Source organism: Rhinolophus ferrumequinum, chromosome 11 (assembly GCF_004115265.2).
Source record: "Rhinolophus ferrumequinum isolate MPI-CBG mRhiFer1 chromosome 11, mRhiFer1_v1.p, whole genome shotgun sequence".
Lineage (NCBI taxonomy): Eukaryota > Metazoa > Chordata > Mammalia > Chiroptera > Rhinolophidae > Rhinolophus > Rhinolophus ferrumequinum.
The window spans coordinates 72,271,847-72,343,935 of NC_046294.1; the positions used below are offsets into that span (position 1 = coordinate 72,271,847).

Consider the following 72,089-nt stretch of genomic DNA (forward strand, 5'->3'; position numbering starts at 1 on the left):
AAATTAATATAAGACCCGTCTTATTTTACTATAATATAAGACTGGGTTTTTGATATAATATAATGTAATATAATATAATATAATACTGGGTCTTATATTAATTTTTGCTCCAAAAGACGCATTAGAGCTGATTGTCCAGCGAGGTCTTATTTTCGGGGAAACAGGGTAAGATCAAGCACTGCTTCCTCCTCAAACTTATCATTCATTCATTCAATAAAAGCTTAATAAACAATAATTAAGTTACAGCACGATGTTGAGCAGTGGGGACTGTTCAATGTGGGACATACTTGAGGGACTACAGCATGTTGTGTATTAATGGGTGGACATACGAGGAAGATTAAATACAGCCAGGGGGCAGGATGGGGAAATCAGTGAATGTGTCCCAGAGAAGGTAAGCCCTGATCTGGGTCTTCAAGAGCAAGTGAGCCAGGAGAATGGAGTATTTGTTTTCATCAGGAAGCATTTGATTGGAAAGAATGACAAAATGAATTAAAGGGAGGTTTACTTTAAAGAATCAAGGAATCCAATAATGAGAAGTGGTTTGAAGGGATGGGTTGGGCAGGTAGAGTTATGTTCCTCCAACCACTCCACCAGCCCTTCTCAATAGTCCTTAACCCATTTCTTTCCACTCAGAACACTACCATTTCTGTTAGCACCCAGTAGGGCCGCACATTCAATTGTTGCAGTTCAGCTAGATACGTGATTAATCTCTGGGCACATCTTTATAGACTGAATGTGAATAACAGACTGTAAGACTTCTGCCAACAGTTATTTACTGATTTTACTTATTTCTAGTAAGGAAACCTGGACTATATTACATGTCTCTTTCCTTGTAGACTTGAGATGACAAGAAATAACCAACAACTTCAGACACCTTCACTTTTTATTCCAAGACCCTTAAACTTTGCCCTTGGGGAGCCCACGGCTTGAGGTTCAGGAGACAGTTTAACAAAGATGGTAGTCAAACCAGCTGCTTTTCCTCCTCTCCTTGCTGATTGCTGGTATTAACTTGACATGGCATTTTCTTCTGCCCTCCTGGGACCTCGCCGCCAATTCTATATAGTGCCTGAAGGTCTGTGGCTTACCGACCCATTCCCACTTTATGTCTAAGCCAACAATCATTTTGTTAAGAGTGGATTTATAATAAGGAACTTGGGGAATCTCTTGGAATCCAATCTTAGGCTTGTCTTCTTGAGAAATAGGAAGATTACAGGCTCTCCTTATCTCTGTCGCTGTTTCTCCTACTCAGTTTCTCTGTCCCTCATGTTCTTAGCCTTTGCCTGAATGTTTGCTATTTTTTCTCTTTCTGTAGACCAGCTTTGCATCGAGGTTCATGTTCCACCATAGAAACAGCCTGTGCAGGATTTTTACCTGCCTTGATCCTAATTCTGGTTCTAGTTCTGGGTGATCTGTGTGATCTTATAGCTCTTGCCTCCAACATGGTCTGACCATATGTTCAGGGTCTGTTCTTTCTAATTCTGTGAGAGAGCACCTGATTGGCTCTATTTTATTCTTGTGCCCCTCTTTAATCCAAGTACCTATGGACACAACTATGGAATTGTTGGTAAAAATGCATTTTTCTTAGCCCCACTCTATCTACTGGGATTTTGAGAGGATATGTCTAGAGGAAAAATGAACTGGGCAGATGTACCAAATATGTCATGCACAGTATGCCAGGCAGTGGGTACAGCAAGCATAAGGGCTGGAGGAGGCATAGAGCTTGGCACATATAGAGAACTTCAAGTGGTTCAGTATGCCTGAGTGTAGCATTGGGTGGGGGAGCAGAATAATGTGAGATGACATAAAGAAGCAAACAGGGCTGAAATTATGAATGGCCTCAATGCCATGCTATGGAATTGAAGAAAATAAAATGCCATGTTTTTCCGTCTTTAGGCCCTTACATGTGGTATACTTTTTATCTGGAGGGGACACCATCCCTCCTCTGTTCACTAAGTATTTGCGCTGTGGATTCCAGCCTTGATGTACCTCCTCTGAAATTCTTCCCTGACCTCACACACCTGGGTTAGTCACTGTGTGTTTCCTCAGCTCCGCGTGCTTGCTCTGAACAGGGCTCACATCCCACTCTGTATTCTGATTGCCTCTTCACTTTTCTGTCTCTTCCACTGGAATATAAGCAAGAACTTGGTCTGAATATATCTTTATCCCAGCATAGTGCCTGATAATCTTAGACATTTAGTAAATATCTGTTTAAGGAACAAATAGATCAATGAATAAATGAGATGGAGATGAGTTCAGCCACAGCAGCACCCCTTTCCTTGCTTGAAAGTTAAGTCCATTGTTTGTTTCTTAGGTACACCAGCTGTTGTTTTTTTGGCCCCTAGTCCCTGAGGAATGGAAGCCCTCCTGGAGGCTCTCTGTTCTCAACCCTGGGACTCTGGGTGAAAATTCTCTCCAGACACCTCTCTCCTCCTTGTTCCCTATCCACGTCCTACATGACCAATCTAGATTACTTTTGTAATATGATTCTGTATGATGTCATCTTAATTATTTCCCTTCTTCACTCCCTTCTCCCTAATTTCCTCCTTTGACCTGCTGAAACACTGCTCCACTCAACATCTGTTCATCATTGTGTCATCTATCATGGTTTACAGATTCCTATCCCAAACTGTGCATGCCACCAGCACATCAAACCTCTTCTCTATGTCAGACACATTTATATGAATGTAATCATTCACATTCTTGATTCTCACAAATAGCAAGGCAAGGCAATCTATAATTATAAATTATGATATACCCGTTATCCTGCTTTATTTCATTAATGACTGTAATGCTTCAGTTCAGTACAACAGAAGAGTGGTCAGATATATATTTATTGTGCATGTGTTCTGTAACTCAATATTGGAGTGCCCCAGAGCTTGATCATTGGGCCTCTTCTCTTCTATATTCTCACTCCATTGTTAAACTCATCCAGTTCAATACTTTAAAACTATCAATGTGCTGATGCTTCCCCAATTTATATTTCCAATCTAGAGCTTTTCCTTAAACTCCAGACTCATATATCCAACATCTCTACTTGGATGTCAAATAGACACCTCACAGTACACAACAGGTCCAAAACTGAAATTCTGGTCTTCCCACCAGAACCTGCTCCACCCACAGCCTTCATATCTTAGGTGATGGCAACTTGGTTGCTTCATGCTTCCAGCTGTTAAGTCCAAAATATTGGAAGTCATTCCAAACTCTTTTTTTTTCTCACACTTTAAAGCACATCCATCATCAAATCCTGTTTGTTGTACTTTCTACTATATCCAGAATAACTTCTCTCCACTTCCAGTGCTACCACCTTACTTGGAGCCACATGGTCTCTTGCCTGAATACCTCCTAACATGTCTCCATGCTTCTACCCTTGCTCCTCCACAATCTAATCTGACTGAGGCTCTTCTCTTCACCCAGAAACTCTTCTGATCTGTATCTTCCAATGGTTTCTCCATTTCACTCGGTAAAAATCAAAGTTTTACATTGGCCCAAATAACTCCACATGATTTGCTCTCTGCTTCAAACCTTATCTCTCTGACTTTATCATCTAATGCTCCCAGCCCCCTCTCCCACTTACTTTATTACTGTAAGTAGTCCTCTTGCTGTTCTTTGAATATGGTAAGTACATTCTACCTCAGGATTCTTCACTCCAGCTGTTCTCTCTGCCCGGAGTGTTCTTCCCCCAGATTCACCTGGCAAGCTCTCTGACTTTTTCATCTTTGTCCAGCTATCACCTTTTTAGTGAGACTCACTCTGACTGCTGCGCTATTTGTACTGCATCCCACCTTCATCTCCAACACTCTTCACTTGCAATCCCCTTACTTCACTCTACATTTTTCCCCCACAGCACGTATCTCCTTCTAAAATATGATATAGTGTATTTAAGTCTATAATTCTAGTTTCTTGTCTGCCTATCTTATGAATATAAGTTGTAAGAAGACAAAAATCTTTGTTTTGTTTACTGATTTATCCAAGCTCTTAGCAATGTGCTTGGCATATAGTGAGTGTTTAGTAAGTATTACGAAAAAATTGAATAAATGGAGAAACAAATGAATATCTCTTATCCTGTCTGACTATATTTATCTCCGTATCATGGTATCATTTCCTAATTGTGAGCTCCAAAAGGATAGGAAGCTGTCTTTTCTTAGCAGAGCCGAATTTTGATCTTAATTTCTGTAAACTGTAGTCTTGCGGTTGTGACAGTCCTCATAAGTTTATCACTCATTCACAAGGATGTGATTTGAATCCGATTAATCACAGGACGGATGTGGGCTGAGAATACTGAGAAAAAGACTCTGTCACTTGCTTCAGAATCAAATGGTGACATATTAGAAATTTGTCAGGGGTAAAAATTCAAAACAAGTTAACCTACAAAAGAATTTAAGAATTGAAATATCATTTTCTGATATAGAACTTGTCATGGATATTGATGTGATGTTCTGTAACACATCTATAAAATATATTTTAATGCATTTAAACATCTATTTGTGGTCTCACATGTTACATGTCATCCTAGAGGTGGGGAGGCCTCCACAATGTTCTTTTATGTGTCACCCGTGACCTTTCCTGTGGTATCAGTTTTTGCAGTAATTTTTTTTTTAAGAACAATCAACTACTTCTTTTATTTTTATTTTTATTTAATTTTTTAATTTTTTTATTGGAGAATATTGGGGAACAGTGTGTTTTTCCAGAGCCCTTCAGCTCCAAGTCAAGTCGTTGTCCTTCAATCTAGTTGTGGAGGGCGCAGCTCAACTCCAAGTCCAGTCACTGTTTTCAATCTTAGTTGCAGGGAGCACAGCCCACTGTCCCATGTGGGAATTGAACCGGCAACCTTGTTGTTAAGAGCTCACACTCTAAACAGCTGAGCCTTCCGGCCGCCCCAGCAGTGATTTCTTAATGGATTAATCCTAACTAATAAATCATCAGATATTCTTGAATTATGAAATGGCTACTTTATAAATTAATAACAGACCATATTTCTATACACTTAGATGAACATGAAATATTTTATTACATGACTTAACATTCTTTATCTAAATGGAAAAAATAATATAAAGCAGCGTTATAGGAACTTCTCAAGTTATGAGCCTTTGACTTTTGAATGTCTGAATCACATACCTGTTCCTAGGTCATTTTTACCTACCCTTTTTGATCAACCTGCTACAAAAATCCAACCCCTTCCTCTGTCTCTTTTGTAAGTAACTCTTACCCTATACCTTTGTTGTCTATTGTTTGCTTATCCCTTTGCTGTTAATCACGTTTATAGATCAATTCATTTCAAGACCGAGAGTACAGAGACAGCAGAGTGGATCAAACATAAGCTTGGCATCAGACAAGATGGACTAGATCCCTGGCTCTGCCATTTATTTCTGCATGGACTTGAGGATATGGCTTAACCATTATGAGCAGTAACAATCTTTATATTTATAAAACTGGTTTAATAATATCTACTTCATAAATGGGAACTAAATAAGATAGTATATAAAGTATTCGTTTACTTTGCATTGAAATAGGACTAGTGATATATATCAGTCTTTAAAATGGATTTGTTAATGTCTGAATACAACTGTTTTTATGCTTATTAATACACTTTTACTTGTATTCTAATTAATATTCAATTTATTAAAGATAAATCTTAGTTGTCTTAAGACTTTAAATTCAAATTTCGAAACTTATTGTGTTCATTTATCTAATAAATGTGCATAAAAATAAATATAATCACTTTCACTAGTTCTTTGAATCATATGGTAAAATATTGAATTGTCAAACATTTAATACTATTTACATTTATAAATAATATTTTAATCAACACTTTAAATTACAATGGTGATTTTAATATAGCTAATTCTTTTCAATAATTTAAAAACTATTATGTAAACTTCAAATCCAACAAGTAAGGTATTTCTAAGTATTTAAGCATCTCATTAATATAATAAAGCAAATAATTTAATGCCTTAAACAGTATTCTCATCCACTTTTCAAACACCTTAAAGACAGACAAGACATATCCAAAACAGTAGGATGATTACATAGCGTATCACAGCATAAGAATACTAGGTAAATAAAAGTCTCAGTTGTATTCATTAGTCTCATGTATGTACATAGTTGTATACGCTCCTTCCAGAAGTGGCTAATTTGCTCCCCAATCAAAGGGAAGTTAATAATTATTTCAAGTCTCCCACAGCCACCAAAGTTACACACACTGATTATTATCAATGATTGTGAATCAAGGCAATAAACTTCTGTACTTCTTTCAGGATGATTCTACCTAAATCCCAGGTTAGCAAACTAAACACGTTCTTATAATTAAGCCCTGCCAACTTCAGTTTTACAGAAAATTGCTTTCACAAACTATTCCTGCAGAATTTGAGATTTAGCATGTGCTTCTCCCTGTGTCTCTTCACAATGGGGTCACACTGAATCTCCATGTTGCTTGATTTCTGGCGACGGGCTTCTTAAATGCTTCTGAGATCGTAACATATCTGTTCACAGACTGGTGAGATTCTGTACTTTGTTTATTTTTTATTTTCTCATCTATGTTAAACCCACCATTCTGTTGGTTTATTGCCAAGTTGCAATCTGATTCCCAGCTCCTGTTTTCCTTTCCCCTTTTCCCAATCTAGGGTTACTGGATCACTTCCTATGAAGGCAAATGTTCTCTAAATTTCCAAGGCAAGAGGAAGTAAGCCAGTTCTTCAACATCACTCTGGGATTCAGCATCAAATCAGCATTGGGGCTGGACTCGTCCTGACATGGGCTACAAGTCTGGTCTCTGATCTTGGCCTCTTGTTGGTATCAGGAAACACAGGTGAATTGTTTCCCATCACGCAAACGCACTCCAGTCCTTCTGGAGCAAGACTGCTTGGGGAAATTTTTGGAGGGGAGCAGTAGCAGATGTGAGATTCTCCATTGTCCATTAGAACTTAGGATAGTACAGGGGAATTTAGAGAGGCTGGATGTTAGATGCAGAGAGAAGAACCCTGGAGCTGTGAGGATTTTAAATTGCAGGATTGAGGAAGAATCAGCCCCACTCTTTTGTGGTCGTGCAGTGTGATATAGCAGAAAGAACATCTAGCTCAGAAAACAGTCAAAGCTAAGTAAGATAAGGACATCCAGAATAATTTATTGTCTGTTATCCTAGACAAAATAAGAATATTATCTTTGAATCCAGGAAGATATAAAATTAGACCTGACTGTGCTACATACTACGTGACCATGGCAAAGTTTCTGAATCACTTTGAACTTGTATTTCTGCACTATTGAGACAAACTGCCAACTCATTAGTCATTATGAGGACGAAAGGAACAGTACACACCAATCTCCTAGCTCAGTGACTGGCGAAAAGAAAAAAAAAAAGCCAAAACAGGTATCCAGTGACTAGTTGTCTAGTTCCTTTTCCCCACCAAGCAAAGACTTGCATAGGAAGTATGAATCAGGTCTGGCAGTACAAAGAAAATATGTTTTGCTTCCATCTCAGCACAACTTTTCCTAAGAATTATCTATACCTCTTATTTCCACTTTTTCAGGTCCCAAATTCCATTTGTGGTGGAGGTACAGTTTGCTGCCTCAATATCTTTTCCCTGACCACAGTATGTAACAGCAACATGACTGGGGTGCAATTGACTCATCCCGTTTGCCACAATTCTAGGATGATCACATGATTACAGATGATCCCACAGAGGGAGGCTCAGCAATGTGGTTTGATGGTTGTGGGTAGTGCTTTATGCAGGTGTGATGCCTGGAACTACCACAGGTATTATGCTGCCATGTGGAAAGCCAGCCAGAAGGTAAAACTGACACAGAGGACAGAGTCAAGACAAGAGTAGAGGGAAGGAGCCGGAACCATGATCATCCTGAAACTAAAACCTGCCTGATTGCTGTAGCTTTAAGTATTATGAATAAAAAATAAGCCCGCTCTTTCTTTTCTCTTTTTCTTTGTTTGTTTGTTTGTTTGTTTCCTTCCTTCCTTCCTTCCTTCTTTCCTTCCTTCCTTCCTTTCTTCCTTTCCTCCCTCCCTCCCTCCCTCCTTCCCTTCCTTCCTTTTCTTTCTTTCTTTACTTTTAAAAACTTTATTTCCAGTTTATTGAGGTATAATTCACAAATAAAACTTGTATATATTTAAGGTGTACAACATGGTGTTTTAATATACCTCTACATTGGGAATTGATTACCACAATCAAGCTAATGAACACATCCATCACCTCACATAATTAACGCTGTGTGTGTGTCTGTGTGTGTGTGTGTGTGTGTGTGTGTTGACACTCTCAGCAAATTTTAAGTACATAATAGAATATTATTAATTATGGTCACCATGCTGTATATTAGATCTCTAGAACGTCATCCTATGTAACAGAAACTTTTTACTTATTAACCACAATCTCCTTATTTCCTCCACCATCTAGCACCTGACATCCACTATTGAACTCTCTGCTTTTACGAACTTGACTTTTTTTCTATTTCACATATAAGTGAGATCACGAAGTACTTGCCTTTCTGTGTCTGGCTTATTTCACTTAGCATATTGCCTTCAAGTTTCATCCGTGTTGTCACAAATGGTAGGATTTTTGTGTTTTCTTTTTTAAGGCTTAGTGATATTCCATTGTGTGTGTGTGTGAGTGTGTGTGTGTGTGTGTGTGTATGTGTCTCGTATATATCACATTTTCTTTATCCACACACCCATAGAGTGATCACTTAGGTTGTTTGTATGTATTGGCTATTGTGAGTAATGCTGTAATGAACATGGGAGTGCAGATATCTCTTTGAGATACTGATTTCATTTCTTCAGATACATACCCAGAAGTGGCATTGCTGGATCATATGTTAGCTCTATTGTTACTTTTTTGAGAAAATTTCATACTATTTTTCATAATTCCTGCACCAATTTGCATGCCCACCAAGAGTTCCTTTTCCTCCACATTCTTGCCAACACTTATCTTTTGTCGTTTTGATAAACTTTTTTATTTTTAAAACAGTTGGCATTTTTTTTTTGCTACCTATAACCAAAAGCATTTTAACTTACCAATATTTCAACCAACTTTAATCAGAATTCAAGTCTGTCACTACACCAATACTGCTGTTGTAAAGAGCATACAACGGCCACATGGTAGAGGATCCAGCAGATAGTTTTCCTGCTCCTCCATCTTGCTCAGCCTTTGAAGGTTAAATTTTTCACCAGATATGTAAGTGTGCTCAAGGATATTCATTGTAACACTGGGAATAATAGAGAAATGTTCGAAAATAACCTACTGATACACTGAATACTGAAAATCTAATAACGCACACAATTTTATTTTTTATCATTTTTATTTCAAATATATTATGTATTTTTCAAATGTACATTTCATATATTATTAAATTATTTTCTTTATATAATATTTATATTTTATTTCAAATATTTTTAATTTTGATTATTTTTATTTTAAAATTTTATTTCTTTGATGTATTTATTTAATTACTAATTTAGTCACCAATAGGGGGCTGAATAAATAAATTACATACATACTTCATAGAATGCAGCCAATGAGAGAGCGAAGCAATTCTACACGTACTAACGTACAACAGTTACCAAGATATATGAAGCGAAAGTAACAAAGAGCAGAGTGGTGCGAATTTGCATGCTATCATTTGAATTTTAAAAGATGATATTAATGCTTGTGTATGTATGAAATAGCTCTGAAAAGATTCGTAACGAATAATTTGCTTGGTTGCCTCTGAGAAAAGGAATTAGATGGTGGTGATGGGTATGTGTAAGGAAAATTAACTTCTCATTGCATAATGTTTTCTTCACCTTTTGAATTTGTGTTGTGGTTACATATTACCCATGCAAAAAATAAAACAAACAAAGTTAGGTAATTTTTAAAATAAATAAACGCACAATTCCTGGCAAAATAGCTGTTTTCTCAGGCACCCATGCCTACAGCCTAGGACAATCCTTGGCACATGGAATATAATTAATAAATTATTCTCAAATAAATCAATAAATTGAAGAGTGAATGTGTATCTTCTCTCACTGTGTAGCAGATGATGTACTACATGCAGTACTTAGGGGCAATAAACCCGTCTTAGGATAAGCATTTGCCCATAGACTTCTAGCATGGACAGTACAAAATGATCACAAGAGGATATTTGCATGTGGAAATAGAATGGTTATGAGCTAACTTGTTTGCTAAGGTAGGAAACAGGCTCCACGGAGGTAATATATAAGTAAATGGGAAAAATGAAGAACAGGTTTAACTTTGCAACCTGAAAAATGAAGTGAGTGATCTAGATGATTTGCTATAATTATAGGATTCAGCTTCACGATTTTTTCCCAGATCATGCCCTACAAGGTGACAACTGCCCTAGATCTTTCTCATAGGGTATGTCAGGAACACAGATGATGTATGGGTGGTGAAAATAAGCATCCTGTTTGTAGGACACCTTCAGGAGGGCAAATAGTAAGTGGTCTTTAGTTTTGGATGAGCCCGTTCTGAGGCCGCAGCCATGGAGACCCCATCCTGCCACCTCCAGTGGCTGAGTACCTCAGACTGTCTACTGCTCAGCCCATAATGTGCCCGAGATTGTTCTTGAAACAAAGAAAACAATAAAATAAAAGAAATGACAGATCCTCTTTATTAAATAACAAGCAAATAATCTATATACAACCCCTTGTCTGTTACACATGAGTGCTTCGCCTTTCTGAGGACGATTACTCCGTGTGAACAAAGTGCAAGTTCAGCAATTGGTGTGAATGTCCTGTAATACGTGAAGCTGACTGACAAGATGCGCAGTTCGCACTCGCATTCTCAGTCAGAACACATTCAGGAGAAAATGCACCAGTTCAATCCACAAAGACATAGGCGAAGAATTATTAGCTTCATTTAAAATGCCCATGCTGTGTCTTCTAAGCCTTTCTTCTAACAATTTAACCAGCTGTTACTCTTCAAAACATGCGTCACTTTCTTTGCATTTGGGTCAAACTCCAACTGTGAAGATCCATTGAAGAAATAGAAAAACCCTGCAAATACAGATAAGGAGAATAGTGAGGCATTTTTTTCAAATAAATAAATTTAGCAACATGCAAAACTCAGACTAATAGAAAACTGGAAATGGAAAGTGTTTATAGCATTTACTATATGCCAGGGACTGTATTAAGCATTTTACATGATTTTCATTTATTTATTTATTTCTGCAAAAGTCCTGTGAGGTATATCTAACTCCATTTTACAGATGAGCAAGTTGAGATTCAGACAGATTTAGTTGCTTGCCCAAAGTCACTCAACAAGGAAAGCATGGTGATAGCACTCCATTCCAGATCTGTCTGATAGCAAAACCAAGCTCCGGGTGATTAGGCTATTCTGCTTCCAAATAGATAAAATTCTCTGCTTCTCGGGAAACGATGATCTCTTTATTTTCTTTCTTCCTAATACTCCTCCTCCCATTTCCCCATATTTGTAGCTTGAAGGATATTGCTAGCCTTAGAGAAACTAAGGACCCACTTTGGCTCTGCTGTCATGGTGCTCTTTTTACTTTTCAATAAAGATCAACAGCCCCCATGCATTTATTCTTCAGCAGAAAAAAAAAATCTTTTTTAAACTTTGAGTACATATACAGGTAAGTATTTGCAACTGACCAATGGGGGCAATGAATGACTACTCAGGTTAAGTAAAGAAAATATCCGTAGGAATTAGTAGTAGCAGCAGTATGGAGTAGAGGAGAAAGCCAGCCAACTGGCATTAAGCTTGGCTACACCACTTGAGGGGAGTTTTATTCTGACATGGTCATTTGAAATGAAATAGCTCTAGATGTAGGGAAGTGACACTTGAGAACTTTGGCTTTGTCTGCATGTGTAAAATAGAGAGATTTGTGTCAATTATCTTTATGATTCAGAAAACCTATTACATATATGAAATTGTTACAAAATTGGTAAGTTGAAATTTGGGGGAGGGAGGAGAGAACTGGTTAAAATAAACCTATTATTAAAAGTTATTTCAATTCTCTTTTCCCTTCTGATATCGTAGAATGTTTCAAGAGACCCACTGCCAACAAAATAAGTATCCTCTTACCAAATGATTCAAAAACAGCATCAACCTTTGGTTCAATCCCTGGAAAGTCTTCAACTATTTGCCTGGGAAAACCTGGATCCATGGACTGTTTCTTCTCATCAAATCTGCACCAAATAAAAGAATGCAGCTCAGCATTGTGTAAAGGCCATGTTACCCAAATTCATAAATCACGTTAGGTTTAATGTGAATTCTAGTAAACTTTCCAAGTACTGCAAATAAATGTCAAACATGTTTAGCTCTACAAAAATATGCAACATTAGTGGCACTGCAAACTTAGCTCTTAAATTGTATCTTCACCAGGTTCATAGGCAATATCCTGATCTAGAAGATGCTGCTTGTTATTATAATAATTAAGTCTGGGCAGAAAGAAGCTTAATCATCTTTCTATCACAAAGACAGGAAGATGTGAACAGATATATAAAGTGACTTGAATCATTCATCTCAAATACAAGTTTCAAGTTCTCCACCGTACTTGGCTCATATGTACCCTCCCCACCCTGCACATCTGGATTTCTTATGGCAGTCTCCTAGAAAAAGGGATTAGGATGTGAAACAAAGCACAGTAAATATATTTTGGACTTATTGCTAAACTTCGGTTGGTCTGCCCAGATGTCTCAGAGGCTGGGCAGATGGTCAGGAATCAGCCTCTCTATAAGTCTTGGGTTCTATCTACGAAACTGACTGCTCCTTCTCATTGTCTTCTTAAACGGCAGAGGTAGTGAACGGGTGAGGTTAAAGGAAGCACTTGAAAATCATATAGCAAAGCTGAGAAGACAAGACAAACACCCAATGAGACAATGAATAGAAATTTAAGATCATGGGAAAGGAATGCTAAATTCTGGTCTGGATTCTCAAAGCCCAGCCGGGTTGGGAGTCCAGCAGGAAAAGCTTCATGGAGGTGGTGGGACTTGAGCCAGGACTTGAGCATGGGTGGGGTATGGGTAGGTGGAGGAGATAAGAGGGTGTTCCTGGCAGGCAGGTCAACAGCACAAAGGGAAGCTCCCTCCTATTGCACGTGGGACTCAAAAGAGAAGAGCTTAAGAAATGCCTGTTACCAGGTACTGCTATAAGCACTTCTCCCACAGTTGTCCAAAGCCCCATTTTTCCTACTGAGAAGGAAGCAGAATTAAGAGTGAGGCAGGGAATTTCCTTAGAGAAAAGAAAATAATTCCTTAGGTAGGCTCCATATAAGTCATTCCAGTCACATCTTACCTCCAGTATTTGTCCTCTACAAAGAAGTATGATTTCTTCTTTTCCTTATCAAAAAGGGCTGCATCTATTTTCCTTACTGTTGGAGGAAAGCCCAGCGTATGGATGCCTCTAGGGTAACCTGCTTGTACCTCATTTCCTCTGATGGCCCAGAACTGGTTTTCTGTTTAAAAAAATAATAATTCAGAGTCACATTGAGTTGATAACAGTTAAGCCTTTGGGATTTAGAAATACATTTTAGCATCATTGATTTTGTAGTAAAGAGGAAGCCAGAATTTTAGATTGAGTCACCAGCTCAAAATGGGCGTTTAACAAAAATGTGCCCCTTGAATGCATGAACATAGATCAAATGAGGGAATATACAACTCTGGGCAATTTATATTTCTGCGTTCATTTTTAACAGCTGTAAAACATAATTAAAGCAATACCAGTTCTAGTTATTTCTTCATTATTTGAGAGTAATACAGTAGACAAAATTTGTCACAGTAGAGAAAAATAAAGTCCTATTCAATTTATGGAGCAGGGTTTATTTTACCCCTTTGAGAGGATTTATTTCAACAAGTTAAAGAAATTATTATGTGATAATTACGTTTAAAAATGAAAACAGTATCCTTGCTAGTAACTTCATATGCAGCATCTATTCCTGAAGGAAGAGATGGCCAAAACGAAGACAGCAGATAAAATCCAGGTTCAAGAGTCCTTAAGGATTTGCGCCAAAAATGTCTGCAATATATGTAAAAAGAAATAAAAATTGTAAAACAGTCTTTCATCCTTAGCATATTTTCTGTATTGTCCTTCCTTATCCATCTTCCCTCATTCCCTTATCCTCTAGGCTCGGTGACAGACAGAGATTTGGTATATTGCCACTGGGAAAATATTTTTCCTTTTTCTTCAGAAGACTGCACCAGACCTCCTGCCATGGGATTCCAGAGTAACGACTTCTATGAAATGAAAGTTATCCTACAACACAAGTTAATTAGTGGAGTATAAGATTTAAATACCTACAATTAATGCAAACAGTGTTTATGTTATACTATCTTTTACATTTTCAAAAAGACAGACAGAGGGGCGGCCTATTATCTCAGTTGGTTAGAGCGTGGTGCTCCTAACAAGGTTGCCGGTTCTATCCCCACATGGGTCACTGTGAGCTGCACCCTCCACAACTAGATTAAAACAACTACTTGACTAGGAGCTGATGGGTCCTGGAAAAAGACACTTAAAATAAATAAAAAGTTTAAAAAAAAGATAGATATGTGTGTATGTATATGGACTATGTAAGCATATTTTATATGTGCATGGGACAATTCTAGAAGGATACAAAAGGGTCCTTGATTGTGGATGAATATGGGGAAAACTGGGGAACTAAGAGTCAGTGATACGAGGGAGACTTGCTTTTAACTCTCTTCCCATCTGTGCAGTTTCAATGTTTTATCATGTGCATACTTATCCAGCAGTAATTAAATTAATTTATTAAATGTAATGCTATTCTGGTGTCATGTTTAAAGGAGGTGAAGACAAAATTCTGACTCTAAAGTTCTCCTTGTGCCTTTTGAAGAACAATCACGACTTATAACATTTGGATACAAATAATCAAGTCATTTGAAAATGAACTTGACAATTTTAGGAAAATGTGGGAATTAGAGCCCAGATCTAAATAATTTCAGTTCAGAAGAATCCTTTTTGTTTTAAATATTAAAAAACCTCTATCAAGTTTCTGTATGCTTTCATTTCTAAGCATTGTAGGGCAAAAGAATAGATAGGGAAATACAATTTTCTGGTCTGACCTGTCTTTAAAGAAGAGGATTTCTCCCCTCAGAGTGCTGACTGCATCGAAGGACAAAGTAGGATCACACATGTCTGGTGTCTCAGGAGGTACAGATTCTGTGGGCACCACAGGGTCAGCAGGGGAAGTAGGGGGAGGTCCTAAAGAGAACAGATGTGAGGATGCAAACATTAGGAGAAACGTGAGGCTTCTGTCAATTTATATGCGTTCCAAACATTCTCAAAGTGCTTTGAGTTGACTTGCAAATGCTTTCTGCAGCATTTTAAAGCTGTCCTACAAAGCTCCAATGCCCAATTTTTCCAGCATCACTCACCATACAAGGACTGAATGCCATTCACATCATCTTGAGAAAGGCGGACCTGGGCCAGGTCTGTGTTGTAGACGGGGTACATCAAAGCCTCAGCATTGGCTGAGTGCTGGAGACCCAGGGAATGGCCAAGTTCATGGGCAGCAACATAGAATAAATTGGTCCCTATTTAAGAAATCAGAAATAAGAGTATTTATTCCTTAAATACATGTACATTACAACTGTCAGCTGTGTATTTTATTTATTTACTTCTTGGAAGGGCAGGCTTTTTTTTTTCTTTGTTTTTTTGTTAATTGGTCAATTGACTAACTACATATTTAATGGAAAACCGAGTGTATTTCAAGGCTCATTATTGACATCCATCTTGAGGCAAAGTGTGCGGCCATATCCAGCTACTCCCCTCCGCTGCAGAAGCCCATTAATTTTATAACCAGGTCCCTTTTCTTGTAGTATTCTGGAATGGCATGAACCTACTGGTTTAGCGCATCAATAAATATTTCTCTTCATTTGTCAATGAAAAGATAAACATTGTTTCAATGTACTGACATTTGCCAGTCACGATCTAAATTAAATGAATCACAGTTTCTTCATTTCAATTCTGGAATCCTTAAACAATCTTACTAATGTTATTTGACATCGGAATATTGCCTGCACAATTTTTCAGCCTCATGATGATTATTCAGCACATATTGTGTTAAAAAATATTAAGAATGATAGAGGTCATTGGATCTATAAGATTGATTTAAAACATAATACGCCCAATCATGTCTAGCATTGATCACAAAAGAGATTTTGGCCACACAAACACGAGCTCTATTCAGATTTTTTTCTTCATATTACATTTTTTTATAAAAACAAACCAAAAAAAAACACAGAATACTGAAATTGGAAGGCATTGGGTAATTATGATTGACATACCAAGTAAGTTGACTTTACTTTTAAAGTTGTTATTTGAGACTTTTTGGGACTGTCCATTTGGAGCAAGAGTTTGTTAATTCAATCACAACAAATAATTTTATCCAGCACTAACGTCACATTTGTTCTCTCCACAGGGATTCTGTTTGCATTTTGATTATAAATCCAAATTAAATTTCAGAAGTAGAAGTATTTGTTTTAACCAATTGTTTGAAAACTTTGGAAGCCATTCTCAAACTATACAGTTATGAAATGAAAAACATTCTTTTACCTGAAAGGTTTGGACCTTTTATTTTGGGGTTAGCCCTTCCGTTCAGAACAAGCCCATAAAATTTGGTTTAACCTAGAGAGACTAAATTGTTCATTTAACCAGATAAACCTAAACTGGAACCTCAGTTTCTGGAATTTAATTCTCATTTCTGTTTTGAAGAGTAAAGAAGTCATTGGGGGAAATTTCCCCAGTTGGATATAAGCAGTATCCAGGGCACAAGTTAGTGTAAATTTAACCCTTGGATAGCTACAATTTGATATGAGAAATTGTTTTAAATGATGATTCTAAGATCACAAAAGATCCATAGTCATCAAAGAAATACTTAATGATGCTCCCTATGTTGTGCTTACCAAGACAGAGAATAAACTTTTTAGACATCTGAAAACGTTTTTCAATAATAATTAAGACAAAAATACTACATTCTGCTGGTCCGTGACCCATCGGGCAATCCAAAACAACCCATTTCTTCAATATTCTTAGTTATGAAGACTTTTCCAAATATTAAAGGCATCAGAATCGTTCTGAGAAATGTATAACTAACCTGATGTGTCCTTTGTCCATTGTTCATCATCATCAAAGTGGGCATCTCCATTAATCCCCGGCCCGGGTGGGTAGGCATGAGCCAAAACCATTCCAGGTCCATCAAAAGGATAAAAGTCTCCGTGATCTAAGAGAGAAAATGTGTTTTGTTTTGTTTTTGGTGTTTTGTTTTTTGGTTTTGTTTTTTTTTTTTAATTGGAAAGATAATTGTTCTTAATGATGAGGAATCTCTTTGGAATCCTTTCCAATAAAATATCACCAGCCAAATGGATGCATTTCATGTTTCTTGTTTGTTTGTTTGTTGTTTCTTTTTACCTCTAACTGCAAAAGTGATCATTATGTCAGCCTCTCCTTCATAAATCCTGGAGAATGTAAGTGGAGTCACCTTCTCCCAGACTTTCACAGCTTTCTCAATGGCAGAATCAACAGCGTCTCTTGGCAAATCCAGTGTATAATCCACAATCCTGTATGAGAGAGAACATTTGAGGAAGATGATATTTTCTTCTGAGATAGTAATTTATAAAATCTCAGTGTTCTGTGAAAACCTCTTGGGACCTGTTACCTGTAGGTAAGGTGAGTTTTCCTCCACCTTGGCATGCCAGGAAAGGTACTGAAGCGCCCTACATCAGGAACTCCGCACCTGGGCTTCTGCATCACCTCCAGAGTGTCGGAGTTCAGCTTCCCAGTGACCTTCAACCCCAGGAACTTCTGCATTTCTTGGATTTTTCTGACAACAGGACTACTGTCCTGTCTTCTAGCAAAGAGTTTCACATCCTTTGCGAGGTTGTAGTACTTTTCTAGGTAGTGCTAATGGATAATAAGTATAGATTTTAGGTCATTCTTATGATTTTTAGCCTTTTGTAGTACTCTTGTGCAATTATTCACTTAATCTTTTTCAAGTATTCCTCCAGTTTGCTGAAATCAAATGTGTCATATTATTTTTAATTCTTCAATTAGACTCCTCTTCACCTTTGCTTTGTCTTTGTAACTAAATAATCTCTACAGTTTAGTTTACTACCAAAGCAATGAAAATGAAATGGAAAATTTAGATAAATATTTGGTGCACTTAAAGGAGAAACTGAAAGACTTCTTTGGGATTAATTGTGTATTTCAGGTACATTTGTTTAGTTTCCTCAATTTTCCACTTCATTTGTCTCACAAGAACTCGCCTTAGGAAAAAACATGGACAAATCCCTGTGTCTAAACATGACACTAGCAATGTAAAAATCTAGCTAATTTTACATTAAAATATCTAAAAAAGTTCCAAAGCAAGACACATTTTGCAAACTCTCCCCTTGTTCATGTGTCTCAAGCCCAGTGCTGCTGCTATTATGGAGTCTGTGATCTTAGGGAAATACCTCATCCATCTCACCTTTGTTTCTTCATCCCTGAAAGGAGAAGCCGGAATAATGTGATACCAAGACCCTTTTCACATCAAACACTTCATAACTCTCTGTCCTTGAACTACTCCTGCACAGCAATTCAAACCACTCTGAATGAGGTTTATGAATGGAAAACAGAGGGTTTTCCCACTTGGCCCTGTGAGTGAGTGTGGAACGTATCTCCTTTAATTACCTGAACAAGGTCCATGCTGTCATCCCCGTCCCTGGCAGCTCCCTTCAGTGGATAGGCTGAGCAAACTGCCACACACAGCAACAGCAGCATTGGAAGGTTCTTCATTTCCACTCGCTTTACTCAGCTCGGTGTGGTCTTAGTCCTTGCTTTTTGCCTGTCTTCTCCTAGGTCCACTGAGTAGAGCCCAACTTTTATAGGGTGACAAACTTTATTTAGATCACGCACAGTTTGACTCATGATTGCTGTCATCTGCATAGCAGCTGGACCACTTCCAAAAATTCCAAATCCAAAATAGGATGATACAACCTACTTTACTAATTTCTCTCAACCTTTCCAATTTTGCAAGTCAAAATAATGATTAATCTCTCCAGGAAATGCTTCCTGTCTTGGTACAGAAAAACGGGGCTTTTTTTTTTTTTTTACTCTGGAAAAAAGTAACTGGAATTTACTAGACAACTTATGTTTGTATATTTGAGAGAAGTAGGCTGATTTGGTAAAAAGCCAGAATTGTGCAGAACTTTTAAATGCAGTTTCAAGAAGAACATATTTAAAATGAAATGTTATAAGACCTAAGTAAATGAAAAGCTGTACATATATAGATATAGTCTATACTATTAGACTATTAGATTCTGTAAAAGTGGAAGAAATAACATGTACAATAAAATTGGAAAGGAGAGTTCATTTGTGTGTGTGTGTGTGTGTTTGTGTGTGTGTGTATTTGATTTGAAATACCTATTATTGCTTTCTGGCTAGAATTTGTTAGTCCTTGAGGAGGAAAAATTCAGAGGCAGGATAGAACAAAGATTGTGAAGAAAACAGAAGTGTATCCATTCTTTGTTGGTTGGTCTTAATTCTGTACCTAGTTTATTAAAGGACAACAGACCTGTAATAGCTGTTCCATACATACTAGTAGAATTGAAAGGAATTACATTGCTCACTGGACTAAAATTCACCTCTGTCTCTATCTTCTACACTTTTAAAAAATTCTTTCAATTTCTTTTCCTTCTCCCTAAATTCAAATTAGTAGATACTTTGAAGTTAAAAAAAAAAGCCATCCTAAATTCGCTCCCCATGCTGCTTATCTTTTTTTCTCTCCATTCCTGTCCTCTCCTTTTTCCTTTTTTTCCCCTTTATGTGCCTTCCCTTTCCTTCTTTTTCTTTCTTTTTCTTTGTCAGTACAGTACTGCTCATACCGTGTTTTCCCGAAAATAAGACCCGGTCTTATAGTAACAACTGTGTATACTAAATGCTTGTAGGAAGCACTAAATATTCTCAAAAGAAGAACCTTTGTGAAACTTTTTACGGTCTTCTTGCCATCTGACACCCATCCATCTCTCCCACTAATCCTAACCCTTAGAAAAAATAAAACAAACAAACAAAAAAATCAAATGCAAAAGGAATACAAATCAGAGGGAGTAAAGCTTATTAAATGTTCAGTAAGTTCACAACAGTTTTGTTCATTACCACCCTTTTTTTCCTTTGTTTGTATGCTTGCTTATTTGTTTACTAAAAAGCAGAACATCCTGGGAATGAGTATGAAGTAAAATAGTGAATAAAAATGTGCACTTGGGCTGGCCCGGTGGCTCAGGTGGTTGGAGCATCCGTTCTCCTAATGCCTCCAGTTGGATTCCCAAATGGCACAGTGAGCTGCGCCCTCTACAGCTAAGATTGTGAATAACAGCTCTCCCTGAAGCTGGGTTGTCATGTGCAGCCAGAGGTTGGCATGAGCTGCCATGGGCTGCTGTATGCTGCTGATGGCTGCTGTGGGCTACTGTGTGTCATCATGAGCGGTCGGTGGCCAGTGTGAGTGGCCAGCAGCCAGTATGAGCTGCTGTGTGCTGCCTTGGGCTGCTGTGTGCTGCTACAGGCTACCATGTACTGCCATGAATGGCCTGAGGCCAGCCAGAGCGGCCGGCATGCAGTGAGAGCTGCCCTGAGCTGCTACGTGCTGTGAGTGGCCATGGGCAACCGACTGCCTGGAGGGGGGAGCACAAGGCTCATAATACCAGCATGTGTCCTACACAACTAGACTGAGAAACAAGGGCTTAAACTGGAGTGGTTGGCGGGGGCGGGGGGGAAAGCGGAAGAAAAATTGTGCGCTTAGTGAACATTTAATAAGTGTAGGTTTTGCTTCCTCCCACTTGCATCATTTTTGTATTTTCTTTTCTTTCTTTTTTTTGCTTTATTTTTGCATGTTTCTTAGTAAACACAAGAGAGATTTCATCCAATATGTATAAAAAATGGAATAGGATTCCTCAGTCATAGGATCCCTGTAACAGGAGATGTCCAGATGCCTGAGGACCACTCGGCAGGGGTTATACAGCAAATTTAAGCATCCGTTTTTAGATTAGATGCTGTCTAAAAACATTCCAAAACTCGTGTTCTACATTCCTTTGGTGGGTGGGGGGAAGTCTGTGTCTTGTCTTGATGGAAATAAAGGGGAAATATTTGTTCACACACTGATGTCAGGATAGCTAAGGGCCTTGCCCTGTAGTGGAAACGCATTCCACGAAAGGGTGATGGAGTCAGACAGAAAAGGAAGTGAGAGATTAAAAGTAGGAGAGCTGTGGCAGCCACAATAGTCAATTTCCTCTAGATTAAGGTTTTGCAATACTTCTCCAGTACCATAATTTATAAAACATATTTAAAGTTTAGAGGGAAGCCTTACAAGTATTATGTTTATTTTCCCAACTGTTCAAATGTAATTGGCAAAATGTGCCACACTGTCCCTGAAATAAATACAAAAGTCTGCCAAAGGCAGAACTTTGTCATCTTTTAAAGCAGCTTCAGAGACTTCTTTGAGAATTCTTCCTCAAGTCCCAGGAATAGTTCATTACTTACTTTCTAATGGTATCTTGTATCTGCCTCCGTTTCTGTTGATTCTGACTGAACTGTAGTGTACTGGTGTACTTATACCCTCCCCTATATTACCATAAGTTCTTGAGGATAGGAACTGCTTCTCATTTATTTCTGTATTCCTAACATTTAACACAATGCCTTCCATATAAAAGATACCCCAAAATTGCTTAGATAATTAAGACATTTATTACGAATGAAAGACTCACAGCAAAAGTCAAAATGGAAAGTCAAAAAATTCACAAATCATGCATATGTTTCTAAATTCCCAGATCTTACATGTGATATTGACCAACTCTCCTAATAAGTGAATTTTAAAGAAGTTTCATTTTCTCAGAAAAAGTTTAAGCTGTCATCTTAAGTCTTTCTAATAAGAGAATAAATCAAAGACTTACATATTCAAAATCCTCATCCTATGTCTGTGGAATAGCCAAACTAAGATTCTAGAATCAGGGAGTTTTCTGACAACGCATGAGATAGTCAAGTTTTATTTTGTAGATTACATTTTAAAAGGCAATGCATTAATGAGAAGGAATAGGTACATTAAAGAGCAACTGAGTGAAAGAAAGAGGGAAAAGGAGGGGAAGGAAGGAACAAAAGGAAAGGAGGGGTGAGAGAGGGATAGGAAAAGAAAGGAAGAAAGAAGGAAGAGACAGAGTAAATACACTAAATGGAGAGGGGAGCTGTGAACATCAGAAAAAAATTCCCCTCCCCCCCTCACAGAACAGTCATTTGTTATATGGCTAAATACATAGAAGGGTCAGATAAAGACCAGCTTTATAAATCTGACTTCCAGGAATCAGAGACTTGGAAGTCAACTTAAATTCAATGTAATCCAAACTTGGATACAAAAGCTGACAGTAAGTCTAAGTAACATTCTATCTGATGACTTTTCACATTTGTCTCCCTATGTATCATGCTTCTCCATGACTAATCAGACAAGATAACACATGATCCTTGTTATCTCCAACTGATATAACCATTCTTTCAGTTGAACATTCATTTATCAAGTGTCTGGGTCAAATTCTTCAGAATACCCAAACTAAGAATGTAAATTTGGAGATACTATTTAAAAGATAAATTTAGAAATAATGACTAATTAGTTATTTAAAAATAGAAAAGGAAGGAAGGATGAAAGAAGGAAATGAAAGAAGGAAGGATATAATCTGATAGAGGAGATGACCCTTTAATTCTATAAGGAATAAAGAAAGAAGTTGTATAGGCATTATGCAGAAAAAAAATGTGTTTACCTTAGAAAAAGCCCATAGAAAAATTCACAAAGAGTGGAACCTGAAATGACTTGGACAAGGAGGAAAATCCAGGAACAGAATAAACTACTATGCAGTCATGAATAGTTTAGAGTCTACATGGAAAATGGCAGAGTTAATTTTTTTTTTACTGAAGTAAAAATTGTGTGAAAGCTAGGAATGAAAAATGAAAAATAATGTTGTGAATAGATAGGTTGTGGCCTAATTGTGGAAGGCCGTTGGCCTTGTGAAAAGTTGACATAAGTGGAGCCATTTTAAAATAGAGCTAGAGCAGCTTTTCCAGAGGAAGAGCCTTGCACATTTTACTCCTTGAAGCTTTGAAATATTTGAACTGGGCAAAATGATGTTTGAACTTGGCCAAACCAACATTGTCTTACAAACAACTCTGTGAAGCTATCAGGAAAAGCAGACATCCCAACCAGAAGGATGATTATGGGCACTTTTTAGATTCACTAACCAGCCATGTATAGTTAAAGAGTAACCTAGCTTGTCAGTACCAATAGAAATTCTTTTCTTCTATTCATGTAATGATTTCATTTTCTCATCAAACTCCTTTGCTTCTAACTCATAATTGAGGCATAATTTGGGTTTCTGCCTGAATCTATGTCCCCAGGTTGCAATTCTTGTTGACCCCAAATAAATGTCTGTTGCCTCTCACTTTGGCTTTTTATTTTTCGGTTAACACTCTGCAGCTAAGTTGTTTAGTTCATTCTGTTGGTGATGAAAAGCCATGTTTCTACAAACCATTTAAGTATTTTTTTATGCTTCAGTAAAGTTTTATATTTTTATTACAGAAAATGTGGAAAATAAAAAAAGGTAGAAATAAGAAAATAAATCATTTATAGTCATGCCATAAGGAGAAAAACATTATTAACACTACATTGTACTTTCTTCTAATTTTTAAATACCTGTATATTCTTTTTTACATCATCATGATCATGGGAAATTTATAAAATTGTATCTATATTTTTCCATAATTCAGAATCTCACTGTTCTAAATTAGACCATATATGCTAATTTAATGCCTATTTGCCCCAGACCTGCTTCCCCGAAAATAAGACCTAGCCAGACAATCAGCTCTAATGCATCTTTTGGAGCAAAATTAATGTAAGACCCAGTATTATATTATATTATATTATATTATATTATATTATATTATATTATATTATATTACATTATATTATATCAAAAACCCGGTCTTATAGTAAAATAAGACGGGTCTTATATTAATTTTTGTTCCAAAAGACGCATCAGAGCTGATTGTCTGGCTAGGTCTTATTTTTGGGGAAACATGGCATTTTACTTGGAAGGTGAACTGGAATAGAGAAGGGAATTAGGAACAGATAGTATTTGCACGTGGATGGCTCAGTCTTTCTTTATTTATAAAAGCTTAATGACTCACATCACTCAACATGAGTGGTAAAAATGTTGAAATCCATCATTCATATTCTTTGGCAATATCTATAGCATGTATGTGGCTCTAGGAAACTCTGATTTTATGCAAGGAAGAAAAGCATTTTATAATATTCTTGGCATAAGTATTCCAGTTGTGCAAACAGAATAACAATAGTTAAAACTGTTAGTGGTACTTCAACTGGCAGTATATTCCATTTGATTGTACGGTAAAAAATTTTGCTTGACAAACACTTTTTCTTATATGAGGATTAGAGTGGAAGCTGAAGGTGCAAGAAACAGCATGGACCAAGTATAACCTCAGACTACCAACTCTACCTGACAAGCTATCTTTCAATTGGAAAACTGACTTTGTCAAACAAACTGAGGAAAGGCAGCTCTGTTAATCTTTTTATAGCCTGACCTACGCGTTCTGAAATTATTCATTTTAAGCCAGTTGGCAATTGATATGTCTTCATGTAATTCTTTCCAAGGTGTTTCAGGAGAAATGTACTCATTCAAGCATGTCTGAGCATCTCTTTTGTTAAGCACTCTTGGGGAGATATCTTGAATGGGTATGAAACTAGGGTCGCAATTTCTCTTCTCTCTTTCAAAATCAACACCCATCCAGTAGAGATACTCATACAGCTTCATGTTTCCTAGTTCACAAAACAATAAATGTCCTTGAACAGACATGTGAGGAGCAAAATACCTTTGCAGTTCTTTGAGATGACCAGAAGTTCTTGAGGTTTCATAAAACAAATATAGATAGACCTCCAAATCTTTGTTTGTAATACAGTTTTGCTGTCCCTATAAGCAGTAGAAAAATACATTCTAAAACAAGCGACTTTGCTTTCAATGTTGTATATAACAGTTTTTTTTTTCCTTTTCATTTTATGTTCTGTAGTGAAAGTTTGGGAAAAGCTGCTTCAGTGTCTACTAGCCAATGACTTCTTTTTTCCAAAAAAATTACACACACACACACACACACACACACACAGAAAGACAGGCACAGAGAGAGAGAGAGAGAGAGAGACAGACAGAGAGAGAGAGAGAGAGAGTCAAAGAAATGTATACACATTTTAAGAAAGAAAAAACCATTAAAATTGTAATACTCAATATATACCAATAACAAAAGATGATCACAAGTCAAATTTGACTTTTGCAATTACAAAGGGTGCTCAGTGTGGTTACCACCAACGTCCAACCACTTTTGGTTATGGCAAACTGCTGATTGAGCAACGTTGACCATCTCTTAAAGTGTGTATAGTTTTTTTTGCCCATCAGTGTGTGTGTGTGTGTGTGTGTGTGTGTTCATGTTCATACATGTTCCTATTATGTACATAGTTTTGTGTTTTAAGTTTAGGTCTGTGATCCATTTTAAGTTAATTTTTTTGTGAAGGGTGAAAAATCTGTGCCTCAATTCACTTTTTAAATTATTTTTTTTATTTTTCAATTACAGTTGACATTCAATATTGTCTTAGTATCAGGTGTACAGCATCGTGGTTAGACATTTATATAACTTACAAAGTGATCCCTCGATAAGTGTTATACTCACCTGGCACCATTGTAATTATTATAATATTATTTACTATATTCTCCACAATGTCCTTTACATCCCCGTGATTATTTAACTGCCAATTTGTACTTCTTCATCCCTTCACCTTTTTCACTCAGCCCCCCAAACCCCCTCCCATCTGATAACCATCAGTTTATTCTCTGTATCTGTGAGTCTGTTTCTGTTTTGTCTGTTCATTTATTTTGCTTTTTAGATTCCACATATATCAATTCAGTTTTTGTGTTTTTTTCCGTTTCTTTTTGTTTACACATGGATGTCAAATTATTCCAGCATCATTTGTTGAAACTACTGTCTTTGCTTCATTATATTGTGTTTGCACCCTTGTCAAAGACCAGTTGGCTCTTTATGTGGGTCTACTTCTGGGCTCTCTGTTCTGTTCCAACGATCTATTTGTCTATTCTTTTCCCAATAGCACACTGACTTGATTACTATAGCTTTATAGTAAGTTCCAAAGCTGGATAGTATCAATCTTCCAACTTTGTTCTTCTCCTTCAATATTGTGTTGACTATCCTAGATCTTTTGCCTTTCCATATAAACTTCAGAATCAGTTTGTTAACATCCACAAAATAACTTGTTGGGGTTTTGATGTAGGTCAGTCGTCTGCTTATACTGAAAATATTCCCATTTAATGTTTTTGGTCAGATGAGTGATAACATCACAACTATGCTTCTATGAGATTCATCTGGTATCAGTGATTGAGGCAGATTAGAATGTGAAGAAAGTCAAGTTGACTGGTTTAGAGGCTATTATAATCATCCAAGTGAGCTGTGAGGGGAACCTGAAAAACTGCAAATATAAGTAGAACAAATTGAGAAAGAAAGGAGATGATACAGACAGAAAAAAAAAAAAAGGAACAACAGGAAGGATGAAAAACTCATGGCATGGCATTGAATCTTGTAAATTGGAGAACTGAAACTAGCTACTCTGCAGTTAAGGTCCTTTCATTGTGACTTCGCAGATCTTTGCCTTGTATGGAACAAAGACCAACCAAATGGGAACAAGCAACAGTAATTTATTCAGAGCTTGCTATTGCAAGAGAGTCAACCACCATCACTGTGTTTTGGCAGACTCAACAGCAAGCAGAGAAGTGGGAAACTTTGTAGTGTAAAAAGGGGAAGACTTCATGTACAAGGTCTGACAATTACATTTGCGAACTTGTCACCAGGCGCTTACATTGGCACCACTGTACAAAGAGTAAGTTTTGGTTTCATAACCTTGGTGTATCAGTGTCTCACAGCGGTGTTTGTGTCGATGTGTGGCGGTGTCTTGCTAAGTGGCGTTCATTATTGTTGCTGCATGTTTTTGTGTGCTGTCGCAAGAATATTTGAGCTTGAAGTAGAGCAATGAACAAACATTAAATTTCTTGTTAAACTTGACAAGAGTGGAAGTGAAATCAGGAGATGTTATTCCAAGATAAGGGGGATAATGCCATGAAGAAAACGGCAGTGTACAAATGGATTAAACGTTTTTCTGAGGGGAGAAAATGCATCACTGCTGGAGAGACGTCAGGGCAGCCAGTAATGAGCAGAACTGACAAAAATATTGCAAAAATTCATCGAATTGGGCGTCAAAATCGTCAGGTGACTGAGAAGCATAGCAGACCAAGTAAACATCGATAGAGAAACAGGAAAATCTTAACTAGAAATCTTGGCATGAGAAAGGTGTGTGCAACAATGGTCCCTGTCGTGTCCAGCACGAGGAGGGTTGTGGGGGCGAGGAGGGCGGCGCAGGGTTAAGAAAAGACAGTAGCCATGAATAGAGTTAAAGTGCGGAGGCCAAGGGACCGGCAGCCTCAAAGAGTGGGCTGTGGTGCCTAATCGGGCCAACGCATTAGCTTTTATTAGTTCGGTGGGGAAGCAAAGGAGATAAAGCTTGTCAATCTCAAGATCTGTGAATTCTATACACCATAATAGGAAACTGATTCAAGCCAATCACCCTTGCCTGTAGACAGCTGCACCATAATTCTCAACTTCCCCAAGGCACAAAACCTATATGCATATGATTAGATGGAGAGCACATCACTGAATCACTTCCCTTGCAGGTTGTGGGAAGGAATGCAGCCACAGAGGCAGAGGCTTTTCTTAGCCTGGGGAAGGTGGGGGGCTGTGCCCACCTCTATGAACCCCGTGGGTTCTCCTGTTGGTCCCCACTCGACCAACAGGTGCCTGGCTTGAGTTGTCCCCCATGTGGGGAATCTTACTCGTCATTGACTGATCAGTCATCTTTTGGGGGCCAAACAGGGAGACATAGGGTGCAAACACAAAGGTTAAGCAAAGACATCCATCTCACAGACTCTCCTTTCTTTGGGGGCAAGTACAAGGAGACAAACGGTTAAGCTGCTGTGTGGCCACAGTCCCAAAGGAGCTCTTGTGTCATGACAAGGCACCAGCTCACACTGTACTGATGGTGAGGGGGTTTTTAGCCAGTAAACAAATCACTGTATTGAAACACCCTCCCTACTCAGCTGGTCTGGTGCCCAATGACTTCTTTCTTTACCTAAAGATAAAGGAAATACTGAAAGGGAAACATTTTGATGACATTCAGGACATCAAGTGTAATATGAGGACAGCTCTGATGGCCATTCCAGAAAAAGAGTTCCAAAATTGCTGTGAAGGGTGGACTAGGCACTGGCATCGGTACATAGCTTCCCAAGGAGAGTACTTCGAAAGTGACTGTAGTGATATTCAGCAATGAGGTATGTAGCACTTTTTCTAGGATGAGTTTGTGAACTTAAATGTCATACCTTAATTGTATATCCTGATTGGAGGCTGTCAGCATGGGGAAGCTGAAGGTGGGGTAAATGGAAGTGGGACATTCTATGCTATTGGTTAGGTGTGCATATTTGACTCTTTTTTATTGGTCCTCCGTTGGAAACAGGGACACAAATCAGAGAAACTCTCAGCTATTAATTAAGTCTTGTACACTTTGGACTGATTGTCACAGGAGTTATTATTTAGCTTCCTGGATTGTCACTAGAGATAGCAATGTGGCTTCTTGCAAGTCTGACTTACAACAGGCTAGCTTCCTGGGTTGTTCATTGTAGATAAGGGGATTGGTTTCCTGAGCAAGTCACTGCAGGTTGGGGGGTCAAAGTTCTATTTTATGTGTGGTGTGGCCATTGTTCATTTGTACAATCACTATCTTGCTAGAAAAGTTATCTCTATTCTGTGGTTTATGCACCTCTATAATAGATAAAAATTTGGGGTGTTTACCTTTACCTGGATGACATCTTCTTTTGCTATCCACACAATTTTGCTTAAACTCCAGAATTCATCAATGTTTTACTGTGGGGTTAGGTCAAATATCTGTAACTAGGCACACTCATTACCCTGACAAACCTGTGGTAATGGCCTTAGGCACTGCTTCACCATGGCTCTGACACTTCATCTTCTTTTGAATCATGATTTGTTAATATTGGTACATCATTTGGATGGGTCACATTATGTAAGAATGACAGAATGAAATTTTGTGTTGTACTCATAGCTAAAATTAGGGTGGATGTATATCAAGACAGAGCTAACTCACACAAATCCACAGAGCTGGTGTTGGTTGCCAGCTTACTTTCCATTAAAACTATACCATGAGGAGAATGGAATCAGGGTTCCAAACTTTCGTTATGAACTTTCATTATTTTATATAATTTTAGGCATTAATATCTCGGTGTCTTTTCAGAGTGTGTAATGTGATCAAACAGATATATATTCAGAACTATCCTTTAAGAAAGGAGGAAAACACTATATATTGAGCACCTAGTATGTGCCAAACATGTTACATATATTATTTCTAATCGTTACACCTACATTACAAGGTAAAGATCAGTATCCTCATTTCACAGATTGAAAATTGGAGCTCGGAAAAGTTAAAACATTTGTTCAAGTTCGCATATACAGTGAGTAGCTGAGATGAGGTAAGTGTTGTACCATGAAAACTGAAACAAACAGAAAAAAGAGTTTGCAATGTTTACAAATTAACTCCAATCCCTGCATCTCATCTGTTTATAACACCCCCTTAGCCTGAACTTAATCTTTCCCACAAATTTTCTCTCTCAAATTTTCACATTCTTGAAAAGTGAATCCTGGATATGTCTCTTATCCCAGTATCTGCCTGATAACTAGTGTTCCATTTTGGGGGCTCCCTTCATCAATTTTTGACTTTTGGACTTTCCTCTCCCCTTTTTAAGCCCAGTCTTTCCTGCCCATTATCCTTCCCTCGCGCTGCCCAGATGTGACCCAGTTGGAACACGTATCTATGAGCAGTTACTATGTGTCACTAAGATTCAAAAATCCACAAAGCCTCCTCATTCAACCAAAGTTAGTCAATGTTCCAATTCCAGAAAAAAATCAGCAAAATCTTGCTGGCCCTGAATTCTTAAGTGCTTGTCAAAAAAATCCCCAACGAAGGTTCTGAGTATAAACACACAATTCGGTACCTCTGTGGCTCAAAACACATTTCACAATCCTTGCTTCTTTTGAAAGTCATATTTTATTCAAATACAAGATAGGAACATACTGTTCTAAGTCATGAATTTAGAGCATAAGTGGAAAAACTTCTCCTAAAATCTCACTTACATTCACATCTTCCTTAAGATATTCTATTGTAAACTTGATTACTCAAAAAAAGTACATAATAGAAGCAGAATCTTTGTTGTCATTGATAATTTATTGATCATTTTATCTTGCTCCTAATAATTGGTCCAACAGTATTAGATCATGCTTCTTATTAGTTTAAAGATTATTAGCCAAAAGAATCAACATGGCGTAGTAAGAAGAGCATGAGTTTGGAGTTAAAGCTCTGTTAGATTTACGCTGCACTTACTAGTTCTGTGACACCAAATTGGTTACCTTCTCTGTGCCCTTTATTCTTTATTTTTAAATTGGCAATTAAAATGTCTATTCTACAAGCTTGCTATATATATGTTTCCCCGAAAATAAGACCTAGCTGGACAATCAGCTCTAATGCGTTTTTTGGAGGAAAAATTAATATAAGACCTGGTCTTATTTTACTATAATATAAGACAGAGTCTTATATAATATAATATAATATAATATAATATAATATAATATAATATAATATAATAAGTATGATATGATGTGATGTGATATGATATGATATGATATATAATACCGGGTCTTATATTAATTTTTGCTCCAAAAGATGCATTAGAGCTGATTGTCCAGCTAAGTCTTACTTTTAGAGGAAACACGGTGTGTGTATATATATATATAAGTATATATATATATATATATATATATACTTATATATATACATATATACTTATATATATATACATATATATATATACTTATATATATATACATATATACATATATACTTATATATATGTATACATATATATTACATTATATATAAAACAGAAAGTATATATAAACTTCTAGACATATAATAAACATTATTTACAACAATTCGATATCTAGAGTGATGGCAAAAAAGTTAGGTGACTACTGTATTTCTTTATAACTTTGGATGGTCTTTAGTAGTTAAGAATAAGAAAAACATGGAGAAAATGGAAGAGGAGCCACATGGGCTCTCTATCTTCCCCGCAGGACAGAGTGGTTATTGGGGTGTCAGCCTACCTTTAGGAGAGAAGAGCAGCAAAACAGGAATTCTGGATTAAGGGGAAGTTGAGATGGGAAGAAACAAGCGTCAAATGAGTAGCTACTAAGTGCCAGGGGCTTCATCTATGTTAATCCTCAGAACAAACCTAAGAGGAAAGATTTATTATTATTATTATTATTATTATTATTGTTATTATTATTATTATTATTTTGAGATTCAAAAACGTCAACTAATTTGCCTAAGATCACACAGTGAATCACAGTGCAAATTTTCTAACTTATCAATATCATGGACTTTATACAATCAGTCACTACCCACCACTTTGCCTTCCAAGATATTTTGCAACAGGTCAGAGACAAGCCATAACTTCACTTCCTGCAGTGTAGCAGATGACATACTCTGAAGGTTTCTTTCACTGTAAAACAACTTCAGTCTTAATAAAACCCACTTTTTAATGCTTTCCTGGGCTTACAGAAGATAATGGAAACCTCCAGGGCTTTCCTAGTCCCCCTATACACATGCTTACAAACACGCAAGCGTGCACACACACACACACACACACACACTCACACACACTGAGCTGTTCCTCAATGTCAAATGCTTATAGCAGAAGGACCTCCTTGAGGATACTAAATCTTGAGCAATCTATGAGGTGAAGAATCTGCATCTGAGTCCCCTAACACAAATTCTAGAAAGAGACCAAAGTAGTTCTAGATGAAAAATTCCCTTTGCTTCCTAATAGAAACAATAACCAATATTGTTAAGAAAAAAAAATCATGCCCTCTTTAGACCCTCCAGACTGATGCAAATTAAGATTTTAAAAAATTGAGCTCACAGTCAAAGTTTACCTAATACACAAGGAAACAAACTGTAGGACTGAGAGTCAATAGAAATAGCAAATCACAGATTTAGCCCCACAAGATGTTTGGATATTTAAATAATCAAATCTAGACTATATAATAACAAGGAATTTAAAGTATGAAGTAATAAAAGATGAAATCACATAAATGAGCGAACAACAAGAAACTAAGAAATGATCACTCAGATTTAAAAATGAATTAAATGGAAATTTGCATTTTTTCAGCTCTAGTTTTATTTTCTACTTTTTCATGTCTCCCCATATTATGTCTACGTTTTCCATAAAATCCTTGAAAATATTTATAACCATTTTTAAACAGTTCTGCTAAATTCCATTTAAACAGTTCTGTTAATTCCATTATCTCTGTCACTTCTGCATCTATTGTTGTTGGTTAAGTGTTCATCTTATTATGGGTCACATTTTCCTACTTCTTTGCATGTTCAGTAAATTATTATTGGATGCTAGACATTGTGAATGTTATACTGTTAAGGGTTTAGACTTTTATTTTTTAAAAGGTGTTTAATTTAGTTTTGGCAGGCAGTTAAGTAATTTGCAGAGCACACTGATATTTTCAGACATTCATTTTAAGCTTTTTAAGGTGGGTCTAGTGTAGCCTTTACTCTAGGGCTAACTTAGTCGTTCTAACTTAGAACTTCACTGATTGCCCCATGTGTTCAATATCTTGCCACTCTGGTAGGATGGAACTTGAGTCTCTTCCCGGCCTATGTAATCTCTGGGAATTATTCAATCCACTGCTCCTTGGTGGTGTATATGAAGCTCATCAACAGACCCAAGGAGACCCCTTTCCCAATTCTGGATGCTTGCTTTGCATAGATCCCTCCTCTTCCATACTCTTCTCTGCAAATTATAGCCACTTCCACCTCTCTGAACTTTACTATCTGTCTCATCTCAGTGAGACCACTGTGTTCTGCTGGGTTCCCTTCCCCCATGCTGGGTCCTGGAAAATACCTAATATTATAACGCAGGGAAGATTTTGGAGCTTGCATCATTTGTTTCTCTTCTCTCCTGGACTATACTGCCTGGTGCCCAATGAATGGAGTCAGCTGTTTTATACATTTTTGTCCACGTTTCTGGAGGGGAAAAAGTTAATCATACCAGGAAGAAAAATTCAGTACTAGTTACTCAAATATGGCCAGAAATGAAATTAATCTTTGGAAGTTATATTTATATATAACCACATAAAAAGACAAACATCTTAGATTTTTAATCTCCAAGAGCTGGGAGTTTTCTTGCAGGAGTAAGCATGTTGCTTTTTATCTAGTATACTATAAGTTCTTGAAATATTGTGATATTTGAATAACACTGCTATACTCTTGAAAGTCACTCCTAAGAATGGTGCATACTATAAAGACTATTACTTATGCTCCTCCTGGGATATCCTATTAACTTTTAACTTTTGAGTTACCTTCCATCTATCCACTGAAGAATACAATATTTAAATTTCTGTCCAAACCCCACTACTGGGCCTTGATTCCATTCCATTATCTACAGGACATCTCCACCTGAATTTCTCAAAGCTCCTCAGACTTGGGTTGAGAGGACGGGCAAAACAGGTGAAGAGAATGAAAGGGTATAAACTGCCAGTTATAAAAAAAATAAGTAACATTGATGTGATAAACAGCATAGAGAATATAGTTGATAATATTGTAATAATTTTGTATAGTGACAGACAGTAATTGGCCTTATTGTAGTAATCACTTCATAATGTACATAAATACTGAATCATTATGTTGTACACCTGAAACTAATATAATATTGTAAGTCAATTATACTTCAATAAAAAAGACTCCCCAGGCTCAACAAACTCAATTATCTTGATTCAATCAAGCAGACCACCACCTCCTCAATAACCTGCTTTGCTTTCTCTAATTTCTATTCAAGATCACTTCTCAAAACTGATGCTTAAATATCAAGCTATGTTTTTTCCTGTCAGTCATACAGCACATGTAAAGCAGTGATCAAACTCTATTAATTCTACTTTCTAGCTGTTATAATGTCCCCCACTATAATGTCAACCTCTGTCCTCCCCATTCAGGTTTTTAGTATTTATTGCATGGAGTAGTGCAATAGTATAATAGTTGTTCTCCACTGTATCTAACCTTAATTCCTTGTATCTTTCATAGTTCCATCAAAAAAATCTTCTAATATGCAATTTAGTCATTTCTCCCTATCTTAAATCCCTTTAATAAAGCCATATCACTTATGAAATAAAAAAGTCAAACTCACGACAGTAAAGGTTCTTCGTGATCTGGTGTCTTATCTCTTGCCACTCCCTTCTTCATATTTTATGTTCCAATTTAATAAAAACTAGTCTTTGTATATAATGAGCTTTTGAAGAGCCTTCTTCTTCTGCGTGGAATACCTTTAGCTCACTTTTCCACCTAACAAATCCTTCTCATGTTTTAAAACATCTCAAATATTATTTTTCACGTTTAGTAGTCTGTGGTTCCTGAATCCTGCAGAGATTGACTCACTCTTCTATCTTGCACACACATCTATTCTTGTACCTACTTCATTGCATAATGATTTGCTGTTTACATGTCTATCTTTTATGTTTTTACCATATTTTGTGCCTTTGAAGGCAGAGACTTGGTTATCTCTGGATCCCTCATGCCTATCACTGGATCTAGAATCTAGCAGACTCTCAATAAATATTATTGAATGAATCGAAAAAAGTTAAAAAAAAAAGTGAACCTTGGAAACTGTATGTCACCCAGATGTGGCATATCGTTTCCTTTCTTTTGTACAGAGGCAGTGTCCATCACGGCATTATTAGAAAGTAAGAAGGTAGACAAGATCGGGAAAACTAGACTCTAGTTGTTTCAGTTTTGAGGAGTTGCCTACTAATTTGTGGTCTTCTCCACCTGGTAATCCAAAAGGAAGAGCAGGTCTCTGCTTTTCCGTGTTGGCTAACTAGTACTAAAACATAACATTAAAAGTTAAAAATGACCTTCAGGCAAATATAAAATAAACATGGTAAACATATCACTCAACTCACTAACTAATGAGGGAATTATTTCAAAGAGGGATCTGAAGAACAGATATGCACAGTAAGAAATGCTGAAATAAATTTTCTAATGTTATAAATGCATTAATATCTTGTAGAGCAGTGAAATGTAGTGTTTGGGGTTGTCTTTTCTACCAGACAAAAATCAACTATATTTCTAATAGATAACATCTACGTACATTGTTATAGAAGAGAACTATTTGTACTATTATCAGCTTTCAATTATTTTTATTCTCACAGAGTTATAAAATAGCCTGGTTGATGGAAAATCGAAGGTGCACACCCTCATAAAATCAGCTGCTCTCCAGAAGCTCTGTTACGCAGTGTCCAGCACTCCACTGTAAGGACACCTATAACTTTCAAGTCTTGGACATTTGTTTCCCCTGACATTAGCAAGGTATCACTATTACCTTTCCCAATGCAAAATCATATTCCCAAACTGAGCACACAGAAAATTCTTATGACATTTTAAAGACCTTTTAATTTAAAGGTCAAGTAAAAGCAACCTGGAGTGCCAAGAGTTTTTAATTTATTTGATTGTTTTCTACTTTATAAATAGGAAAGGAAGAATTTTAATAACACAGATTCTAGAGTCAAACTGCCTGGCTTTGAATTGCAACCCAAGGCTATGTGACCTTGGGCAAATTAGTTCACCTTTCAGTGCCTCAGTTTCCTCATTTGAAAAATGTGAATGATAGTATTTATCTCATCTTTATAGTGAGGATTAGGTAATTACTTATTAATAAATAATCATAACCTTATTATTAAAGGTTATTTTTTTTGTGTGTGCAACTCTTAGAACAGTGCCTGGCACATGGTTAACATTAGAAGGATTTGTTAAAGTTTGAAAATATAACACAAATGGAGGTAGAAGGAGAAAAGGTTCACTTTTAAATCTTTAAAAGCATGTCTCATGAATACTCATGAGACTGAGAGAGGGGTACTTGAGCTTTTATTATACTGTAGTCAGTGTTTACTACTCAATTACCTAAGGTCAAAGACAACCCAGACACCATCAAGTTTTCTTTTGATGCTAATCTTGGGGGGAAGTTTCTTCTTTTAAAGAAAGTCCAGCATCTACTTTCCTGTGGGGAAATAGCATTTCTTCTAAGGATGACTTGACCCTACTCCTTGTAAAGACAACTCTAGGAAAATTATCCTGAAGGAGCCCATACCTGAGAATGGAGCTAAGCTGTGAAAGACAGAGAGCTTTATCTTCATCTAGATTCTTTCTGATCTTCATATTTCCCCTGATCTCTGTTCATTCCACTAGTCAGAAAGAATCATCTGAGCTGAAATGAGCTTGACCATTTCTTGGATCTTGACTACATCCGTCAGCAATGGTCTGCAAATAAATTGAAAACTACAAGCATTCCACAAACCCGTAAAAGATAAGTGGGAGCTTTAGTATGTGTGCAATCCAGAAAATAGGGAGAATGTATGTTAAGGTAGTGGAGAAAATTGATATAAGGCAGACCAAGCTACCAGCAGGATGTGCTCACCAAATAGCACGGTATGCATCTTTTTTTTCCCCAGAATAAATCAATGAGGTGGGTATCACTAATATTTCCTTCTAAATTTAAGGAAGCTTAGATTTCATCACTTGTCAAGGTCACACGGCAATTCCATGGCCCATATCCTAGACTTGAGCTGCAACAGAAATTTTACTAAAATGGAAAGTTCGATTTCATCCCTTCTCCTCTCCAAACTCATGGTCATACACTGTAGGTGCTCCTTGGGGTCATAGGCAGTCTGGAGGATGTTTTCTTGACTTGAGACCAAGGATTCAGGTGGCTTTAGACAAGTGGTCAAAGCAAATATGACCTTTTTCTTTTCTTAGTTACCATATTTCTAGTCACTTCTTAGTATAATCACATAGAAAATTGTTTTATTTAGGAGTAGGTCCAGAATTATTTTCAAAACACATATTCTATTTTTAAAGAAAAATTCTTAAAAACCAAACACTTTCAAAGTTTTTATTTAAGCAATATATATATATATATATATATATATATATATACACACACACACACATACATATACACTTTATATAAGATACTAGAAAAGTCAACACTGGCCACAGAATAAAATTACATCATCACCATAATTATATAATTTACTTATATCTTATATACATTAATTGTCATTTTTAAAGTTCTAGGTGTATTCTGTTTTTACTCTAAAAGAATTATGATATCCTTGCTGAAACATTTAACAAAGAAACTAATCATTTCTTCATTTTAGTTAAGTCAGAGAAATAATTATAACTTCTCAGTTCAAGGATATTAGGAACCAAGATATTCTCTTGGCCATTGAAGGTGTCAATTTTCAAACTTTATAGCAGAGTCGAGTAAAAATTGATGATGAGGGTTTTCAAAATTAAAATATCTTATGTATTTTGTATAATCACTTATCCATATGACCATTTCTCTATGGTCTATAGATGTTACCTTACTTTATGATACATGTTACTGTTTAGTGATACACTGGGCACATAATAAGTATGCGATAAATGCGTAATAAACTGTCGTGAATTTACAAACACCATGAATTATACTGTTCCTGTTGCGGAAAAATGACGAGGACCGAGAGACTCAAGCGGCACGCAGAGATCAGGGAGAACACAGCTTTATTTCGCCGGCGGGCTCAGTGGGGTTGCTCCCAGAGGCTGAGCATTTACTGGGGTTGGGTGCTTTGTTTTATAGGGTTAGGCCTCCGGGTTTGGGGGGATTTGCGCTATTGCTATTGCAACGCTAGGGATTGGTTAAATCTGGCCGGGGTGCCAGGCAGAACGTCCCTAGCAGCTGTGATCGTTCAACATTGTTTTGACGGGGAGGCCTCGAACTATGGTGCCGGTGGAGATAGCTCCGATAGGAGGGGGATGGAGCTCTTAGCAGGGCCCGCCATTCCTAACATCCAAACTCGCCATTGTTTTTCAGCTTTTTGGTGACATGATTAGACAGGACATCATATTCAAATATGTTACATCCTTGGTAAAAATGGTAGTGTCCTACAAATGAAAACAAATTGTTTAATTCTCTGCTTGTATTTTTTTTTTAAATAACATAGATCTGTGTTTTTATAGATTATCTAGATTAAACAAGGTCTGATTCTAGAATATAAATGTTGGGTCCCTTCGCTAGGTATCCTGTCCCCAGATATCTGCTTACTGCCAGTCCTTTCATTAAATACCTTCATTAATTTTATTGAGAAGTTTATTTAGTCTTCAACAACTTGACTATCAAGATGCAAATATTTTTGAAAAGTCACATTCCAGGTGGAGAACTCAGAGTGGAATAGAGGAGATTGGGTCCAGGTAGGGCACAGAGAAATCTTGATGGAGAAAGTGAAGAAGATATAGGGATGGGAAGAAACAACAAAATATCTTGGCTTAGTCAACAATTTTTTTGGTGACCTTACTTGAAGACATTAAAATCAAACAAGCTCAAGCTTCTCTCATCCCATCTCAGCCCCAGGCCATGAGAGCCCATGCTGGATGGAAGGGGCTGAAAGGAAGGTAAAGAATGCAAGATATAAAATAGTATGAAAGACTTAGTGTTTCAAAAAAGGACTTCTAGTATCTTCATAGCTCCTAATCTACTTACTCTTATAATAGAAGACTGCATCAATTTTAGGCGGAATTCCTGGGAAGTATGTAGTAATCAATTTGGGATAACCAGGGTCCATTAATTTCCTCTTTTCATTATACCTGAGTATAATGAAATAACCAGCAGGAGCTTCATCAGAAATAAATGTCATGACATGAACAATAAAACCTATCTTATTCTCTCCTGAAAGGGTCTTCCTGAAAGGATAAACTGTGTTGATAAGAAAACCAAAGACCTAAACACTCCACTGATTTATTCCAAGTCCCTATAGGACTCTAACCCTAGGCTTCCTGACTTCTAGTCAAGCACTTTCTTCACTCCTCCACAGTGCTTCGACCAGGGCCCAGTCCTACTTTATAGAGCCCAATGGTCTAATTTCCTGTTGGTGAAGACCTTGCAAGATCAGCTGTCACTCAGAGGATGGTTTCCTCATTTTGCCCAGTCCTACATTATAGAGCCTGATTGTCTAATTTCCTGTTGGTGAAAACCTTGCAGGATCAGCTCTCACTAAGAGGACGGTTTCCTTATTTTGTCTTATTAGGTCCAATCATTATATTACAGAAAGGAATCTGAAAATACATTCACCCTCCAAACTGACTGTAGAGACTAGATCTCATACAGCTCTACTACTATTTTCCAATGTATTTTCACTATGGTCAATAACATGACATTTTATTTAAAGTGTTCCTTTAAAAACATATTATGTGTTGTCTCATAAATCAGAATCCAAAAGTACAGAGAAAATAATTAGGTAGACAATAACTATTCCAGCCCTATATTCTCTTGATCCCTCTCCCAGGAAGTTCAAAGAACTTCAGGAATTTGCATAGGAAGCTAGCATGTGGAAAACCTCACTCTCTACCTGTTTCACAAATCTTAGGGGTCAAATTACCAACCATTAAAGCTCACCTCCAATATTGATAATCTACAAAAAAGTAGGTCTTATAGAGAAGTGGGTTAAAAACAGCTGCATCGATCTTTTTCACAAAGTCAGGGAAGCCCAAAGAATGTATGCTCTTGGGGTAGCATCGCTGTGGTTTTAAATTGCTGATTAACCAGTACTTATCATCTGTGAAGACAAAGAAAAAGGGTACATTAGAATTATACAAAAAGAATAATAGGAATATGTACTGACTCACTACAAACAGCATCAGCTTTTCCCCATGGCTCCAAAATGTATTGCCTGTTGTTCTTAAATAAGCTCAAGCTTCTGTCATCTCACCCTCAGCCCCAGTTCACGAGAGCCCATGAAGGGGGGAAGGGGCTTCTATCTCCTATGGTTCTGTACTTTTTCCCCCACAAGTATTGCAACCTATATTTTACAAACTTTTCCCAGAAGTTGTATGTACTACTTAAGTATTTAAGCAATTTTAGGTTATAGTTCAGAGTTCAAGTATTAAATTTGGAGTGGTTTTTTTTCATCTATGTTTATAAAAAAAAAGTAGTAGTGTATAATTTGTTTTATTTCCTTGATGTAGACTCAATAGCAAAATTGGAATTACCTTTAAAAAGAAAAACTTGCCTTCTGGCTCCAATTTCATAAGCAGCCTGAATACCAGATGGTAAGGTTGGCCATAAGGAAGAAATTAAACTAACACCACTCTTTGGACTCTCAGGAATCTTCCACCTGAAGGAACTGACATGTAAAACATTTAATACGTTAAAAATCATTGTAGATTCAAGAACCATGAAGTGTGAAGACCTATGAAATAACTGAATGTTTCTTTCCATTATCTTCACATTCTATTCCATGGATGTCTGTGTAGAAGCACCACAAGGAAATAATCTTAATCCTTTGATAACAGCAATGATCTTAACAGGCAAACTGGTATATGGAAATACCCTGGAGCTTGGAATCAAAGGATCTAGGTTCTAATCTGGGCCCACAGTCCATTCACCAGTTTTGTAATCTAAAGGATGTCACTTATTCTCAAGCATCTCAAGTTTTTGAATCTCAAAAATGAAGGATATGAGGTTTGAAATTGCAAAGTTGGCGCGGCTGAGGGAGGTGGGTGGTTAAGCTGCACCGGCTCATGTCTTGTGTTGGGAAGGCAGCGGGGCTCAGGCCTCCCGGCGAAGCATTGTCTTACAAATTGGTAGAGGACGAACTTGCATTGTTAGATAAAAGCATAAATGAATTTTGGAACAAATTCAAAGGCAATGTCAGTGACATCCCCTGTCAGATGGTGGGACTAAGAGATACCTACAAGGACATCAATAAAGCATTTGCAGAAAAACTATCTGTGAAATTAAAGGAAGAAGAACGAGTGATTCAGATACTATTGGAATATCAAAATCAGATCCGCAGGCAGAATAAGCTCATTCAAGAAAAGAAAGATACAAGTTGATTGTTAAGTAAAAAGCAAACAGCAGGAAATGGAAGTACTGACTGCAAATGTCCAGGATCTTAAGGAAGAATATGCTAGGAAGAAGGAAACCATTAATACTGCTAAAAAAGCTAGTGAAGACAGGTTGAAAAGGCTCCAAAAATCTGTAGACGTGTATAAAGATCGACTTGGACTAGAAATTCGAAAAATTTATGGTGACAAATTGCAGTTTATATTCACTAATATTGACCCTAAGCATCCTGATAGCCCATTTATGTTTTGCCTACACCTACATGAAGCAAGGGACTATGAAGTGACAGATAGCGCTCCCCATCTTGAGTGCCTATCAGAATTTCAAGAGAATGTAAGGAAGACCAAAAATTTTTCAGCTTTCCTTGCCAATGTTCGGAAAGCTTTTAGTACTATGGCTTATAATTAATGTATAAATAGTATATAAAAGCTGTTTAGTTTTGTTCCCTATTGTGTGCCTCTTTTAAAAAGAATTCTCATCCATTGTCTGCCTGTAATCCTTTTGTATTTTTAAAATATCTCTGTGTGGTATATTTCTTTACAGAGCATTTTAATTAAAATCTTAGGAAATTAAAAAAAAAAATGAAGGATGTCTTTCCTCCCTACCAAATACCAGTCTTCTATAGTCCTCCAATATCTGCTTCAACCTGTGTTGTTAAGACAGAAACCATAGGTCATCCTAGAATTCTCTTCTCTATAAGCATGAATCAAGTCCTTTAAATGGGTACTCTGTCAGACTTCACCATTCTCATCTAGGGTTAAAATAGTCTGGCTTCTCTGCTTCCTGTCGTATCTTTCCCCAACCCATATTCTTCCTGCAAATCTATTTTTTTTTTTTACAAGCCAGCTTTCTAGTTAAGACATAAATATAATCATATTACTCTCTTGCTTCAAAATCTTCAAGTCTCTCCACTGCTGACAGATTCAAGTCCAATCCCTTCTCACAATTTTTATTTATTTCATTTTCCATTATTACTACTATTCTATGACAACTCCTTTCACCACCCCCTCCACCAGAAAAAAACACCTCAGGACAGGGTCTTTAAAATTTGTCATATATGAAAATGATCCTACCTGTCTTTAAAGAAAAAGATTTTTTCTCCCACTGTAGTGATAGCATCAAATCTCAAACTGGGGTCACAGGTAGTTGATTCTGTATTGTTTGATGAGTCGTGGTCCTTTTCTGGACCTCCTGAAAATATATTTCAAGAGGCATTAGAAAAATAAACTGCATTTTACTTCATAAGAGGAAGAATTATTCTTTTAAAAAATATTTAATTTTCTAGATTAAAAATGCATAAAAAGCAATTTAAGCTTTCTATAACATTTATAGGAAGCATACATTAAAGATTTTTTTCCCCATGTGGTTGTAACATCATGGAGGAAAAAACCTTCACTCTGGGTTCCCTGTTCCAGTTTTATTATTTCTCTGTGCATCTTCTTCAATAAACAATGGTATGTTGGATAAAAAGAACAAATTTGAGGCCAGAGGACTCAGTTTCTTCCTCTGGCTCTGGCATTAACATACTAGGTTCCTTGTGCTCATCTGTAAAAAGGAAGATGATATCTGTGCTACCTACCTCACAGAGTTTTCATGGTGTTCAAGAGTAGATGTTAAAGTTTTATCCAAATGCAAATAATATGGAAACATTCGTGAGTATCTTCATAAAGCACAATGGTAAAGAAATTCAACTCACCATAGAGAGACTGAATGCCACGTATGTCATCAGCAGAGAGGTGAAATGTGTTGTGGTTATGATAACGGTTGATCATGTGGGGGAACATTATGGACTTTCGATTTTTGGAATGATTAAGACCCAAGGCATGGCCAAACTCATGAACAGCAAGAAGGAACAAGTTGGTGCCTAAGAAGAAACCAACCAGAAGGGGAAAAGAGCATTGAAATATATTGGCATATAGAAGACAGTGACATGACTGACATCTGACACGATGGGAAGGGAAACCTTTGGAAATCCTGTACTTGGTTCCTCTCCTTCTAGCACAAGGCTTTTCAACCTTGGCACTGTTGACATTATAGGCCAGATAATTTTTGGTTATGTTTAGAAATCTTTAGTTTACCATCAAATTCAAGTAGCAAAACCCTCTTCAGTTTTTACAACCAAAAATGTCTCCACACAATGTCAAATGGGCAAAATTTCCTCTGGTTAAGGCTCACTGCCCTATCATACAAATAAAATATATTTTGTTGTGAAAATGTATAGAATAACTCATAGATGTCTTCAATAGTTCTCGTTGCCTCTAAATCATTCCCACTCCATTATACTTTTATTCTTGATCAGACTTGAGTAGATATAGAAAAGTATTTAGTAGCCATGCTTTACTAAATCCAAACATCAGGTCATATTAAGTTCCAGGTACTATGAGTCACTGAGAAATATACCAATAAGGATTAGAAATATGTCTAATCCTTATACAACTGAAAGGAAGCCACCATGCTCTCTATTTACAGCTGAGGACAGAGTATCAGCAAGGTTAATTGACAAAATTAAGTGCTGACCCAAGACTCAAATCTAAATTTCTTGGCTCTAAAACTCATCCTTTTATTAGTAGGGTTCTAAATGAAATCAAAGAGACTATGCTTACAACTTAGACATATTTACATTGCCAAGTTGTAGTCAAACCTATTCATTTTTTCTGTATTTTTGTAGGTAAGAGAGAGTGGTGTGTCCTTTCTTTCAAGTTTCTCAATTCCCAGAAGAATTGAATACTCCTGGCTGTAATTTTTTTACCTGTGTTTCATTTAGTCTAATGTCTTCATTTTTGACTTTCTTTTTCTGTGGCAAAACTGAAGCTCAGAACTGACTTGCCTAGGGTCACACTCTACTTAGCTACAGAGCTTGGCCTTGAAATACTCTCTGGCACCCAAGTGTGAAGATAGAGTCTACCCCTCTGTCTTTGGGGGGTATTTGGGAACACTCCCTATAACACAGGAGCTCAGCAACTAACTCAGAAAAGGTTTCAGTTTTCTCAAATAATGAGAAAGAAGCAAACACTCTGTCATTCTCTCCACTCTGTGTAACATGGGAAGAGTAAACAAAGCCTTTTATAATTTGACCTAAGCCTGAATTAATTTTATTCCCAATTCCTACAATCCTTTGTACCAAAGGCCACCATTGGTTCTCATCTCAGAAAAATGGATTTCTGTCGTATTCTGTTCCTCGCTAGACTGTGTGCTCCTCCAGGTCAGAACATGTTTTTTACATGTCTGTATCCAAACACCCCATTCCATCACCTTACGCCATAATCGAAACTCAATAACCATTGAGCTAATTATTCATTTAATTTATGGGGTCAAAGATTTAGGCTGAGAATGAGCACTTGAAGTTAAAATTTCCATTAAAAGTTCAGCTTTTTGAAAACATAGAATGGAACCAATTAAAAATAAGGCAATATTGATGGGTACAAAGTACACACTGGGCTGAGGTAAGAGTTGGAAATGCATGTTCTGGTCCCAGCTTTTCCGTAAGCTAGCTATTAACTATCTCTTGGTCTCAATTTCCTCTATCTGGAAAGAACTGTATTAAATGATTTTCTTAAATTGCTGCAGAATTCCAAAATATTCTATGAGGTAACTTGCACAAATCTCCCATATCAGATAAAAATGTTATAAACCCCAAATAACCTTGGAAAAAATTAGACAGAGTTGACATATATAGGTGAGGATTTGCAACTCAGCAAAAACCTAATCCTACATCATTTGTCTTTTGACAATGCAGAAGTCCTCTTCTCAAGAATTCTTGCTAAGCGAAATAAGTCAGACAGAAAAAGCAGAGAACCATATGATTTCACTGATATGTGGTATATAAACCAAAAACAACAAAAGAACAAGACAAACAAATGAGAAACAAAAACTCATAGACACAGACAATAGTTTAGTGGTTACCAGAGGGTAAGGGGGTTGGGGGGTGGGAGATGAGGGTAAGGGGGATCAAATATATGGTGATGGAAGGAGAACTGACTCTGGGTGGTGAACACACAATGGGATTTATAGATGATACAATACAGAATTGTACACCTGAAATCTATGTAACGTTACTAACAATTGTCACCCCAATAAACTTTAATTTAAAAAAAGCAGAATTCTGTCAGCCTTAAGCCATGAATCAGACTAAAGCAAATAGCCTTTCTAGTCTGTAGAATATTGCCATCCAATGTGTGCAATATCAGCCAGAGAGAGGGGAATGCTGATTAGGGCATATTCTTGATGACATTCTCTTCATTTACTTTCCATATGAGTCAGTCATATAATCTAAGATTTCCAACAGAAAGATTAGGAAGGCTTCTGATATGATGGTTTAAATGTTTCAATGGATAGTGATTTCTCCAAACAGGGGAGACTAGTTTTCCCAGTTTTCCAACTCTTAGAGAGGGATGGTGAGTTACAGCCCCCTCTGTAAAAGCACATAAGGTATTATTAAATGATCAGTTGGGCATTCTGAAATTTTTACCCCAGGACCACAGACCCCAAGGCCATAGAACCCCATGACCATATAACCCTGTGTTTCTCTACAAGGATCTCTAAATTCTCTATCGCATCATCTTTCTCTGTCATTATGAATCTCAGAAATGATCAACATATAACGGATCATGAAGATGACTACTCTATCCTAGGATTGATAGCACATACAAAATTAGTACCTGTGTTTGCCTGAGTTTACGAATTGCACTGTTAAAATTAATCACCTAAATAACAGTTTTTACCGTTCCATACTATGGTTCTCAACTTTCCTGAGTTTATGCTAATGAACTAGCTCACCCTCAGATTCTTAGAACTGATCTTTAAAACAATCTAGTCCAATAGACTCAATTTATAGAGGGCAAAATTGAGACAAAGTGCTACATTTTATTTAGTGGCAAAAATTATAATCAGAATATGTTTTCCCATTTTATAATCCTTTCCCAGAATGTAGCCTTTCAAAATGGTTACATATTTAGAATTTGTTACGGTTTTCTTTTATGGTTTTGTTTGTTTATTTTGCCTACCTCTCCAGCTTTTAGTCCAGGTTTCATCCTCATCAAAATGTGTGTCTCCTCCAATACCAGTTCCAGGGCCAAAAGCATGAGCTGCGATTCCACCTCTGCCATCAAAAGGAACCCCGTCTCCATGAGCTTTTTAAAAAGGAAAGAAAATTAGTCCTTCTATATGTGCTACAGGTCAGGTCAAATGATACAGATGAAGTAAATCCAAGTTCTCTACCTCCACGTGCAAAAAGTATCATAATGTCAGCCTCGCCTGCATTAATCTTTCTGAATTTCAGAGGGGTCACATCACTCCATACTTGAAACGCTTTTTGGAGAGCATAGGCAACATCTGCACGCTTCATGTCAGGAGTGTAATTATTGATTCTTTACCAGCAAAACAATAGAGAGAAAAATATACGGAAACCATGTATTAATTTTTTCTTATTGTACTTCATTTCTGCAAGCATCATTAGAGAATGAATCATTTCATAAATTAATTGTCCAGTTGAAATATATGCTTCGTATACTACAGAAATATCTATCCTTGGACAGCTTCCTCCTTTAAAAGAATCTAACTTGATTGCTCTCATTTATGATTTATGGATCACCATTGAGAAAGATTTGCATTCACAGAAGCTCATGCTTTTTGCTCCAGCTCCCCCCCCCGCCCCCGCCCATACTTATGCCTTTATCCATCTTGACTGTTCTATAAAACTTTCTCTTGTGTCTTATTTATTGCAGATTTAGGTTCATTCTCCTTTTGTTTGCAGCCTTCCTAGTCTGGCAGCCAAACAATCCCTGAGTGAATAATCCACATTTCCAGAGATAATGAATTTTAATAGAGGGGTAGTGTTAACAATTTAGGGAGGCTTCTTATCTACTCCCAGATTTTGGGCTGTATCTAAATGGTTCTGGTTTCTAGAAGTCAGACCTCTATGAAAGTAGAAAAATACATTGCTATGGTGTTACCTGTAGGTGATAAGATGTTTCTTCCATACTGGCCTCCCTGGCATTATCCTAAAATTATAAACATCAGGCACTCCACAGCGAGGTGTGTGCATCATGTCCAAAGTAGATGTGTCCAGTTGCCTAGTCACTTTTAGCCCCAAGAACTGCTGCATTTCTTGAATTTTATTCTCCATGTAGTCATTACTGACTTTCATTTTTGTGCTTTTCTCCAACTTCAAGTCATAATAGTCGTTCAAGTACCTCTGGAAAAAAATACATTCAGCAATACATTATTATACATGGAAATGTTTCTGTTGGAGCTCTGTATGTATGACTCAAGTGCACACTGGTGCTTTTGAACCAGGTATTGGACAATTAATTATAATAAGAAAAAAAAATTTAATTTCCTGTGTTGTTAAAGACACATCATAAACAATTAACAAGATTGATTTCTGGAAGCCCACTAAGAACACTTTTATGTCTCTAGCTCTTCAAACTTGTTTCTAGTTTTTGAAACCCATCTCAGCATCTAGCTTATCACGGCATTCAGTAAGCAGCAAACCTTTATTGTCAGGATGTATAAGTTAATTAATTTAGGTTGGAATAAAGTTTTCTTGCTGAAAATTCAAAGCTCAACACAATGGATATCTATGACAAATTCAAAATTAAAACAATCTTAGAAAATGGGGATATCATCAGAACTCATATAATTAGGCAAAAATAAATTGAAAAATTCTATTTTTAAGAAATGCTCATGAAGAAATATCTGGGATAGTAAAGGTAGAGAGTATTCTTGAATTATCACGGCAAACTGAAGTAGTTAAATTAATCAAGCAATTGTTCAAATCTTACATTATTAACCGACTTTAAATTATTAATATAAACTGCCATAACAGAAGTAAAATGCTAATTATTTTGAACTAAAACTCTTTCGCGTGAGCTTTTTAGTAGAAGGGACAAATTCACCCACCAATTCTGTAATACTCCTTCAAAACCAATACCTCGTTCTTACATTCCTCTTCTGCAAAGAAAAACTCAGTGCTAAAAGCAAATAGTCTCCTAAACCAGTTTTCAAAGAGTACTTCTCAAGATGAAGCTGGTCAGTGCAATAAATCTTAAAGACAAAATCAGGTTGGATAAATACAAAGTGTTAATACTTACTAGAGCAAATTCCACATTTTCTCCAGTGTTTGTATTCTCACTCAAGGGAACAGCTCCAGAAGCAGTGGCCTGCAGGACCAGTGTCAATAGAAGAAACTTCATTCTAAACTACTCCTGAATGACTTAACCTAAATTACCCTGCTCTTTTTCAGTACAAGTTCCTTAAACGTCCCTCTTATATAGTCCTTAGGACAGGCTCTGTGAAAATGAAGTCCCTCGAGTGACTCACAGTTGGTGTCATCCTTTGATTTATCTTAAAAACCCGGACACACAAGCATAACCATATTCCAGGGACAACAGTGGATCAATTAGCAATGTAGTCATCACTCACTCAGGGCTATAGTTCTCCACAATAAGCCATTAGCCAAGAAATTCTAAACATCGGAAATATACAAGTAACTTAAAAGGGAATTTTTAGAAAGTTCAGTACCTGAGTTTTCACTGTAATACTTTATGTTCGTTATAAGTGAAATAAGCTTTTAAGAAAAAACTAAATTTAGAAAGTTCGATCATTAAAATCCTTTTGCTAGAACAGAGGGAGGGATCCTCTTTAAGCTGAATCTAGCTCCCTGGAGAACTGTGATACAGAGATTTCATGTTTATCAAGGAAAAGTTCATAACATCATGATGCTTTGATGTTAGTCCTGTGTTGTACAGGCTTAGATCCTGTTTCTATAACTTCAGATCATCAGCCACCTGAGCTGAGGCCCAGTCCCAGCTGCAAAGCTGGGTAAACAGATTCCAGAGGCAAATTTCTCTACCTCCCAAATTGTTTGGAGTTGGCAGCATGAAGGTCAACACTTCAATTTTGGAGGATACCAAAAGTTTGCATCTGGAATCTCTCTACCTTCCTGTCAGCTCAGCTTCCTTTCCAGTGACCTAATTGGCCACTTAACACAGAATCTGCCTCTCAGTCAATAGAGAATATTTGAAGACTGAAAACACTTAAGAATCAAGGAATAAACAAAGGTAGAAGTGCAAACAGTGGGGCTTCCTTCTGATCCCATAAGAACAGTCTAGGGTGGGGGTGGGGAGAGACACAAATTAATTTGTTATGATTCTGTCATTGCTCTGTCCGGTCTCCCATACCTGGGAAATGCTGGCTGCTTCCCTGCATTTCCTTGAGACTGGAGTTCTAGGAGAATAACTCCCTTTCTAAATAGGCAGGAAAGGAGGCCCTCTGCATTGTGCCTGGCAAATTGTCCACTTCCAAATTTTGCCTTTTTCAAGCTCTGTGATTTAACATCTAGAAACTTCAGGTATTTCATTTGAAAATGAGGATAATAACTTTTGCTTCCTTATGCTTTTGTGATGATTAAATAAGACAAAGTATTATAAATACCAGCACATACTATAGGTGCTCACTAATATTCATTCCCTTCCCCTTGGTGTGAGAAGAGAACAACATGCATCTTAAGTTTGCAACCAGGTGTGGCTATAGGATTCATGAAGAGGAAGATCATATAGAAGAATTATAAGGTAATCTTTTTAGATATTGAATTTAACTCAAGAATCATAGGAGGAATATGGCAGTTTGGCTAGAAAGCAGGAAAAAGGGATTATCAGAAAATGTTGGAGACGCTGGTTCTCCACCAGCAAAACATTGCTCCATGAGGACAGGGTTTGTCTGTATTCTCCACCACTATATTCCTGGTGCCTAGCACTGCCTTGAAGTTAGTAGGTGCTCAATAAATATGTGTGAATGAATCTAGTTGGAGAATAGGACCTAATGGACATCAATAGGAAACATCCTTTGTGGGAACAATTATTACACAGAGGGTGTGTTCCTCAACCTCAATAAAAGCACACAAGAACTTGTCTTATTCACAGAAGGAAGGAATCCAGTTCTTGGAAGGCTTTCAGGAAGTCTAGAAAGTGTAGGCTGTAAAATACACAGTAAAAGCTGCCCAAGATACAAAGGAAGGGAAAAAATGTCCTCACTAGAAGATTTCAAAAAATAGAAAAGTACACCCAAATTTTAATGATTTCTCAGTCTTGGCTCACCAAATGTCCTAAGTGGGTCAAGGAGATGAGGGTCATTTGGGCAGCCATGGGACAGTGCAGTGGTTTTAAGCTTAGGTTTTGGAGTCAAGTCAACCTGCTTTAGACCTTAGCTCCATCATTTTATGACCTTGGGCAATCCCTTTAATCTCTTTAAGACGTAATTTCTTCACTTGTAAAATCGTTGTAACAGTAGCTACCTCAAAAGTTGTTACAAGGATTACACTGAAATATAGAGAACACTATATGACCTCAATTTTGGTACACCTTAAAGAATCAATGATTTGCTATTTTCTTTCCTTTACTGCACTCTTATGTAATACATTTGAAAGAGATTGGTAATGAGGATGAGAAAGGATATCAAATACATGCTAAGACCTCTCTACTGTGGTGGAAGGAGCTAAAAAAGGGTCGGTGTTCTACAAAAAGGTTATGAACTTATGATCTTGAAACCAAAGGTCCTTATGACTGATTAAATTTAGATTTAAATCCTAGCTCTAGAAATCATATCTCTTCATACCCTCAGAGACCTAGCCTTTCCCCCTGGATAATCAGCAACCCCCTGAGGCAGCAGAAGACAGTAGCCCCGATGTAAGTAATGGTCACATGTCAGGACTTCTGGCAGGATAAAAATAGCATCTTGACTGAAGTTATGTTTCAGCTCCTTAGCCCTAAGGTGGAAAGACCCCCTGACTACTTTCCCATGAAACCAGAAAGAGAGATGCCAGAGTAGACCTCAGAACTGTCCTCAAGACCTCAAGAAATGGTTTATTACCCTTACATCACCTCTAATCAATCAGCTCCCAGCAGAACCCCAAACCCCTAAACCATGGTGTCCTGTGATCTTGCCCTATATAATCTGTAACTTACACGCCATCAGGGACTTGGATCTGTAGCATTGACTACTCTTCTCTGGATTGGCCTATTCAGTATTAAACAAGTTTTCTTTCTATACTGCTTGTGTGTTTCTTTGGGCCAGTGAACACAGGCAGATGGACTCAGAAACAGTGGAATCCTTGTATCAATCTTGGCAAAGACTGGAAGCTGGGTATCCCAGTAGACACATATCTTCCAGGGGACACAGTGAAGGAAGTGAGAATCACGGGGTAATGCTTTATGTGAAGAAGAGCACGCCTACGAAAGTGCAGAAAGCAGGCAAGATCAGAGTTCCTCTAAGAGGCATAACTTTTCCTGATAAGAATTTCCTTAGTAAAGGGTCGATTTTTAAACACAAAGCTTCTGTATTACATTGCTGCCTTTCTGATCCAGACACCAGGACATTCTAAGGTATATCCCTGATATAATCACCTCCAGCTACTTGTGGTATCATCCCTAAGGATCCAGAACTAAATGCAAACACGGTCTTTGACAAAGACCAGGCAGGAGAAATGCTCCCGAAATATACGAAGAAATCACTTAGCTGACTGGTTCACACTGGAAGAAAACTTGAGCTGGTTAACCCTCTCCTTTTATGGATAAAGAAATGGGAGACTGGAGAAGGGAAGTGAATTGCTGAGGAGACCGACATCTAGAAAGTCTCCTGATTCTGTCCTGACTGTTGGTTACAACACACTTCATTTTGTCACTTGTATCCCTTTGGTTTTTCTTCAGAATTATGTCTCCCTATGGGTATCTTACTAATGCAAGCACTATAAAAATGATGTGATACGCTCAAGCTTTTTATTAAAGCCAGGCTGCCCCCTTTGCTATCGTGAGGGCCAGGAGTAATCAAACAGCCCTGGGAATGTTGTAGGTGAGGGGGAGCAGAATATGCCACCCCAGAATGTGTCCCTTTAGCATATAGATTATACTGAATTGAAGACAACTGGGGGCCCAGCAGAGTCAGGAAGAGCTTTGCATCTCCCTCCGAACTGCCTTAAAGAATTTAGATAGGGGGTCTATAGCAGGAAGAGACCTATTACCAGAGATAACTACTATATCAGAAAGACTTTTTTGCGAGGCATGGCAAAAACATTTGTTTACTAAACATTTACTCTTCTCATCTTGTGCATGGTCTCCCTCCTATTTGAAGCCCGAGACCCCTACCACCTTCAACTTAGCTCAAGATGGCATATGAGCTTCAATTACCTGACTGCTGGGGGTTCATTATATTTTTAAATTTTCTAAAAATTTATTTTTCAACTGCAGTTGGCACACGATATTATACTAGTTTCAGGTGTACAACCTAGCGATTAGACACTTACATACCTTACGAAGTAGTCACCCAATAAGTCTAGTACCTATCTGGGGACGGTCATATTTTTATAGGGCTCCTATGTATACGAATTTTGTTTTTCATCTGTTAGTCTCTCTTACGTTAAATTAATTATTAAACCAGCTGAAGAACCTAAAGGGAAGAAAAGTGTTGTTCCCCAACATAGGTGAATGTGGATCACGAGATGGTGAGGCAAAAGAGTTAAAAAAAAGTGAACCTGAAGGGGGACTGCCCGTGCCCGCATCCCCTCCCCAGGAACCGCCCAGGCTCACCCTCTAGAAATAAATCAAAGGTGTCCAAACCCTCCTAAAAAGAGGAGATAAGACCCAACTGGTATTAAGTAACTGGTTCTTCACACATGCACAACTGTTAAAACCTGTCCATTAGTTGAACTCTAGCCTCATTATAATACAATTAAAATAAAATGAACAGTAAAGCTTGCCCTCCCCCCACCATGGGTGTTTCTGTATGCATTCTGGGTAAGAGCATGTGCAGAAAGAAACTAGTTATATAACCAACATATGTCAATCAAATGACCTCAGTCTATACATCACATCTCCTGCTGTAAGGAAATTTACAACCCTTTCCTATATAAGAAAAAGCTAACCTAAAGTTAGGTGCAGTTGTCTGCCCCGGCAACTTCTATGCCGGCATCGTTCTTCTTGAATAAACTTACTTCATTGCTCTCCTCATTTCAGGCTGAGTCTGTGAATTTTTTTCACCTTTTGCGAATGACACAACACTAGAGAGGTAGTGTCACTAGTTTGCTCTCTGGAGAATCACCTTCTTTACACCACTTCTTTACCTTATTTTGGATAGAGCCCTGCTACTAAGGTGCTTTTGCTGCCAGGTCTCCCCAGGATTGGCCTGGAGCACCTCTGAAGAGCACAATGTTTAGACTCACCCTAGCCATTTGCGTGGACTTAGACAAATTAATTTTTGCATGCCTAATTTTCTTCATATGTAAAATGAGAATAATATTAAGGTTTTGTAAAGGGATAAATAACATAATCCATGAAAAGCACCTCGCTTCTTACGATAGGGCCTCCGTAAATGTTCATTCTTTGTCTTCTGAATTTCCCTCTGTCCCTATATGTTGCTCAGGTAGTAGTTGGGTTAAAGCAGCTAACTTTTTGCACATAGGAGAAAAGGTAACCTAAGTAACAGTTCTCAACCATAGGTGGATCTACACCCAGCATGGAAGCACAAGCGGCCTGGAGAGGAGCTGATGGTGATGGTGGAGATGGATCATAGAGTGGCCTCCACCTTCTTCCAGAAGGAACCAGAACTTGGCTCTACATGGAGCTACTACTTGGCTCTCTACGGCAGAGAATGTCAGAGTAACTGGTTAGAAATCTCCTGCCTGCCAAACCAGTGCTCATCCTCAACTTGCATCCGTGAGTTCCCTAATCCCAAGGCATTCTTCCCAAGGGAGTGCTGGTGAAAAAACCTGAAATGTGTAGGGTTTGGGAGTGAGTACAATCATACTGGGTACAGCCCAGAGAAAGGCAGTAGAAAAAAGAAGTACGGAAGGTAAAGGTTGCCACAGTTTCCTTTCCCCCAGCAAACGGCTCCCCTTCCAACAACTATATACTCAGACCTCAAAGGCAGCAGGTGGCAGATGTCGTACGTGTCCATCACAAGGCAGATACACTGTGATGACATGCTTATACGTAGGGGTCGTCAGTTGTTTATTTTCCTGTTCTTGCGCTCAACAACAAGGTAAATACCGAAGGTAGAGATAATGACTCATACATCTCTGAGCTGATTTGGACTCTGCGGGCTGGTTTAATGGGAAGGGCAAGGCTTTGGAAACAAACTTGGCCGTAAACCTCAGCTCTACTTCCTATGAACTGTGTGGCTTTGGGCGAGTTATTTGAGTTCAGATTCCTCATCCACAAATGACTGTTTGAGGATTAAATAAGATGATGCATGAAACTGCTGAGCACTCTGCCCGGCACAACCCCAGCCTGTGCATACATACTGGTTCTTTTGCTTTTATAATACCTAGGGCAGTTTTTTCCAACATTTCTTTCATTATTGGCCCCCTAAACAGGCATTTCAGACATTCCCCCTATGACATTTTAATACCACAGATATACTATATATATCAGTTTATGTGTTGTATGTATATCTGTCCCTTATACATAAAATACTTTTTTGCCCCCAATGATCGATTTTCACTCACTTTTCAGTGATATCCCCTGCTATTACCCTTTGGAAATGTATGTCATATAGTAGCATATAGTCTACATTGCTGGGTCAGTAAGTGACCCATGATCCATGGTACCAGTTGTGCCGGGTCCTACATGGCATCTCACCAGGAAGTTGATAAAAAGCACAACTTCTGGAAGATGTTCATAAAGCCAAGAGATCTGGATTTTAGAGACACTATTTAGATCACAGAGGGCATGTCTATTGAACTTTGTGTCAGGAAAAAGTAGTGGCCTGCTCTCAAAAGATTGACCAGCTATATTAGTGGGTTAAATCAATTCAGAGAGAAAATAAATCAATGGCTAGAGAGAAATAAACAAATCAGAGAGAATCTGCACAATCCTCTTAAACAGTGAGGCAAGATAATTTTTAAAATACTAAATCTCCCTCCTTCCCCATCTCTCTCCTTTCCTTCAAACTCCACTTGAGCAGCCAGCAGACTCTGTCCCTTGCCTCCACATTTGTGACCCTAAGCACATTATTCACATTCTGACTTCATTCTAAGAGCCTAAATCCACTGAAGTGGATATGGTTTGAGAAGAGAGGAACTTTTCCTAAACGGAGCCAATGCCAGGATTGGAGCCATGAAGGACTGGGCCCCACTCCACAGCAACGCCGTGACAATCATAGGATTACAGAACGAATCATCCCGAAATGCTGCAGGCAAATGAAATCCTGGGCCTGGTGCTTCTAGCTTCTTTGAAGAGGGCATGGCTCAAAAGCAACTGTCAGTAGAGCGGAAAGGACATGCAGGCAGGGCGAATAAATGTGGAGGAGATGGAACGCCAGAATGATTGAAGTTGAATTTCCTACCAGCCCAGTGAGATGGGGTATCAGAAATGAAACTTTGTGTTTAATGCATTGTATCTGGCATAGCCAAACTGAGAGTCATACATGTTGCATATCCGGGCTACCAAGCATGGTCCTTTCTACATAGTGGGTGTGCTATATTATCATTGCTGTTAATAATATATTTTAAGTATAATTTTAAAATATTTTGTCTCACTTTTCCACAAAGTGTATAAATTTTATGAATTAGTAATCATTGTAAACCCTTTCTTAGCCTTCAAAGAACTAAAGGGATACTATTACTAGTGTTGGAATGTGTTTTTTTCCTGCGAGCACAGCCGCTAGAAACTTTCTGTTCCCCTCCTCCTCCGATACCTTATCGGAGCAGTTTTCCTGCAAACACAGAAGTTAGAGGCTTTCCCGTCAAAACAGTATTAAGCAATCACAGCTGTTAGGGACGGACCTCCCCGGCACCCCGGCCAGATTTCCCCCGCAACCCGCAACCCGGAGGCCTAACCCAATAAAACAAAGCGCCCGACCCCAGTAAGTGCTCAGTCTTGGGGAACAATCCCGCTGAGCCCCCCGGCGTAATAAAGCTGTGTTCTCCCTGATCTCTGTGTGCCGCTAGAGTCTCTCGGTCCTCGCTGCTTTTCCGCAACACTAGGAGTCAATTAATAGGATTTTGACTTTAAATGAATTAAAACATGAAGGTGACACCACTGGACTGAACACATGTGCTCATATTCTGCAGTAGGCAGTCTCTTTTCTATGCATGTACTCAAATCAGGGATTATCTAAGGCAAATTTCTGAAATATTTAAATGTCCTGCATCCCAACTCTTGAACCATTTCCATCCAAACAAATTCGAGCCCCTAGAAGCCTCTCTTGCTTTTAGTTGCCGTTCAACAAATTCTCCCACCAGTGGCTCCTAAAAGAGCTGCCTATATCATGGGAATTTTCTTTGCCACAGAGAACACTGAAGACAAAGAACTTCAAAACATTGAGGTAAGGCTCTCTACCGGAAAAACATGGAAAGCCATGACTAGTCTCTACTGAAAGACTCTGAAACATGGCTAACTCATGAGGAAAATAATTTTTGAGTGAGAGCTCTTCCACTAGAAACACTCTCATTGTCCAAGGTTGGGATATGCCAGGGTCTTGACCAAAAGTAAACCATGTAGGGTCCTGCTGGAGAATCACATGGGCCCATAAGAAGAAAGAGAAGGAGGAGGAAGAGGAAAACAATCCAGGGAAGGGAAGGCAAAAAGGTAGACACACACACACACACACACACACACACGAATGAAGCCATTTGACCATTGTTTTACAAAATCAGAAGTGGAATTCTCTCTGCTTCAGGGTGATTACTGAATTTATTTCAAAAAAACTGAAAAGGAACTGAGGCCCTTCCTTAGCACCAAGGAAACTCAAGAGCTCAAATTTCACATCTTTGCTTCATTATGAATAACAAAACTCTTGGGATTTTCCAACCCATCAGCCCTTAGAAGATCCACTCCGTGGAGACAGCAAGGAACTTCCTCCTTTCTAATACCAAATCCATCACATGATAAATAAGCCATGCAAAGAAGTGTGAATCATGTTTACAATTTATTTTATAAATGCAAAATATCTTGCAGTGAGTGACAACAATGTCTAAAAAAACCATGTTTTAGGCATAATTCAAGGACATCACATTTTTAGTTATATTCTTGTCTGCTTGGAGAAAGACTCTGATCCTGCTTTTCAGTAATCTCAATGCAGCCTCAATGCAGGGCCCAGGTCGGGTAACACAACTACAATAAATCTCACTCTTTTGCTTCGAGCCCTATTCAAACAGCTAGCAGGCTGTATTTTTGCTTCAGCATTTGTGACCCTGAGACAATCATTCATATCTGATTTCTGTCTCAGAACCTAAATCCACTGAAGGAAACCAGACTTTCTCACCCTAAAATATGCATCTTCGACGTAAAAATTATTTGGAACTGGAGACAATTAAGAAGTAGCAAATGCAGAAAAAGCTCCCCTTTTTTGCCTAAAGGCAAGATATAAATTCTCCGTATACTGGATACAGACTCAGCCCAGAGAATGCAACCAGAGGACTGTACAAACCTTAGTTCTTCCCATATATTTCCCTTCCCACTGTTTGCCCTCTTTAGAAGTCTAAAACTGCTTTCATTTGTCTAGTTATTGCTCTACAAATTTGTTTTTTGTTGACGACTGTATATAAACTGTAATTCTAAGCTGCCATTCTGAGTTATTTTTCATTTAGGTTTCTCCCACATGATGTGCATTGCTCACATTTCATAAACTGTTTCTCTTTTGTGAATCCGTCTTTTTGTTAAAGGGTTCCGACTGAAAACCTAAGATGGGTTGGCCACCCCTACACCACTAAAGACGATGTAGTGGGTTTCTTTCCTCTCAACCTCTAAGCTACCCCATTGGTGCCACCCACATTGACACCTACCCACATACCATGTCCTTGTAGAATATATATGCCCACATAAAGGGCATGATATAGAAACCACAATTAGTGTGCTTTCCATTTCTAATTTCTGAGGGTAATTAACTTAATGGCTATTGGAATTATACACTGAGAATGAGAACTGCCACCAGAAGTAAAAATAAGCAAATATTCTTTTTATCTCAATGAAATTTAAAATATTTTCTCTAATTACATAAATAATACATGTCAGTAATAAAATATTTGTTAAAGTACTTTTTTGTTTCTTTTCTGTACCACTTTCTAGTGATTTGAATGCAGCAGTAGTTCAGAACTTTTGGAGACTGTGGATCTCTTTAAAAATCTCATGAAAGTGATAAAACCTCTCCAGAAAAATATACTTAACATTTTGAAAAATTGCTTATAATTTTAGTGGCTTTGGACCCAGGTAAAAAATTGTTGAATTTTAAAGGAGAATTCTGTACAGCGAAGACGAGTCTGTCATGGTTGTAACCATGTCCCCTCCTCCCCAAATCTCTGGACCTCTTCCTTTTGCTGATGACGTACAATAGATTATGGACTGGTAACACGGTAAAGGCAGGCAGATGAGAAGGCAATGTTTACACCCTCCTGTGCAGAAATACAAGGTACCTCACAGGCCACTGGACAAATTTCCTTTATATGCTTACTTGTGTGAGTTTGGGGGTTACTGTGGAGGTGATTACGAACTTCCATGCAACTTAATTATAAAGTACTTATTAAGTACTTATTAGGTAATTATTAACTACATATCACTTTATTCTCATGAGCTTACGATTTGTCATTGTTAATGTTGTCTCGGTCTCATTCTTATAGAGATGATTCCTGAGACCCCAGATCTTTCAATGATACATGCAGTCTAAATTTTTTACAATTTTTATGCTTGCTCATTAGGCCAGCGTTTCAATGACAGAAATGAGTCCCAGACTCCAACCAATAGCTGCCTTCGCTCCCCGGTCCTGACTGCCATAGGATAAAAAAACAATATGCTCAGACTGATGGGTGAGAGACCAGAAGCCTTTTGAGTCCCAGCCCCTGTTTCTGTGGTAACAAAAAGAAAAAAGCTGGAGATGTTGAGGTTAGAGAATCAGACTCCATGTATCACTTTTCCTGTATCATTTTCCCCTTTCTCATCTGTCCCTTAAAGGCTAGAGGCCAGCCCAAGGCCATAAGATGCTAAGGACAGACAGGGTTAGATGTTCTACTGAGCCAAGGCTGGAGGGACCTTACCACCCAATGACATATGGTATCACATTTGGAGTGTGCTTAAAAAGTACATACTTAAGCAATATGTACTTTGAAATAACAAATTTTCTCTTGACAGTGACAGGTTGATGGAGTAGTTACTTTACATTTAAGAAACACATGAAGAAAAAAACAACCTGCGTAGGTCTAATGTGGCATGGTGTTCATGGAAACCACAACCTAATCATCCCAAAGAGATGAGATACGAATGGGGGAATACTGAATCAGTTAGATGTGATGAGGAAGGGATCCTAAGGTCACAAACGAAGCACATCAACATGCAGCAGAAGGCCAGGGCTCTATGTGAAGGGACGAAGACATCCAAGAGCCAAAACGATTAAGGCCCGGGTGGACCTTGAATCAAGGAGGGAGGAACCAGGGGAAGCTTTAGAGCTAATGACCATGTAAGTTCCATTGCTAGATGAACCTTGACCAGGTTACCTTAGGCACCAAACTAAGAAGAATGGAAAACTTGGGGAAAACCATTTTAAGAAAAGCAAGTTAATGCCACATTCTGCTGCTGACAGCAGAATGTCTCAGTTCTCCAAAGCCCTGTGTCAGAAGATGGCACACATGAAAATAATCATGGAATGGATTTTAATGAATCAACCAAACATTTCTGTAAGGCTGGTACCAAAAAGTAAACACAAATCCCCTGTTATAATCATCCGATGGAAAATCCACTGTTTCGATATTTCATATTGCTGTCTGACTTACCCTCCTATTTTGATGTGGGGAAAATATGTGCAGTGAGCAAATGCTGTAATTCCAGCTGCAAGTTCCCTTATTATCATTGGCATCTCAGCAGCTGTGTTTGGCTGGGTTTCAATTACGACAGGGATCCCTTCACATTTTCCTTGTACTCAAGAATACCAGGGCCTGACTGGCTTTGGATGCTCCTAGAGCTTCTTCTGTCTGCTCTTTAGCCTTCGGCATGTTTGACCCAGTAGCCTTCGGCATGTTTGACCGTTTGACTTTACTGGGAGCTCAGACCTAGGAAAGCTCATGAAGCTGTAAAAGAGGGAACTTGTTGGAGAAAATGAGAAACTAACATTAATGGAGGTATTCTGTATGGCAAGCACGAGGCCAAACACTTCATACACATTATCTCTTTCAACCTCATAGTGATTTTAAGATGTTGGTATTATTCTCATTTTTCAAATGGAGGACATAAAGCTCTGAGAGTTTTAAACATTTGTCTGTAGTCAACCAACTAGTTAGGGCAACGGAATTTCAGTGTGGTGTGTCCACATGCACTTACTCCAGAGGCCTTAGGAGGGCCCCTCATAACCCAGCCTCACATCACAACCTAAGGTAGCAACCCTTCTTATCAGACAGAAACAGGGAAGGACTTTCTTGTTTTGTTTAATTTTGTGCTTGTTTTTTAGAAGAAGCTCTATCGGCAGTAATTTTGCTTTTAAAGCAAAATTTTTATTGGTATACCTAATACACATACAGAAAAGCATACAAATTATCAATGTTGGTCTCAAAGTATTTTCACAAAGTGAATATACTTGTGTAACCATAACTGGACCATTTTACTTATTTAGTGTTTTTTCTTCCGGAGTTTCTTAAATTTTCTGTGGTTTTTCTAGCTATTGACTATTAATGGAATTTTTTATTAGGGAATGTCTCCTCAGAGGAAAATGAATTCTCAATTTTCATCAAGAAGGATTTTGGCCCATCCACATCTGACACCAACCAACCACCAGCCATTGCATAATTAGGGGATTTTACACTTCTCTCTAAAGTAACTGTCTTTTTTCTTCATTGGCCAAAAAGACTCCAGCTCACTACGCTGTGACAGCCCGGAATATGTTTTATTCCTATCATTACATACATAGGGAATTAAAGGAATACATCTGCTCTTTAAAAAGTCTTTAAACAACTTTTTAACTTTCTTTGATTGATCTCGCAGTCTAAATCTACCTGTTTCTCTCAATGTTACCAAAGTTCTTACTACCAAAACTGAAGCTACAGGAGGACTAGCGCTTTTATTATTTTGTTCAGTGGCATACCCCAGTAATTAAGAGCAGTGCCTCTCATAGAATAGGTGCCCAATAAATATCTGATGAAGGGAGAAATCAGTAAAAAATACCCCCATTCATCTAATCTCCATTTTTAAAAATTTATTTAACAAACATTTTATGAAGCTTTAGGTCATCTGATAATTCTATTTGCCACTCACCACCACCTTTAATCATTTTTCAAGTCTTGTGATCTCATGTATTTCTTATCATATTAATTTTGTTCTTTTTCTAGTGCCATCTAGTCCATACATTTATTATTTTATACCTAGAGTCTAAACCCCCTTCTAATTAGTTTTTCTATTTTTTATGCAAGACACATTGTTGCTGAATTATTTTCTACACTTTACTTTTCACATAGTATCCCCCTTCTGAAAAGCTCATTCATAAAAGGGGTTATCTCAGAATTAGGAGATTGCAAATAATTTTCACTTCCTTCTTTGTATGTTTATGTATTTCCCATACTTTCTAGAATAAATATCTTAATTTAAAATTCCAATGCATATTATCTTTTAAAAAGATTAAATTCTCTCAACCATTAATTCCACAAATATTTACCTACTGTGTGCCAGGCATGCTTTTAGGTTCTTGTTTTAGGGACACAGTTCTTGCTCTCAAGGAGCTCACAGTGTAATAAGGGAGACAGATTTAAATAGATAATCACAATCAACTGAAAAGGACATGTTCTGGGTTAGCTGTCCCTGGGGCCTTCCAGGGGTCAAGCAATGACAATGCCGTCTTGGAGCATGGGTAGGTTAAGCACACAGGAGGGACACACGTCTTTTCCTCTATGTCAGGAAAGGCTTCCCAGAGGACGTCTCAGAGAAGTCTTAAATGAGGTGAGAGTATAGAGGGGAAGCTGGGAGTGAGAACAGTTAAGTGGCAGAGAATGTGCAAAGCCCAGAGGAATAAGAATGGCTACAGCAGAAGGTGTTTGTTTGTGTCTGCGTGTGTGTGTGTCTGCGTGTGTGTGTGTGTGTGTGTGTGTGTGTGTGTGTGTGTAAGGGAGAATATCTTTAGAGGTGGAACTCCAAAGGATAGCAGGGGAGAGACCTCTATCCTCCCTGGCAACAAAGATGAAAATCAGGGATTTCTGAGACCTGTGATTGGCTAGGTTAGAGAAGGTTCTATTTGAAACCCTTATTAAAAAAAGAAAAAAGAAAAAAAAAGTTACTGAGTGCCTATGATGCCCAGCCACCCTCTAAGACACAGTAAATACAAAGATGAGCGACTATTCTTGCCCTAGAGGAGGTCTGCTCAAGACAGTGTGTTTGTGTCTTTGTGTATGGATGTGTGTGCGTGTGTGCATGTGTGTGCTGTGTCTGTCTGTCTGTGTTGCATGGGGGATAAAAAAAAAATAGTATATAATTTTCCTCCCACATTCTAAGGTCTTCTAGCTGGGCTAATAATCAAATGAACAGAGACAGACTAACAGGAGAAAATCACATTTTAATGAATGTACACGAGGAATTCACATAAGCATGAAAATTCCAAAGATTGTAAGACAACATTGTGTATATATAACATTTTGGACAAAGAAGAAAAGGGGAGATGGGGGCTTAGATTTCAGAAGTGATGACGGACAATTACCAGGTACTTGAGGAAGAGTGGAACACACAGGACAAATTCTTGCCAGGCAACTCGGAAACAATAGGAAACCAGGATTATCTAGCTAACAAGCCCTGGCCTGAAGCCGTCCTATTTACCTGCTTAATTCAAATTAGGCCAAAGTGAACATCCTAAGATTTCCTTTCTGAAGCAGTTCTTTCTATCTGAATCTCTTGGGCAGGATAGGCGCTAGGGTCAATGGTCTTCCTGAGTCTTGTTTCTGAACAAAACAGCTTAAAAACCAATACCCCAAAAAGCAGCTTCAGGGTGAAAAACTTTGGTTCCTTTCAGGTGGAAATGGGAGTGGAGTGAGAAAGGCTTTTTGAAAATGATGAGTCAGTTAGAGGCTATATCAAAAAGTGAGAAGAAAGGCACAAAGATTCCCTTGTTAATATCTTGATCCTTAAAAATATATAGCAGAGCATTGCAGAAGTCAATCTAGGCAGGAGTTTGGGGTTTTTTTGGCTTGGCTTCACTTTGATTTCACAACTTTGATGAAAAAGAGACATCTGTCTCCTAATTCCTCTCCATCTTAATCAAATTGCAACATGGCATCCTACTCCATTCTCAGTCTTTAAAGTATTTCCCTGAGGCCGCTCTTCCCTCTGGTTCTTCCTGAATGTCCCACCCACTTAAAAGATCAATTCCCCCCTTACCCACAGTTTCCTCAGGCCAGACTAATCTGTTTCTAAAACTGTTTCTCTATGTCAACATTTATTGTGCTTGCTTTTCTCCAAACAATGAACTTAGTTCTTAGGAGGTTTCCAAAAATATACCAGATACCTGCCCTCAGAAAACTTACAACCTAGCTAAATACATAATGATGTAGGATTTCTGTCATGCGGGGCAGCCTGCGGGGTGTCTAACTGTCATGCAGGGTGTCAGGCGGGGTCTCTGGTCCCGCTCCCCACGTAAGAACGCAGGACATGGTGAAGCCAAAAAGGAACACCCATGGATCACTATAGTCTCACTGGAGGCTGGATTCACACGTCATGCGACCTGTTGTCCACTTTTCTGCCAACTTAACGACTCCCCTCGCTAGCTGCAATCCGCCAAGCTAACTGCAATCCACTCTTGCTAGCTCAGCCACCATCTTCTTGCTAGCCCCCATTTGCTGCTAGCGTATCCACGGCAGTTATATTAGTGGCCAATGGCTCACTGGTTACAGCTGACGGCCAACTAGCCACAGCTGATGGCCATCCAATCACAGTTGATGGCCATTTACTACCTGAGCCAGCACCTTTCCACGTGAGGCCGAGAGCCTGGAAACTGCTCTCTGGGGCTCTGTCCCCACAATTTCTGATGTCTGGTGCCTGGGGTTCATGGCCTTATGCACTCGGAGAATGAGAACATGGACCCGGAGAGGTAAATTGAAGCAGTATACAGTTTTATTGAAAAAGCAAAAAGCGCAAGGGTACAGCTCTCCGAAGAGAGGGGAGATCCAAACGGAATACCCCGTAGGCTAAGCTGAGCCAGAGACGACATGTACCATATGTCCTTGAATCCATAATCTTTAAGTTGTTTACCAGGAGCCACTTGGGCTCCCCACCTTCCCTACCTGCACCTGGGCTGGTATCTTGGCTGACTCTGTGGTCTGAGGTGGTAGTCCCTCCTGCCTAGTTCCCTTTTCTACATTTTTTTTTTCTGTCTGTTACTGCTCTCTTTGGCCTTGAGGTCCTCTGCCGCATGTCCCTGACTGCCCACTATTTTCCCATCTCACTTTGAGATTGTCTGGGCTTTGATGTCCTCCATCGCTGTCCTGTCCCTAATTGCCTATGACTTTCCTATCTCAATAAAACCGTGCCAAAAAATAACAAAATAGTCTGTCGATGACTTACGAAAGAATTTTATGATCCTTAAACACTGAGGGAGGACAGAGATCAAAAGGCTGTGGGCCAAGAAAAATTCAGCCTGCTGCCTGTTATTGTATAGCCTACAAGCTAAGAATATTTTCCCATTTTCAAATGGTCAAAAAATCAAAAGAAAATAATACACCAAGACACATGAAAATTATCTGAAATTTAAATTTCAGTGTTTATAATGTGGATGGAAAAGGGGACACATATTAAACCTGACAAGTTCAGAAGACTGAAAATAATCATTTAAGATAGCGTGAGCATAAAATATTTCATAATTAAGTGGGCCATGGTGGGAAGTCACATGTTATCTTCCTTCATAAAGCTAATCTGTGCCTTTAAGTGGGCCTGTCTATTGTCTTTTTGCACCTAGATGATATCCTTGGAATGTCACTAATCTCTTCTCCTTCCTCCCCTACTAGAACAGGAAGGTACAGAATCCCTCATTATCATTCTTGTCCTTTGATTAACGTCTCTATGTGAACTATTAACTGTCCTGTACCCACCTATGCGAAAGAAGTACCTATCTCTCCAATTTACTTTTATCCAATCCCAGAGATTTCCCCCCACCCCGTTTTGCTTTCTCCCATCCCCTTAATCTATCACCAATGGATTTCACAGAACCCTCTTCCTTTGATTCTATGTATAAAATAAACTGCTTGCCATTTCACGGAGCATTTTCTCAGTCCGTTGAGATTTTGCTTCCTGGCAATTTTCGTCAGTTTGGCTCAAATAAACTCTTACAATTTTTCTCTTAGGCTGGATGCTTTTCATCAACAATAAAGTTTTATTGGAACACAATGGCATTCGTTCAGTTATATTTTGTCTACAGCAGATTTCTTGCTACAATGGTAGAATTAAGTATGTATTTGTGACAAAAGCTCTAGGGCTCTAAGTTGAAAAACATGTTCAGAGCAAGTAGAGATCTCCTGGGGGCAGTTAAGCAAGTTTTCATTGGAAAAAACAAGCATGGAGCTGGGCTTTGGAAATTGGGTAACATTAAGAAAGTAAAGGATCAAAGTAGTTTTCAAAAGTTAAAAATATGACTCATATAAGGATTTATTCAATTCATTAATGAGAGAATCAGAAGAATAGTAAAGCTAGTTCAAAGAATATTTGAGAAACTAAGTGCATATAGGCATTTGAAATAAAAAATGTTAGAATAAGTTTAGGTTAGGGACAAAACTGGTTAATATCCTACAAGGCAATACAACCATAAACATTGGGGTGATCTTTTCTACTACACAGAAATCATTAATATTACTGATAGGTAAAAACAATTATAAATGAACATGTAGTTTCACTAAATCTAGATTTGTAATCACTAGTGGATAACAAGTAAAATAAAAATACGTTCTCCTACATGTTGTGTCTGCTCTCTCATGGGCCATGAAAGAATTCACAAGTCAGAAATACAGAGGGAAGATTTATTAAAGTAAGAGAAGTGTTGGCTGGGCAGAGTCTGCTATAAACCACTACAAAGTACTGCGTCAAGTCTTTGTTTGGTATTAAGTTTTTTATTTTCTAACCAGGAGGTAAATTGCTTTGGCCTGTAGTTGGGGGTGAGAGGAGATATGGTTAAAGCTGGTTATCACAACCTTTGCATATGTTATGTAGATTTAAGTTCGAGCTAGGAGTGGATCCCATACAGATGCAAAACTGAGACAGGTTACTTAGTATGTTGCTAGGTAGACAGGGAAGTCCCTGGTGGAATAAACAAAACACAGACATATTCTGAGACTTCATGTTTTGAAATCACTCCTTCGCTCCAGGACAAAATGAAACAGCGCCTTGAAGTTAAACATAAAATTATTTTTGGCCTGACAAACAGAACAGATTTGACAGATAGGAATAGGTTATTTTGCTAATCCCTTTAGGATGGGCTATCAGAACAAACCTGGTAGACAAATTCCATTAAAAGGTGCCAGCTCCCCTTCCACAAACAGGCAAGGGAAGGTATAAAAGGAAGAGCTTTTGCCTCAGTCATGGGGCACCCTCATACGGGACCACCTCCAACTCGGGAGCTCTGACCATTTGTTTTCTATAAACTATCCTCTTTTTAAAACTCTTTGCCTCTCCTGGGTCCGTGATTCCATTCTTCGGTCTCACGAGACACTATCCCGGCACTCACTCAGTCAAAAGTCCCCTAAATCATTTGGGGACTCACAGAAAAATATTCCTACAACAAAACCTCTCCCAAATTGGTATGCATAGTAAATGTATAGGAAGCAGATCATTAAGAGGTTTCAGAATCATTAAAAGCTTTCAAAAAGTCCCAGGCTAAATTGCACTTGTTAAATCAAATTATACCAGAGATCTAAATCTCAAAATAAAAGACTTAGCGCCACCATTACAATCCCCTGTTTTAATAGTACATGATTAAATAATTCTTGGGTGGATCAGTTAAACAATACTCTCATAGGACATTGAAAGGACATACTATTCTCTCTTTGCCTCAGTTACAAGTTTTGTCTACTCTTTCTTAAGAAGAGGTAAAGAAAAGTATTCCTTTTAAGATTTTGTTCCCAGCAAATGTTGAGAGGTGTGGGGGGGAGAAAATGTCCCCTCTTTTTCCTCAGAGTTCTAGCTGGTCTAATAATCAAATCAACATGAGGCAGGTCAACAGGAGGAAATAACCAAATATATTATGTATGTGCATATAGGAGTTCCCTAAGAATATGGGGTCCTGGGATAAATTGAGCAGCTGAGACTTATTAGCAATCTTGAGCTAAGGAGAAAGGTGGGAGGGTAGTGATTTGGACGTCAGAGATGGTAGATAAAAAAGAGTGAAGTTTTGGTAAACAAATTCTTGCCAGGCCATCCAGCAACAATGAAACACAGGAAGAATCCAACATATTTTGCTAGGTTCCTCCTCGTCTGCCACACTTAGTTCATATTATGCTAAGGTGATCTTCATTCCTCGAGAACTTTTTTTTTTTAATCTGAATTTCTTTAGGCAGGTAAAGGGGAAGAAAAAAGTCTCTTCTTGAGTCTTTTGTTTTTTGAAAATAATCGGCTTGAAATAGTCAATATCCCCAAAAAGGCATTTTTGGGGGTGGAAAAACTCTGCTCTCCCTCAGAGACAAAAATGTATATGGATTGCTGGGTCTATGTCGGAGGCAGAGCATTGAATATCATCAGCCCAAAAAAGATACCTGGGTTCTATCCTCTGAGCTAGGACTGGGAGTAAGGGTGAGGCAGTGCATTCATACTTTTAAGCAGTTGCCTTACTTTGTCAGTTTTCTAACCTATATTATGTATTTGAAGTTCTCAATCAGCAGTCCACTGTGGGTGGAAAAGGGGCCACATGTTAAACTTGACAAGCTCAGGAAACTGAAAATAACCACACAGGATGGCATGAACATAAAACTCCTAACTAAGGTGGGCCATGGTGGAAAGACACATCCTTGGCCTGTAGCTTTCTTGACAGAGGTCAATCTTTACCTTAAGTGAGCTTGTTTGTTGTCTTTTTGCATCTAAGATAACATACCCTTGGAATGTCAGAGTAATCCCTTTCCATACCCCCCCAGGGAGCACAACCTACCACAGCAGAGCAGGAAAGGACAAAATCCCTCATTGTTATCTTGTTCCTCAAATACCATCTCTATATGCTGTAAAATGCTATTAACTATCCTGTACCCACCAATGTAAAAGAAGTATGTCTCTCCATTTTGCTTTTTATCCAATCCTAGAGATTTTTCCTTTTTGCTTTCTCCCACCCTTTAATCTACAACCAATGGATTTCATGTACTACTCCTTTGATTCTAATGTATAAAATAAATTGCAAAACAGCTATTTTCTGGAGTATTTTTCTCAATTTGTTGAGATTTTGCTTCCTGGCAATAGTTGTCAGTTTGGCTCAAATAAACTCTTATAAGCTTCCTCTTAGGCTGGATGATTTTTTCATTGACACCTCCAATTTCCAGTGGAAATATTAGGTTTCATTTTATCATTTGAAAGCCACTTAATGGGAAAGTCCTCCAAAATTCCTAAAGTACCACAGAAATGAAAAAGTGAATTCATTTTTGCCAATCTTATCCATAAAAAAGGCATCTTATTATTGTTTCGATTTGCATTTTCCTGAAGACTAGAGCGATCCAACATCTTTACATCTATGCATTTCTTTGAATCTCCTGCTCATGTCTTTAGTTTTTATACCTCATCTTTTCTATTGTGTTACTTTCTATCAACCTGGAAAAGCTCTTTTTTAGTTATAAAGGAAATTGACCCTTTGGCTACTATATTCATTGCAAATATTTTCTCCCCAGTTATTTTGACTTTGTTTATGGTGTCTCTTACTATTCTGAACATTTTTAAAAAGTTTTTATGTAATAATATCTGTTCATCATTTCTCTTTTGGCTTTTAGATTTCTTATGTTGCTTAAGCATGTCTTCCATACTCTAAAGTTATAGGTATGTTCTCCTAACTTCTAACATCTTTAATATTTTCTTAAATACATTTGGATCTTTAATCACTCCAGAATTTAATTTTATACGTAGGGTGAAAAAGGAGCTAACACTTTTCTTCTCATAACCAATTATCCCGGTATTATTTTTTTCAAGTTAACCATCAAGCCCCCAATAGAATTCAAATGCCACTTTCATCGCATATCAAGTGTCCTTACATACTTGACTCTACCTCTTAACTTTCATTCTTTTTTAACGGTTAATTTCCAAAAGCTACTTAAAGGCCCTCTTTGATTACAGGCAAACTTTGTTCCAGTTCCTGTAACTGTGTATGTGATTCAGCCACTCACAACTGTTTGGACGTGTTCACCGGAAATAGGCTGTGGTGTTCCCAGAAGCCCTGGGAACTGCTAATAAGCGTGCAGCTGCCTCTCAGGATGATGCCAGTGTGGTTTTCCTTCTCACAACATCTATAGGTGGCTCTTTTTACAGGCTAATTCTTTCTAAACATGATGAAATTAAACCAGCAAGATGTTTGAAGGAAACTACAGAAAACATCAAAATCTGGTTCGTGGCTACCAGAGGCTGCTATTTCAATATGGAAACTGAGCAGGCACACATCCATTAATACAACGTTCACTCACTTACTATTATATGTGACAGGTACATTCTACACACTGAATGTATAACAGTAAATAAAACAGACAAAAATCCTTACCCTTAGGAGTCATGTTGGAGGAGATGGATAATACACATTTTAAGATGTTTTTTTAAGTACTTTGTTTTTAAGTGGGATATAACATATATAGCGAAGCAGACAAGTCTTAAGGATACAGCTTAAGATTTTACATATGTGTATGCTGTGTAACTGCCACCTGGATCAAGATGGAGTATTTTCAGGCTTCCTTGTTCTCTTTCTCTCCGTAACCCTTCAAAGGTTACTACTATTCTGATAATACAGTTTGTACCATCTTGTGTTTGATTTCTTTCACTCAAAATTTTATCTGTGAGTTTCAGCGTGTTGTGGCATGTAACTGAAATTTATTATTTATGTTGTGTGGTATCACATATTATAAATACGTCACAATTTTTTTATCCATTGTCCTGGATATTTCATTATTATGTCCTTGGATATTGGGAACAAAGCTAGTATGAACATTCTTATACATGTATATGGGTGCTTATCTTGCTCATTTCTCTGAAACTCAGGAGTGAATCAGTTGGGTCAGTACAAAATAAAGACTATTCAAAAAAAGTCAATAAGCCCATGAAAAGATATTAATCAGGAAATGCTCATTAAAACTACAGTGAAACACCACTATGCCAGGATGGCAGAATAACTAAGATTAAAAAGATCTGACAGTTTCAAAGGTTGGCAATAATTTAGAACAGTTTGGAATCTCATACATTGCTGGTAGCAGTATAAATTGGTACAATTATTTTTGGAAAACTCGTCATATCTATTAAAGCTAAATATATTTTACAGCTGAGTAATAAACAATTTTTTTAAAATTTAAAAAATATAGTACGTTAGAGGTCTAAATACTGTAAAGAAAAATAAAGCAGTGAAGAAGAAGAATAGAGCCAATGGGGAGAAGTTCTGCAATGTATTTTCAGTTATTCAGCATTTGCTATGTGCCAGGTCTCATGTAAGTAACTAGGCATATAAAGAGGAATAAGATAGGAGATCTGCCCTTAAAGAATTCCCATGAGAAGGTGCCCATGTAACCAACTAATTGTGATATCATAGGATGGGGGCTGTAATCCTTACTAGGTTATGCTATGAGAAGTAACATTACAGAGGACTGGAAAATTCTAACGAGGTCAGTATAATCTCAACTCTGAAATTGAACAGTGGAGCCCCAGAAGAGGGCAGAACTTTGGAAGGGAAACTGAAGGCAAGAAGCCAGAGACAAAGGAGCTGAGCCCATGGAACTATAAGGGATAGTGTATCTTAGTGGTTAAGAGACTGGATCCCAAGTACTTGAATTCTAATCCTGACTCTTCCACTCACTAACTGTGACCTTGAGCACATCCCTCAACCTCTCAATGCCTGTGTCCTCCTCTATAGCATGTAGTACCCTCTTCACTAGGCTGTTGTGAGGACATGAGTTAACATCTGTGAAGCACACAACACCTGGCACATAGGACAGGCACTATGGCTACTGTGGGGATGAATGTCTACCTGGGCTACACAGCACTCTCCTTATGCAATTCCACTTTATAAAAATTGGTCTGCAATCCCATGACATAATTTTAAAAGAGGATAGAGATGCTGTGTTAAATATGAGAATGCAAAAGTGGCAAGGACACAGCAATACCAGGATCTCATCAAAAAGAAAGACATTTCATTTTCAATCTTCAGTTGTCTCTGTTAGTTTGATTCTCTATCTGTCAGCTCATGAGATTTCAGTCTTGGTTGTCTTTTCCCCTTTTTTATTGCCATCTAAAAATATCTGGAAAGTGATCCAAGCAAAGGTTAGTGATAAAGGGGAGCTGGGGTTCTGATGGCTTACATCAGATGCCAAGAGTTTTGTTTTTTGAGCACAGATGAAAAGATTTCAAGGGAATTATGATGATCGTATTGCCATGTGTAACCCCTTAGTCATGATGGTAATATGTGGGAGTCCGTAGAGATTCAGTTCTTTACTCAAAAGAAAGTCTTATATTAGTGATTTATGCACAGACCTGGAGTACTGAGATTTATGTAAAACAATGGCTCTCAAAGTGTCATCCCAGGCCAGCAATACCAGCATCACCTGACAATCTATTAGAATGCTAGTAATACTCCTGTGGCCCTAGACCTAAGTTTTTCAAAAACTCTGGGGGGTGGGGCCCAATGATCCGCGTTTTAACAGATCCCCTGGGTTCTTCTGATACAGGGTAAAGTTTGAGAATCATTGGTGCAAAATCATCCTTTCATTTTTTTATCCAGTCACATTTTTTTCCAAATTGGATCGCTCCAGAAGAGAAGCACTAAATCCCTTCCA

General features: G+C 37.9%; 2 protein-coding genes and 1 pseudogene across 2 annotated transcripts; 1 reads left to right on the top strand and 2 right to left on the bottom strand.

The window, feature by feature from the left end:
- Positions 1 to 10,031: 10,031 nt before the first annotated feature.
- Positions 10,032 to 18,804, bottom strand: LOC117031216 (stromelysin-1-like). The gene is made up of 10 exons (XM_033121642.1): positions 18,642 to 18,804; positions 17,629 to 17,873; positions 17,382 to 17,530; positions 17,068 to 17,193; positions 15,347 to 15,505; positions 15,035 to 15,173; positions 13,840 to 13,973; positions 13,254 to 13,413; positions 12,042 to 12,145; positions 10,032 to 10,993 (listed from the first exon to the last, which is right to left on the bottom strand). The coding sequence occupies exons 1-10, from the start codon at positions 18,744 to 18,746 to the stop codon at positions 10,893 to 10,895; spliced, it is 1,422 nt and encodes a 473-aa protein (XP_032977533.1). The 5' UTR covers positions 18,747 to 18,804; the 3' UTR covers positions 10,032 to 10,892.
- Positions 18,805 to 37,934: 19,130 nt separating this feature from the next.
- MMP12 (matrix metallopeptidase 12) lies at positions 37,935 to 48,391 on the bottom strand. Its single transcript, XM_033120777.1, has 10 exons — positions 48,259 to 48,391; positions 47,119 to 47,360; positions 46,385 to 46,533; positions 46,171 to 46,296; positions 42,864 to 43,031; positions 42,241 to 42,358; positions 40,312 to 40,445; positions 39,719 to 39,878; positions 38,807 to 38,910; positions 37,935 to 38,211 (listed from the first exon to the last, which is right to left on the bottom strand). Exons 1-10 carry the CDS (start codon positions 48,358 to 48,360, stop codon positions 38,111 to 38,113), a joined length of 1,404 nt encoding a protein of 467 aa, XP_032976668.1. The 5' UTR covers positions 48,361 to 48,391; the 3' UTR covers positions 37,935 to 38,110.
- Positions 40,843 to 41,575, top strand: LOC117030383 (kinetochore protein Spc25-like; annotated as a pseudogene).
- Positions 48,392 to 72,089: the final 23,698 nt, after the last annotated feature.

Coding starts and splice junctions, on each gene's coding strand:
- MMP12 (XM_033120777.1), bottom strand. CDS start 48,360: ATGAAGTTTCTTCTATTGACACTGGTCCTGCAGGCCACTGCTTCTGGA. Junction 42,359..42,863: donor TGGCATTCAGTCTCTCTATG/GTGAGTTGAATT, acceptor ATATATTTTCAG/GAGGTCCAGAAAAGGACCAC. Junction 38,212..38,806: donor TGCAGTCTTCTATTATAAGA/GTAAGTAGATTA, acceptor TTTCATTTGTAG/GACACTACCATTTTTACCAA.
- LOC117031216 (XM_033121642.1), bottom strand. CDS start 18,746: ATGAAGAACCTTCCAATGCTGCTGTTGCTGTGTGTGGCAGTTTGCTCA. Junction 15,174..15,346: donor TGGCATTCAGTCCTTGTATG/GTGAGTGATGCT, acceptor TGTTCTCTTTAG/GACCTCCCCCTACTTCCCCT. Junction 13,414..13,839: donor TACTGTTTTCATTTTTAAAC/GTAATTATCACA, acceptor TTTTTTAAACAG/AAAACCAGTTCTGGGCCATC.